Source organism: Chiloscyllium plagiosum, unplaced genomic scaffold (assembly GCF_037043375.1).
Source record: "Chiloscyllium plagiosum isolate Xiang-an unplaced genomic scaffold, Cpla_swu_hap1 HiC_scaffold_44, whole genome shotgun sequence".
Classification (NCBI taxonomy): Eukaryota; Metazoa; Chordata; class Chondrichthyes; order Orectolobiformes; family Hemiscylliidae; genus Chiloscyllium; species Chiloscyllium plagiosum.
In genome coordinates this window covers 17194102-17265217 of record NW_028270182.1, presented here as the reverse complement: position 1 = coordinate 17265217, position 71116 = coordinate 17194102, and the positions used below count along the sequence as shown (strand labels likewise).

The 71116-nt window shown below is 49.7% G+C and overlaps 2 protein-coding genes and 1 long non-coding RNA gene across 3 annotated transcripts; all 3 read right to left on the bottom strand.

Annotated features, from left to right (window-relative positions):
• Positions 1-15955: 15955 nt before the first annotated feature.
• LOC148137338 (uncharacterized) lies at positions 15956-17825 on the bottom strand. Its single transcript, XR_015754338.1, has 3 exons — positions 17749-17825; positions 17635-17666; positions 15956-17390 (listed from the first exon to the last, which is right to left on the bottom strand). It is a non-coding gene; the product is annotated as an uncharacterized LOC148137338 (long non-coding RNA).
• Positions 17826-18045: 220 nt separating this feature from the next.
• On the bottom strand, positions 18046-24049 carry LOC148137337 (lysophosphatidic acid receptor 6-like). The gene is made up of 2 exons (XM_087982750.1): positions 23951-24049; positions 18046-19706 (listed from the first exon to the last, which is right to left on the bottom strand). Exon 2 carries the CDS (start codon positions 19692-19694, stop codon positions 18597-18599), a length of 1098 nt encoding a protein of 365 aa, XP_087838876.1. The 5' UTR covers positions 19695-19706; positions 23951-24049; the 3' UTR covers positions 18046-18596.
• Positions 24050-36846: 12797 nt separating this feature from the next.
• Positions 36847-59060, bottom strand: LOC122548252 (lysophosphatidic acid receptor 6-like). The gene is made up of 3 exons (XM_043686783.2): positions 58925-59060; positions 57040-57092; positions 36847-39443 (listed from the first exon to the last, which is right to left on the bottom strand). The coding sequence occupies exon 3, from the start codon at positions 39416-39418 to the stop codon at positions 38315-38317; it is 1104 nt and encodes a 367-aa protein (XP_043542718.2). The 5' UTR covers positions 39419-39443; positions 57040-57092; positions 58925-59060; the 3' UTR covers positions 36847-38314.
• Between the last annotated feature and the right edge of the window lie 12056 nt (positions 59061-71116).

The following is a 71116-nucleotide window of genomic DNA, read 5'->3' as shown; positions in this document are numbered from 1 at the left end:
TCCTGCTAACAATGTACTGAGCACAAGTAAACAAAGAGTCATAGTCACAGAATTCTGCGGACAAAAATTACTCAATCACAACTAAGACTCCAACAAACTACAATGAAAACCAACGGTAAAACTTTGAATGGGAGACTCTCCCCCCTGCCCATAGGGAGCACTTACCCTACCCATCCCCTCCTGCACAGCTCCTTCATGTTCAGACTGTGCCCCAGCCTTAAGCAAAAAAAAAGTTAATAAACAAGCAGATGATGCTTAAGTCAACAAAAGAAGACAAAGTCAGGATAAGTTCTCCACCCATCCCTGGCACCATGCCAACCCTACTTGTGACTCAGTCACAATGGACTCAGCCTTTTCCCCAGGGTTGGGGAATCGAGGACTAGAGGGCATCAGTTTAAGGTGAGAGGGGAAAGAATAAAAGGGAGCCTGAGGGGGTAACATTTTTACCCAGAGGGTTGTACGCAGATGGAATGAGCTGCCAGCGGAAGTGGATTGGGGCGGGTACATCAACAACATTTAAAAGGCAGTTGGACAAATACATGGAGAGGGAAGGATTAGGAGGATATGGGCCAAGTGCAGGGTAATGGGGGTGAGCGTGGACGGCCATTTTGGTCGGCACGGACCCGTTTGGGCTGAAGGGCCTATCCCCGTGCTGTAGGACTCTGTGACACTCTGACTCCCGAACTTTGTTGAGATAAAGTGGTTAGCACTGCTGCCTCACAGCGCCGGAGACCCGGGTTCAATTCCCGCCTCAGGCGACTGACTGTGTGGAGTTTGCACGTTCTCCCCGTGTCTGTGTGGGTTTCCTCCGGGTGCTCCGGTTTCCTCCCACAGTCCAAAGATGTGCAGGTCAGGTGAATTGGCCATGCTAAATTGCCCGTAGTGTTAGGTAAGGGGTAAATGTAGGGGTATGGGTGGGTTGCGCTTCGGCGGGTCGGTGTGGACTTGTTGGGCCGAAGGGCCTGTTTCCACACTGTAAGTAATCTAATCTAATCTAATCTAAAGACCATAAGCTGGACTTTATTTTGCGGCTCTGTATATTTTTTGTTTTGGTTTATTTTCAGTGGTTTAAGCGACAGCAAAAAAAAAATACGTTTCACTGCATTTTGTAATAAATACACGTGATGATAAATCAAATTCAGGTTCGCTCACTTGGTGTCTATCTTCCCAGGATTGCCTTGTTTGTCCTTCCTCCTTGGATGCTGCCTGACCTGCTGCGCTTTTCCAGCAACACATTTTTCAGCTCTGATCTCCAGCATCCGCAGTCCTCACTTTCTCCTTGTCCCTCCCCCTCCAGGGTTTAAATCCTCAGTGTCCGACGATCCTGCCTTGCAGTTTAGCAGAGACATGGAGCCCATCCCTCTGGTCAGTAATCAGCCATCCAAGTGGATGGAGTGGGCATCGTGGAGGAGCAAGTGACGACTGCAGATGCCGGAGATCCAGGGTCGAACAGTGCGGTGCTGGAAAAGCGCAGCAGGTCAGGCAGCATCCGAGGAGCAGGAGAATCGAAGTTTCGGGCAAAAGCCCTTTACCAGGAGGGAGACATCAAGCTGAGTGGCGCACATCACGCTCCACCATATGCTAGCATTTATTTTAGTGCAAAACTATACTTTATTCAAAATAGATTCATCCTTAAATATGTACAAAATGGCTGTCATTGAGTCATCCAGCAGGGAAACAGAGCCTTTGGTTCAACTGGTCCGTGCTGACCAGACAGGCAGTTCTTCCATAGCGCGATGGTTGCCTCCACGTACAGCCCCGCGTGACAGAATAATCACGCTTTAGAAACATCGCCTAAAGAGTCGGTGTTGTGATCACGTTGCGGCCAGCACACGTTTTGAAAGTTGGGGCTTTAGAAATAGTGTCCCCGATTCATCAGTCACGTTACCGCTGTTAGCCACGCGCCCGAAGCGCAGGTTATGGCAGGATGAAAGGATTCTGGGTAATCCAAGATGGAGGACGGGAAGCAAAATTGTGGCTTGTCAGAGCCGTTCCATTTTTTTTGGGGTATTTTAGGTGTTGGAACTGATTCCCTCGAATTGCAGGAGCAGCAATTATAAGCTGTTGCATTGCGTTGGAACTTTGGGGGAATAAAGGATCAAAACAACGGCACTTTAAAAAGGAGGAAGATGGACAAAGATAGCAACCACTTGGTCAGAGAATGAAAGCTTCCCTGCTGTCTGACACAGCAGTGACTCTGTACAGTTCAGACAGAAGGTGGTGTGTGTATGGAATAAGGAAGTGGTGGAGGCTGGTACAATTACAACATTTGACAGGCACCTGGATTGGTTCCCGAATAGGAAGGGTTTTGAGGGATATGGGCCAAGTGCTGGCAAGTGGGACTAGATTCATTTAGGATATCTGGTCGGCATGGACGAGATGGATCGAAGGGTCTGTTTCCATGCTGTACATCTCTATGAGTCTATGACCTATGATCTCAAACTAAACTTGCTCCTGGTACCTATCCCTCCAAACCTTTCCTGTTCAAGTATTTATCCAAACGTATTTTTAAACGTTGCGACTGTCCCCACATCCGCCACTTCCTCAGGAAGTCCATCCCACACGCGAGCCATCGTCTGTGTTAAAAATTGCCCCGCCATTTTAAAATCCCTCTCCTCTCACCTTTAAAATGTACCCCGGTCTTGAAATCCCCCCCTATCTTCATGAAACGACAACTACCATTAACCCGATCCATACCCCAGCATTACTTTATAAACGTCTGTCAGGTCGCCCCCCCCTCCCTCAGCCTCCTACGCTCCTGTGAAAAATGTCCCATAATTCAAATCTTCCATTCTTTTCCAATGAGGAAACAGAAACCCAAATAAAAATTGGAATTTTGCATCCCACGGAATTGTAATGAAACGAGGGCATTTTTAACTCAAGCAGGAAGTGCGTATTTGCATTTTGAGACAATGGGGCAGGAGCCTGACAATTGAATGGTCCCTCCTCCTCCCCCCAACCACTGTATTTTGGTGGAACAAACCCAGATGGTGGTGTTTCCCCACTGTCTCTTGACGGCAGCTGTCCCGAGCTTTGCTACGTCCTGCAGCACCTCGTCCTGGACCTTGGAATGTGCCAGTCTGCCACACTCACTCAGGGTCAGCTCCTTCAGCTGGAAGACCGGGACATTTCGGCCAGACCAAAGAGCCGCGTTTTACTGGGTTGATGGTCCTCCAGGCGCAGTCGGTGTTCCATTCGGTGTGTGTCCCAGGGAGCAGTCCGTGGAGCACAGAGTCCAGAGCGGTCACGGAGCTGCTCGGGCTGAACCATCCACTGCATCTCTGTCTGGACTTCCTTCGCAAAGACACATTCCAGTCGGAGATGTGTGACAGGCTTTACCCACACCACCCCCCCCCCCCCCCCCCGCCCCAACCACAGCCACTTCGAGGGCAGCGTGCGCTGGGCGCAGAGAGTCCGGGAGTGCATGAAGCATCTCACAGGAAGAGCCCTTCTCACCACCAGCCAAGCGATGCCTTGGTGTTTATTGGAAAGTTCTGGCGATGAGGTTTCTGCCAAATGGCTTTGCCAAGCTGCACATGGGAGCCACTCCTTCTCCCGAAGGGTCTCAAGGACGCTACGTGCTGACCACGTCCTGATGAACTTGTGGTCAAACGTGTTTCTCTTCACAAATTTCTCCACAAGGGGCAGGTGACGCAGAACGGTCCAACTACTCAGAGCGTTCCGCGGCAGCGAGGCCAGGCCTATCCTTCACAACACCGGGGACAGGTAGAACCTCAGTACGTAGTGACACTTGGTGTTTGCGTACCGGGGATCCACGCACAGCTTGATGCAGCCACACCCAAAGGTGGCCATCACAGTGAGGGTGGCATTGTGTACTCCCCCTCCTCCACATCCCTCCCCCCTCACCTTATCCAGTGCTTTGTACATGGTGTCCATGCAGAGACTATCCACCTTTGACCTCCAGGTGAAGGGGAAGGTGGCCCGGGTGACTGCAACGACGCCATCTTAGGGAATGGGCCGGACCTGCTCCATGTGCAACACCAGGGAGAGAGAGAAAAAACGCCTCACACCTGGTGACCAGGTTTTTACCCACAATTCCCGGAGAGGGGGAGCGGTGCTCCCAAAGGCCTGGTTCCTGCCTCAGCTCGGCGATGCACTCCTCCCAAAATTTTGTGCATGCTCGGCCTCTCCGGACAGATTCCCAGGTAATCCATCCTGACGGTGAAGGGGTTAAAGTTCAGTCGGCCCAGTTCCCAAAGAAATGTGGCCTTGCTCTTGCCTGAGTATCCCTTGCATCTCCAGGCCAGTTCAAACTGGTCGTAGACGCCCATGAGTCTGTGCATGGACAGCGGAACAAAGCAGAAAACGGAGACGCCATCCATGTAGAGGGAAACCTTAACCTGTAGGCCTCTGCTGCCTGGAATTTTCCCCCTCACCCTCCCCAGGCTTGCATCCTTCCTGACAAAAGACATGATGCAGCACACAAGCGGGGCAGCACAGGGAGCAAAAACACTGCATCGATGTGCCTCAAACTCTGAGGGTCCACAGTCAGGTCCAAGGGGACACCCGCCAGTCAGTGGGAAGGGGGGGTTCCTGAAACTGAGCCTCCAGTGTCAGTCAAAGCAAGCCTCCAGTGTTGGTCTAGCAGGTGAGGCGTGGTCAGTGGCACCCTTAGGGGTAGGGGAATGGTAGGTGCCAGGCTTGTCTCTTGTAGGGACTGGCGAGCCAAATGTTGGGCATCCCATCACCCATCTTGGCAAGCTCTGCCCCTACTGTGGACGCTGTTCCCATGGAGCAGGGGAGAGGGAATGGGATTGAGTGAGATCCAAGGCCCTGCTATTGAGAGTGGTGGGGGGTGGGAATGAAGCGGTGGGCGCGGCTCGGGGGATTGGAGTGAGTCGGCAGCAGAGAGGCAAGTAACCTGGGAGAGGTGCGGGGGTTGCAATTAGGTGGGGTGAGGGAAGGTGTCACAGGCGAGAGCGAGAGTGGGTGGGAGGTGGGTGCAGGAGGAGAGACTGAGTGAGTGAGCGCAGGGGGCTATCGGAGAGAAGGTGGCAGCACTGACCCTGGCAGACCGAAGATGGGTATTGACCTTGTTCCCACGGCGCTGGGCATTCCTTCAGACCGCACTGACCCAATGGGCACCCTCGTGCCAGGCTGACATGGGCTGGTCTCATGGTCCTGTCTTTTGGGAAGGCAGGATCTCTCCTCTGATCTAGGCCTTGTGGAAGGCAGGATGTTAATCCCCGTCCTTTGCCATGTTGGGGCAAATGCCAGGATTCATACAGGGTGTCTCTGGGCCGGCAGTGCTGGGCATGTAAATACTGTGCCATGCTCCCTTCCCACAACAGGACTCAATATCAGTTTCAAATCATTTGGGAGGCACCCCATTGGGATGGGGTAGGCACTTAATGAGGTAAGCTTGGCATAATAGAGTCAGAGTTAGAAATCATACAACAGCAGGCTTAATTGGAAGCAAGGGCTCTATCAAAGAAGGGCAAATATTGTGTGTGTGTGCGTCTGTGTGTGTGTGTCTGTGTGCACATGTGTGTGTGTCTGTGTGTGTCTGCGTGCGTGTGTGTGTGTCTGAGGTGTGAGTGTGTGTCTGTGTGTGTGTCTGTAGTGCATGTGTGTTTGTGTGTGTGTGTCTGTGGTGTGTGTGCTTGTGTCTGTGTTTGAGAGTGTGTGTGTCTCTGTGTGTTTGTGAGTGTGTCTGTGTGAGTGTGTGTGTATGTGTCTGTGTGTGTGAGTGTGTTTGTGTGTGTGAGTCTTTGTGCGTGCGTGTGTGTGTGCATGTGTCTGTGTGGCTGCATGTGTGTGTCTCTGAGTATGCATGTGTGTATGTGTCTGTGCGCATGTGAGAGTGTGTCTCTGTGTGTCTGTGAGTCTGTGTGTGTGTGAGTGAGTGCGCCTGTGTGTGTGAGTCTTTGTGTGTGTGAGTGAGTGCGTCTGTGTGTGTGTGAGTCTTTGTGTGTGTGGGTGTACGTGCATGTGTCTGTGTTTCTGCGTGTGTCTGTCTCTGTGCACGTGTGTATGTGTGTGTGTGTATATATGTGTCTGTGTATGTCATAGAGTCATAGAGATGTACAGCATAGAAACAGACCCTTCGGTCCAACCCGTCCATGCCGACCAGATATCCCAACCCAATCTAGTCCCACCTGCCAGCACCCGGCCCATATCCCTCCAAACCCTTCCTATTCATATACCCATCCAGATGCCTCTTAAATGTTGCAATTGCAACATGGCAGCTCATTCCATACTCGTACCACACTCTGCATGAAAATGTTGCCCCTGAGGTCTCTTTTATATCTCACCCTAAACCTATGACCTCTAGTTCTGGACTCCCCGATCCGATGGAAAATACTTTGTCTATTTACCCTATCCATGCCCCTCATAATTTTGTAAACCGCTATAAGGTCACCCCTCAGCCTCCGACACTCCAGGGAAAACAGCCCCAGCCTGTTCAGCCTCTCCCTGTAGCTCAAATCCTCCAACCCTGGCAACATCCTTGTAAATCTTTTCTGAACCCTTTCAAGTTTCACAACATTTTTCCAATAGGAAGGAGACCAGAATTGCACGCAATATTCCAACAGTGGCCTAACCAATGTCCTGTACAGCCGCAACAGGACCTCCCAACTCCTGTACTCAATACACTGACCAATAAAGGAAAGCATACCAAACGCCTTCTTCACTATCCTATCTACCTGCGACTCCACTTTCAAGGAGCTATGAACCTGCACTCCAAGGTCTCTTTGTTCAGCAACACTCCCTAGGACCTTACCATTAAGTGTATAAGTCCTGCTAAGATTTGCTTTTCCAAAATGCAGCTCCTCACATTTATCTGAATTAAACTCCATCTGCCACTTCTCAGCCCATTGGCCCATTTTATCCAGATCCTGTTGTAATCTGAGGTAACCCTCTTCGCTGTCCACTACACCTCCAATGTTGGTGTCATCTGCAAACTTACTAACTGTACCTCTTATGCTCGCATCCAAATCATTTATGTAAATGACAAAAAGTAGAGGGCCCAGCACCGATCCTTGTGTCACTCCACTGGTCACAGGCCTCCAGTCTGAAAAACAGCCCTCCACCACCACCCTCTGTCTTCTACCTTTGAGCCAGTTCTGTATCCAAATGGCTAGTTCTCCCTGTATTCCATGAGATCTAACCTTGCTAATCAGTCTCCCATGGGGAACCTTGTCGAAAGCCTTACTGAAGTCCATATAGATCACATCTACTGCTCTGCCCTCATCAATCTTATTTGTTACTTCTTCAAAAAACTCAATCAAGTTTCTGAGACATGATTTCCAAATACATGTACACCCTGTCCCGCAGGATTCCCTCCAACAACTTGTCCACCACTGAGGTCAGGCTGACCGGTCTATAGTTCCCTGGCTTGTCCTTACCTCCCTTCTTAAACAATGGCATCATGTTTGCCAACCTCCAGTCTTCCGGCACCTCACCTGTGACTATCGATGATCCAAATATCTCAGCAAGAGGCCCAGCACTCACTTCTCTAGCTTCCCACAGAGTTCTTGGGTACACCTGATCAGGTCCTGGGGATTTATCCACCTTTAACCATTTCAAGACATCTAGCACTTCCTCCTTTGTAATCTGGACATTTTGCAAGATGTCACCATCTATTTCCCTACAGTATGTGTGCATGTGAGAGTGTGCCTGTGTGTGCATGTGAGAGTGTGCCTGTGTGTGCATGTGAGAGTGTGCCTGTGTGTGCATGTAGAGTGTGCCTGTGTGCGCATGTGAGAGTGTGCCTGTGTATGTATGTGAGAGTGTGCCTGTGTGTGCATGTGAGAGTGTGCCTGTGTGTATTTGAGAGTGTGCCTGTGTGTGCATGTGAGAGTGTGCCTGTGTGTATGTGCGTGTGTGTGTCTGTGTGCATGTGAGAGTGTGCCTGTGTGTATGTGTGTGTGCGTGTGTCTGTGTCTGTGTGACCTGGACGGTGTTGCACTGCTTGAGTGTTGTTGGAAGGGGCACCCATCCAGGCAACTGGGGAGCGTACCATCACCCTCCTGATCTTGTGCCTTGTAGATAATACCTTCTGAAGTCTTGAGGCAAGTTAATCACCACAGAGTTCCTTACTTCAGGTAACCATTGCATTTCCATGTGAGTCTAGTTCAGTTTCTGGTCGGTGGTAACTCCCTCCATGAGGTTGATAGTGAGGAATTCGCTAATGGTCATGCCAAGAGGTACTGGTTGGATCCTCTGTTAATGGAGATGGTCATTGCGTGGCACAAAAATTACTTGCCGCATTTCAGCCCAAGCCTGGATATTGTCCAGACCTTGTTGCGTTTGGACATGGATTGCTTCAGTATCTGAGGAATCTGAACATTGTGCCATCATTGGCAAACGTGCCCACTTCTGACCTTATAGCCTGGGATTATGTTCGGCATGGAGCGGTTGGACCGAACGGTCTGTTTCCCTACCGAATGGCTGTATGACTCTATGATGGAGGGAAGGCCATTGATGAAGCAGCTGAAGATGGTTGGACCTAGGACACTACCCTGAGGAACTCCACCAGAGATGTCCTGGAAATTGACCTCCAACAACCACGTCAATCTCCCTGTATACAAAGTATGACTCCAACCAGCAGAGAGTTTGCCACCTGATGCCCATTGATTCCAATTTTGCGAGGGGTCCCTGATGTCAAACTTGATGAACTGAGGTCTTGATATCAAGGGCAACCACTCAATGAATTGAGCTAACCTAGTGTTAGTTGAATGTCAGATTTGAATGCGCCACGATACTGGCATTGTCTCAGCTAAGTAATGCTACGGTGGAAATCCCCATTGTGTTTGGCGCAAATAATAGTGTTCTCCTACCCAATCCATGATTCCGGCTATTGTCTTAACAACAACAGCAAAACCACATTTGCGTAGCCTCTCCAATGAAATAAAATTCCCCAAGGCACTTCACAGGTGAGGTATACAATTATGTTTTACTCCAGGTGAGTGAGATCATCAAGAATTGCCTGAAACTTTGTCATCGAACACTGCCCTGTTGGGATAGACGTTGCATGATTCAGACTTTGATTATCCCAACAAAACAACCACATTCACGTGGGGCATTTAGTGGGATGTGAGGTCCTGGGGGCACTTCAGAAGCGAGACATATCAAAATTGGAATGCAAGACACGCAGAGCAACGCTACGACAAGTTACCAAGTGAGTCATGTGAAAGGAGAGTTTTCAAGACGTTAAACAGGACAATAAAACTATTAGGAACAGGAACAGAAGTAGGCCATTTGGCCCCGCTAAGCCTGTTCTGCAATACCACAGCATCAGAGCTGGTCTGACTGACACGACCCATGTCCATTTTGCCCTGTCAACCTTGATTCTATGACCAATCAAGAATCTATCTATTCACCAGGACTCTGCCCCTACAGCTCTCTGTGCCAAGGAGTACCGAAGACTCAAACCTTCTAAGACAAGAAATTGCTCCTCAGCTCATTCATAAATTGGTGCCCCTTTATTCTGAGACTATGCCCTCTGGGACTAGACTCCCCCATGAGGGGAAACATCCTCTCAACATTGACCCTGTCATGCCACTCAAGACTCTCATATCTTTCAATGGGAGCACCCCTCCCCCCCCCCCATTCGTACAAGCTCCAGGAGTAGTGTCAACCTGTTTAGTCATTGCTCACAAGAAAGCTCCTTCATATTGGCGATCATCCAAGTGATTTATCGAGTCACAGAGTCATAGAGGTGTACAGCACGGAAACAGACCCTTCGGTCCGACCCGTCCATGCAGACCAGATATCCCAACCCAATCTCGTCCCACCTGCCAGCACCCGGCCCATATTCCTCCAAACCCTTCCTATTCATATACCCATCCAAATGCCTCTTAAATGTTGCAATTGTACCAGCCTCCACCACTTCCTCTGGCAGCTCATTCCACGCACATACCATCCTTTGTGTGAAAAGGTTGCCCCTTCGGTCTCTTTTATATCTTTCCCCTCTCACCCTAAACCTATGCCCTCTAATTCTGGACTCCCCGACCCCAGGGAAAAGACTTTGCCTATTCGCCCTATCCATGCCCCTCATAATCGGTAGGAGTTATTGTCTCCAGCAGGTGTAATGTCTTCTCAGGGGGGTTGGGGCAACCCTTGGAAAGCTGACCTCTGCTTGCTCCTCACAGCCCCATCGGCGGTCCCCCTGTGAGGTTTTGTTTTTATCCAGTTCCGCTTTGGTTCCTGTCCGACCTGCACCAATTTCAGGTAGAGTGCCTCATCAAAAACACAAACCCGTCTTCCTGAGTTTGGCTCCGTTGTTGATTACCTTCCAGACTCTTCCTGGTTGCTGTAAACCTCAATTCCAGTTCCATTACCTCCGTCTCCCCTGAAGAGAGCAAGTCACACTCCCCCTCGCTCTCCATGTCGCTGGTGGCCTCTATCCCTGACACCATTTTAATGTAATCACGCCCAATTAGCATCTGGTGCCTCACGCCCCTGGGGACCAGGCTTCGATTCCGGCCTCTGGCATCCCCTCCCTGTGTCTGCATGGGTTTCCTCACGGTGCTCCGGTTTCCTCCCACATGTTCAGGCTAGGGTGGACTGGCCTTGGGCAAACTGCCCTGTCGTGTCCAGGGAGGGGCTGGCTAGGTGGATGAGCCATGGGAGATGTGGGGTTACAGGGATAAGGCGGGGATGGGATGCTCTTCAAACTTCAACATCTAAAGGCCGACTGGCCTTCCTCTACAGTGTAGGTATTCCTCTAAGAGAGAATGTCACATCCCAACTTGACATGACTCTTTGCAATCAACAAAATATTCGAACAAAGGCCTACCCAGTGTGTTATCATCGTGTCCTTTCTTTTGTATTCTGTACCTCTCATTCTAACGCTCAGGGCTAAACTCTTTGGATTATTCAGCTATTTAATAGTCAATTGGTCCTACAGAAGTCATGTACAACCTGGAGAAGACATATCCTGTTTAAGCTTCCTCTTTGCACTCATCAGGACTCTTTGCAAGAGTACCAGTTCAATAGGAAACCAAACGGTCATACAATCTGAGAGGTGGTTTTGCCCTTGAATGAAGACCATAAGCAGATGTGGCACAGGGCTGATGTGCTGGTCAATCAGCAGAAAGGGGATAAAGTCGAATTGAAGATCTTTATTGGACTGAGAGTCAGTGAACAGTTAGATTGTTGGTCGCCCAGTTAGGACAGAGATGAGGAATGGTTTCTACTCTCAGAGGCAAATCGAATTCTTTACCCACGGACGGATCTTACAGTTGGCCGTTAAATAAAGTCAAGGCTGAGATAGTCAGGTTTTTACTGAGGAAGGGAATCGAGGGTTATGGAGAAAAGGCAGGAACGTGGAGTTGAGGATGATCAGATCCTCACTTAGCGGTGGAGCAGATCCGATGGGCTCGATGGTCTACTTCCGCTCTGACAGCTCTGGGTCTGTGTGTGAAGCCGAATTTGCACGTTAATGCGCTTGTGAGTCTTTGTTGAGAAGTGAGAGTCTGCAAGTTTTTGAAAGATCTGAAGGGTTCACACGTTCCTTTTGTGTGTCTGTGGGAGCAACTGTGTCCATATGAGAGAAAGGTGCTGTCCTCTGAGAGAAGGTGAGAGGGTGTCTGAGTGTCCATACATCTCCAAGTGTGTGTGTCTGTGAGTGAGTGTGTGTCTGTGTTTGCATGTGTGTGCATTTACATCTGTGAGTTTGAGTCTGGTGTGTGTATCTGTGTGAGTGTGTGTTGGTCTGGTGTGTGTGTGTGTGTGAGTGTGTGTACATATGTGTGAGTTTCAATAAGTATGTCTGTGAGTGTGTGCGTATGTGTGTGTGTGTATACACCCGTACATATCAGTGTGTGATTGTGCGTGTAGTGTCCGCGTGTGTGTATGTGTGTGTGCGTATCTGATATCTGTGTAGTGTCTGATTATGTGCATGTGCATGTGCGTGTGCGTAGTGTATGTGTGTGTATGTGTGTGAGTGAGTATCTGTGTGTGTATGTTGATTCTGGAGTGTGTCTGTGTGATTGTGTGTGTGCGTCTGGAGTGTGCCTGTGTGCGTTGTGTGTGTGTGTGTGTTGTGTGTGTGTCTGTGTGTGTGTCTGTGTGTGTGTGTGTTTGTGCGTCTGTGTGAGTGTATATGTTTGTGTATCTGTATCTGTGTGTATGTGCATCTGTGTATGTGTGTGTGTGCGCTGTGTCTGTTGTGTGCCTCTGTGTGTGTCTGCGTGTGTGTGTCTGTGTGCATGTGTGTGTCTGTGAGTGTGAATGTTAATGTGTGTGTGTGTCTGTGCGTCTGTTGAGTGTGCGTGTATGCACGGTGTTGTGGGTAAACTCACCACAAATTACCTTTCATTTGGCTAATTATTAAGAAAGCTCACAGATAACCGAGGACTGAAACAATATTGCAAACTTTATTGCAAGTTGCAACCAAAATCAATCTGTGAAGTTAAACCTCACAACCCAACTTGGCGATTATCCAATTAAGGATGGAATCAGGCCAGGATGTCACCAACAGTGACTGTCTCTTCAAGTGTTCAGGTTTTGAACTTTATACAGTATAGTTCTTTGACGTTCCTGCTAAGGGAGGGTTCTGGTGTTGGATTCTTGTATAATGTCAAGCTTGTGATGTGACATAATTGATGATTCAATAGATTATCTCATCTCCAACATTGATTACACTTTCAGAGACCTCAAGTCTGTAGCCTGTCTCTTCGTCAGAAGTAATTCCTTTGAACCTTGTTACATTCGGGAATAGCTGCCGAAAACCCAGTTTTTCCTGCAATTAATTCCTCACATTCTCCGGCAGGACAGTCCTTGTCCTTTGTGGTAATGAAGCATCTAGTTTATCAAGCAGCTGTCAGAGCTGATTTGTTTCTGAAATCTCATTAAGACTTGGCTAATTGCTGTCAGTCTCCGTGTGAGAACTTGTTCCAGACAGAGTTATTGCTGGTTGCGCCAACCCATGAAGTTATTAAAATTATGAAGTTTACATCGTCACTGTGTGTGTGTGTGTTTGTGTGTGTGTGTGAGAGAGAGAGAGTGTGTGTGTGTATGTGTGTGAGAGAGAGTGTGTGTGTGTATGTGTGTGAGAGAGAGTGTGTGTGTGCATGTGTACGTGAGTGTGTGTGTATGTGTCTATATGTGTGTGTGTGAGAGAGTGTGTGTGTGCGTGTTTGTGAGTATGTGTGTATGAGAGAGTGTGTGTGTAAATCTGTGAGTTTGTGTTGAGAGTGTGGTGCTGGAAAAGCACAGCAGGTCAGGCTGAATCCGAGGAGCAGGAGAATCAACATTTTGGGCACAAGCCCTTCATCAGGAATGTGCATTTATGTGTGCCTCTGTCTGTGTGTATGTGTGCATGTCTGTGTGGTGTACATCTGTGAGTGTGTCTGTCTGTCTGCCTGTCTGTGTGAATGTGTGTGAACATCTGTGAGAGTGAGTCTGTCCGTGTGCGTTGTCCATGTGTGTACTTTGGTGAGTGTATGTGTATCTGTGAGTTTGTGTGTGTCTGTGTTTGTGTGTGTCTGTGTGTACATCTGTGAGTGTGAGCATGTGTGTCTATGTATACATTGGTGAATGTGAGTATGTGTGTCTGTGTGTGAGAGAGTGCGTGTGCATGAGTGTACGAGTGTGTGTGTGGGTGTGTGTGTGAGTGTGTGTAAGTGTGTGTACATGTGTGTGAGAATATGTGTGTGTGAGTGTGTAAGTGTGTGTATGTGTGTGTGAGTGTAAGTGTGTGTATATGTGTGTGAGAGTATGTGTGTGTGTGTCTGCCTATGTGGTTATGTGTGGGTGTGTTTTTGAATATGTGAGTCTTGATACAGATACAAAAATATACCCAGATACATGAGGATACTTGTGTGTGTGTGCATGCATATACTCTGTATTCTGTAAATGGACGCATTTGAGTGCGTGCGCGCACACTGAGATGCATTGGTCAGGTGCACTTGTAAGCAGGCCTGTCTCTCACTGTCTCTATTCCCATGAAGTGAGCTCAGATAAGCACACCATGCAGTCTCACACCGTGGGTTCAAGCCTGTGCGTGTGTGAGTGTGAGTTAGCACATGCCGTCCGCACTCAGCCCACGAATATCCTCGTTGATACTGTCATCAGTTTGGAATCCCTCGGACAAACACTTGATGCCGACACTACATTGGGAATGTTTAACCCAGAGGGAATGGGAACAGGGCGCCCAGTTGGGTTGTCAACTACGATTGTAATGGATAGCAGAGCAATCTCAAAGGGCTGAATGGCCTTCTGCTGCTCCTATCCTTTCCATGAAAGGTGGGACAGGCCCTACTCCGGCTCAGGTTACCATTGCCCATTGTTGCCCTCTCCATTTTTTTAAGAAGCCCTTCCCCCATTAGGTCCTGACCAGGCCTTCCTCATACCTCTTGTTGGGTTAATTCTGAGCTCCTTCTCTTCCTAGTCATTACCCAATCTCGTCCAAAGCCGTAATTAATCTCTTCCCCTGCCCTTTCCCACCAGGCAGTCAGATTAAAAAACATCCCATTAAGGATGACTTCAGCTGAGGCGTGCGACGTTGGTGACTTTTCCTCTTGTACGCTAATAGTTGCGTACAGTACCCGTCAATAAGTCCCTTTGACCATTTAATAATTCACCGGTACCTTTCCCAATGTCATCTGTTGCACCCGGAGTGGTCTCCTCTACATCAGGGAGACAGGACACATTCTTGCGGATCATCTCTGGGACACCCACACCCACCAACCCCACCATCCTGTGGCTGAATGTTTCAACTCCCTCTCCCACTCCATCAAGGACATGCAGGTCCTGGGCCTCCTCCACTGCCAAACCATTACCATCCAACGCCTGGAGGAGGAACGCCTCATATTCCGCCTTGAGACCCTGCAACTACATGGGATAAATGTGGATTTCAACAGCTTCCTCATTTCCTCTCCCCTCCACATTATCCCAGTCCCAAACCTCCAACTTGGCACCGCCCTTCAGACCCATCTATCACTGCCCCTCTCTAACCTATCACCTTCTCCCTCACCTTCATCCACCTATCGCTTTCCCAGCTACCTCCCCCAACCCCATCCCCTGCTATTTCTCAGCCCCAACCCACAAGCCTCATTTCTTATGAAGAGCTTATATGTCGATTCTCCTGCTCCTCGGACGCTGCCTGTCCTGCTGTGCTTTTCCAGCACCTCACTCAGGACTCCCTTTGACCCGTCAAAGCCCGCGCTGCTGAAAACACATGACTTCCCACGCAAGGCCCGTTTTCCCACATTAGGCCTTGAAAAAAATCTATGATATTTCGAGTGGCTCTTCCAACTACCTTTTTAAGGTTTCCCACCTCTACTACCTTCCCATCCCAGATTCCCACCGCCCTCTGACTGAGAATAGCGTCCCCTCAAACCCCCTCTGAAACTCCTGCCCTTGTTATCGTTCTTTCAGGTCTGTGGATTTTACTAAAGCAGATTGCCACTGAGAACGTCTGCGCTGTAAGGTTTAATCTGTGGCTTGCGTTTGGCCTCAGTGCGTTATTTGTGCGGGGAATCGCTGCCGTGTGAGACAGCTCTCATCGATCCCGCCAGGCCCGCAAGCCTGTATTTTCCCATGGCTAATCTCCCTAGCCTGCACACCTCTGGACAATTGAGCATGGCCAATCCCCCCTGACCTGCGCATCTTTAGATTGTGAGAGGGAACCGGAGCACCCGGAGGAAACCCACACACAGACACGGGGAGGGCGTGCAAACTCTACACCGAAGGGTGGAATTGAACCCAGTTCCTGTCACTGTGTTAACTGCTGAGCCTATGAGTTTTTGAGTCTTCTTGCCAAAGAGAGCAATGGGAGGTGGGGGAGAGGGACGGGGTGTAGTGTCCTTGTGAATGCTTCGGGCTAACAGAGATAGATTCCTAGACAGATAGATCTCTCATTGACTGGGCCAGACCCCCTCAGAATACTTGAAGAAGGTAGCCTAGACCCTAACATTTTCTTATTGTAAAGGCAGTTGTGAAGTGGGTGTTGCAGGTGGGATGCAGCTGGTCAAACCCGCTCAGCTTCAAGCAAACCAGAATTTATTCCAACACTCCAGTTGAAACACAAACAAAACAAAACAGGATTCAAAATAAGTTAACTATAACCAACCCGCTGCAGCAACTTAACAAAGGCATCGCTCCAATCCAGTAATATCCCATAAACACACCCCTCAACAAAAAGGTAAGTTCAAACACAGTTTCATACAGGCAGGAGGGAGCAACATCCAGAGAGAGATCTCAGAGCCAAGGTCAGTCAGGAATCAGTCACTGAAATTGCAACGTTCCTGCACTCCAGCATCTCGGGACTGCTACAGCTGAACTCAACTAGAAAGAGCCTGGACTGGGTCAACTGGCCTCTCCCCTGCTGTGGCTAAACGTGGCTTTTCCCAGACCCCACGGCACCTCTGCCTTTACGATCTCTCTTAAGGGACAAAAAAAAAACCCAGGAATAAAACGACCTTGTTAAAGTGATAGCATGGTCACATATCGATCAGTCGGTGTTACAGGGAAAATGCAGGAAAGTGAGCGGGTGGAACCCTCAATCGGTTCAGCCGTGATCCTACTGAATGTTGGAGCAGGTTTGAGGGGCCGAATGGCCTACTCTTGTCCTCATATCTAATGGCAGGTTCGGAATGCTTATGAAGCAGACACTTGAGTTTGGAATTCACAAATATTTTCTTGTAAACTGTTAATCCAGGAGCACCACCTGCAAGGATTCATTAAGCATCGCTTTATTTTCTGAGATGGTAATTTCCACTCAAAGGTTTATCTTCATATCCCTTTCGTGTCTGCTCCACCTGCGGTGGATGGCACAGTGGTTAGCACTGCTGCCTCCCAGCACCCGCGGGTCCCGGTTCGATTCCAGACTCGGACAGACAGGTCTGTGTGGAGTTTGCACATTCCCCCCCAGTGTCTGCGTGTGTTTGCTCCCCCGGTTTCCTTCCCCCAGTCCTAAACATGCGCCGGTTAGGAGAATTGGGCCCTCGCACCCAGAGACGAGTAGATTAGCTATGGGAAATTCAGGGTTATGGAAATGGGATGCACTTCGGAGGGTTGGTATTGACTCAATGGGCCGAATGGCCTCTTTCCACACTGTAGGAAATCAGTGTTGCCTTTCCAGGGACAGTTTAATGTGACTGAGAGGAGGGAACAGATTGCAAATCTGAAACTTGCAAGTGTTTTCATTGCAATTGTTAACAAGAAAAGCATTTTGTACAAAAGCAATTAAGATTCTTCATGAGAAGCTGAGAAGTGTAACAGTCCCCTGACATAGCAACACAGCAAGTATAACAAGAGAGTAAAGTCGGAAAATACTGGGAAGATGAAGCAGCTCCAACAGCATCTGGAGAAAGAGGATCAGAATTAACATTCACATCAAAGGTTATTGCTCCAGGTGTCAGTGTGTGTGAGAGAGACAGAGACTGTGTGTGTGTGAGTGTGTGTAAGAGTGCCTGTGCCTGTGTGTGTGAGAGTGTGTGCGTGTGTAAGAGTGCCTATGCCTGTGTGTGTGAGTGTGCGCATGTGTAAGAGTGCCTATGCCTGTGTGTGTGAGTGTGTGCGTGTGTAAGAGTGCCAATGCCTGTGTGTGTGAGTGTGCGCATGTGTAAGAGTGCCTATGCCTGTGTGTGTGAGAGTGTGTGCGTGTGTAAGAGTGCCTATGCCTGTGTGTGTGAGTGTGCGCATGTGTAAGAGTGCCTGTGCCTGTGTGTGTGTGTGCGCATGTGTAAGAGTGCCTATGCCTGTGTGTGTGAGAGTGTGTGCGTGTGTAAGAGTGCCTATGCCTGTGTGTGTGAGTGTGCGCATGTGTAAGAGTGCCTGTGCCTGTGTGTGTGCGTGTGTAAGAGTGCCTGTGCCTGTGTGTGTGAGTGTGTGCGTGTGTAAGAGTGCCTGTGTGTGTGAGTGTGTGCGTGTGTGAGTGCCTGTGTGTGTGTGTGTGTGTGTGTAAGAGTGCCTGTGTGTGTGTGTAAGAGTGCATGTGCCTGTGTGTATGTGTGTGTAAGAGTGCCTGTGTGTGTGTCTCTGTGTGTGCGTGTGTGTGTGTAAGAGTGCCTGTGCCTGTGTGTGTGTGTGTGTGTAAGAGTGCCTGTGTGTGTGTGTGTCTGTGTGTGTGTGTAAGTGTCTGTGTGTGTGTGTGTGTGTATGTAAGAGTGCCTGTGTGTGTGTGTGAGTGAGTGTGTCTGTGTGTGTGTGTAAGAGTGCCTGTGCCTGTGTGTGTCTGTGTGTGTGTGTGTGTGAGTGTGTGTGTGTGTGAAGCCCAGTATTGACTCTGACAGTAATGGAGACAGCAGAAATGCTGCTACACAGGATCTGGCCTCACATACTTCTACCAGCTTTCCCATTAGTGCATATCCTTCCCAATATTGCATGTCTTTCCCAATATCGCACGTTCTTGATATTGGTGCAACTTCTTCATAGTAATGCATCTCCGTCATATTATTGCATGTCCCGACTGTTACAGTACGCCTTTCACAGTGAACAAGGCCCTGTGTACACTGACCAAAAGCAGCTCAGTTCTGAAGATGGCCCTTACACAGCTCCACTGTTGTTGACCCAATGAATGGAAACCGTCTGTTACCTGGGGGACGTTGACCAGAAACCAACTCGGCCAGCGGCTGGGTGGGCAGGGGGGAGAGGGGAGTGGAATCGATGACCAGGTCGATGATTCAGTGACCAATTACAGAGAGCACCGAGGATCCCCTTTTGCCCACCAGCGTGCGTTTTCGGCGGAGGCAAATCGCAGGCCCGTCGCAACACAAGCGCCTCCACTGGAAGGTGTTGCTGGTGAATGAGTAGACCACGGGGTCCAGGCAGCTGTTGAGGCTGGTCAGCGCCATGGTAACCCGCCGGGCCGAGTAGGTGAACTGGATGAGGCGGCAGCTGGACAGCACCCGAATCCGCCTCAGGGTGTGCACCAACTGGATGAGGTGATAGGGCACGAAGCAAATGAGGAAGACCACCAGCACCAGGAGTACCGTACGGAGGGCCTTTCGCTTCACCGTGTGCACCGACTCCTTGCCGGCGGTGGGCTCCAGCAGCTTCTTGGCGATGAGGGGGTAGCAGACGATGATGACCACCAGCGGGATGAAGAAGCCAACCACCGCTGCCGCGATGCTGATCCCGGAGATGTGCCCGCTCCAGGTGTCCATGGAGAAGTTCTCCAGGCACGCTGTGTTGCCGTTGGGGAACCGGCTGGTCAGCGGCCCTCCGAGGCACAGGTAAAGCAGGCTGGAGGCCAGCAGCAGCCAGATGAGGCAGCACGTGACCACGCTGTAGCGCGTTCTGCGCAGCCAAAGCGAGCGGATGGGGTGGACCACGGCGATGTAGCGGTCCACGCAGATGCAGGTGAGGAAGAGAGTGCTGCCGTACATGTTGGCGAGGAAGAGGGAGCCGGTGATCTTGCACACCGCCTCGCCGAAGATCCAGTCGTTCTCCAGGGCGTGGTAGACGATTTTGAAGGGGAGCAGAACGGTGAAGATGAGGTCGATCACGGTCAGGTTGATCATGAAGATGTCAGAGGGCGTGAACTCCCCCTTCTTCCTGAAGAGGTACCAGAGGACGCAGAGGTTGGAGACGGTGCCAAAGACAAACACCAGGCTGTACACCACGGGAAACAGGACATACTGGAAGTCGGCGCTGACCTGGCAGGGGTTTGTGTTGTTGGTGAGGTTGGCACTGCCTGTGGAATTGATACCCATTGGAGACGATGTGTGTGACGCCCCTCCCAGGGACCAGTCAGCTGTCAGCACTCTGGAATCGCCCATGCTTCATTGAATCTGAAATTATAAGAGTATTCAGCACAGGCTGCTCAGACAGTACAGCTTTGCATTTGACTCTGCGGGCTCACAGATTTCTCACAGTGAGGCCATTCAGCCCATTGAGTCTGGACGGTCCCTCAGAAGAGCATTCCACCCGGTTTCCGCACCTGTTCCCGTAACCTCAAACTATTGGCCTGAATGCTCATATCGTGCTCTCTATTTTGCACCGTTTATCTTACAGGATTGTCTCTCGGTTGGAGTTCAATTAATCCCTTCCCAAAACGTTCCTGGGAAATAACAATCCCTATCATTTGGACTTGCTGCACCTTTGGATCTGATGAGTGGGCAGACAATTTCAAATGCAGCAAACTTTACCCAGAGCCTCCTATTAATCTAGGACTAGAGGGGCATAGGTTTAGGGTGAGAGGGGAAAGATATAAAAGGGACCTAAGGGGCAGCTTTTTCACTCAGAGGGTGGTACGTGTATGGAATGAGCTGCCAGAGGAAGTAGTGGAGGCTGGTACAATTGCAACATTTAAAAGGCATCTGGATGGGCATATGAATAGGAAGGGTTTAGAAGGTTATAGACCAAGTGCTGGCAAGTCGGATTAAATTAGGTTGGGATATCTGGTTGACATGGACGAATTGGACTGAAGGGTCTGTTTCCGTGCTGAATATCTCTGCAACTCTATGATTTGCTCCTTCAAGATGTTCGAGTGAATTCATAGAATCCCTGTAGCATGGAAACAGGCCATTTGGCCCAACAAGTCCACACCGGCCCTCCAAAGAGTAACCCAGCCTGATCCATCCCTGGGGCCCTATATTTCCCACGGCTAATGCACCTAACCTACACATCTGTGAACACTATGGGTAACTTAGTGTGGCCAATCCACCCTAACCTAAACATCTTTGGAATGGGTCAATGGGAAATATGTTCAGAGATGTTAGAGACTTAAACCTGGATTTCCTGGTTCAGAGGACCCTTGGGGTCAATGAGAGATTTGGAGATTGAGATGAGTAGGATAAGGAAAGTACCAAAGTATTTCCTACGTTTATACAATTCCATTAGCCATATGACTAGAACAATCCTTGATATCAACAATAAACCGCAATGGAAGAGGAAAATAGCCTTTGACATGACTCCTCCTGAGTAATCCACTCACCACCCTATCAGAAGGATGAGATTGCACTGGGGGAGAGTGTGGGGGAGATTTACCAGGGTGTTGCCTGGGATGGAACATCTCAGTCGTGAAGAGGAGATTTTGGATTGGTTTTTCCCAAGAGCAGAAGAGACTGATCTGAGTATCCAAAAATCATCGGCGGCATGGAGAGAGCCAATCCCGGGAACCGTCCGCCCTCCACCACCCTGGCAGATCTGTCGAAGACCAGAGGGCGCGCGTTCAAGTGCTTAAGAGGAAAGTTGGGAAGTTCTTTTCCTGCAAAGAGAACGTGTGGCCTGAAAGGATGGTGGAAAATCGAGGGCTGGAGGTACAGGGGAGTGACCAGTAACCGATATATACGTGACCCGAGGAATTCTCAGCACCATAGAATAAGTGGATGCTGAGAGTCCATGAATCACCTCAACCAGTGATAAACAGGCAAATCGGGGTGGCACGGTGGCTCAGTGGTTAGCACTGCTGCCTCGCAGCACCCGGGACCCAGGTTCGATTCCAGCCTCGGGCGACTGTCTGTGCGGAGCTTTCGCATTCTCCCTGTGTCTGCGTGGGTTTGCTCCCACACTCCACACCTGTGCAGGTTGGGGTGGGATTGGCGATGGGGAATTACTGTGACTCTGACGTTGCCAACTTTCTGCTTAAAGTTCCTCATTGCCGAAAAGTGGGGCGCTGGAAAAGCACAGCAAGTCAGGCAGCGTCTGGGGACGTGGAGAGTCACCAATTTTGGGCATATGGGGAACATGGGGGGGGGGGGGAGGGGTGACAGATAAATAGGAGGGTGGGGATTGGGCTGGGGGCAAGGTAGCTGCGGGTGCTATAGATGGATGCAGATGGGAGGTGATTGTGATAGGTCGGAGTGGAGGGTGGAGAGGATAGGTGAGAAGGAAGATGGACAGGTAGCACAGGTCAAGAGGCAGTGCCCAGTTGGAAGGTTGGATCTGGGATAAGGTGGGGGGATGCCAGGTGGTTGGAGGATCCCAAGGCAGAAGCTGAAGCGTTCTTCCATCAGGTGGCTTGGATTTGGCGGTGGAAGAGGCCCAGGACTTGGTGGATTGGGAAGGGGAGTTGAATTTTCCGTTGCCTCACCCTTCCATGTCTTTGTAATCTCATCCAATTCATCAAATTAGATTAGATTAGATTCCCTACACTGTGGAAGCAGGCCCTTTGGCCCAACAAGTTCACACCGACCCTCTGAAGAGTAACCCACACAGACCCATTTCCCTCTGACTAATGCACCTAACACTACGGGCAATTTAACATGGCCAATTCACCTGGCCTGCATATCTTTGGACTGTGGGAGGAAACTGGAGCACCCGGAGGAAACCCACGCAGACACGGGGAGAATGTGCAAACTCCACACAGTCGCCCAAGACTGGGAATCGAACCCAGGACCCTGGTGCTGTGAGGCAGCAGTGCTAACCACTAAGTCACCATTGGGTGGATTGGCCATGCTAAATTGCCACGTAGTGTCCCCCAATGTGAAGGTTAGATGGATTAGCCATGGGATGGCTGGGGGGTTCTAGGTGGCATACCCTTCAGAGGGTCAGTATGCGCTGAATGGCCTGCTTTCACACTGGGATTCTATCAATCTATGAAATAGTCAACCCTGATTGGACGGGGCACTCTGATGTGACCATTCTGAGGTGGGACATAAACCCCAGCCTGAGTTAACAATTTTTAGGCCTTTACTAAATGACTGAGTCTGTGTCCCAAAACAACGTGCGACGTCTCTCCTGGAGATGTTTCAGAATAGAGACAACACAGAGGACAACAGGAAGTGAAAAGTTGGCAGTGAGAAAAGTAACAGAGCTTCAAATCTAAGGAGGATTCGCAGACCCGAGGGGTGCTCTCGAATGTAGGGCAGTTCTTGAAGCCTGTGACTGACAGAGACTAGGCAGCACATGGGGATATCTCAGTCCACATGATTTGTTGAGATTCTAATGGCTTTAAGGGAAGGACGTTCAGGATTTGCAAACGTAACTTTTCGGGTCAAATGCTCGCAGGTTTCGCTATGAATGTAAAGCAGGAAGCAGAACGCGCCGAAGACCAAAACTACTCTTAGCAACCACGGGCTGCCGTCTCGTTCAAGCGTGCCTCGTGTTCTGAAACAGGCTCGAGGACCCTCTTATTTAAAGAGGGTCCAAAACCTCTTTAACCTTTGTTCATAAGACCATCCTGTCCATGTCATGGACTCGCCTTCTCCAATCGAAGTGATATCTTTCCTTTAACAAATGATCAAGTTGCTCACACGACTCCAGACGTGGTCTCACCAGCACCTTGTACAGTCCCAGTCAGATTCGTCTCTCCTTTCATGCCAACCCCTTGAAATGAGGGATGCTCTGTCCTTATCAGTGTTTAACCCACATTTCCCTCTGTGGAAACAGTCTGATCTGCTCAGTACTCCGAGCAGTTTTTTTAATAAAAATTATTTGGTGAGGTTCATGTTGAGGATTAACACTACATCCCAACTCTCCTCCAAAGTTGAAGGTGAAAGCAGTGGGGTTTGGAACATGGGGGCATTTGGGGAACCTTTGTTCCCACCAGGACAAAATAAAGGCACACATTTCCTCCCACAATCCAAAGATGTGCAGGTCAGGTGAATTGGCCAGGCTCAATTCAGCACAGTGGCTCAGTGGTTAGCACTGCTGCCTCCCAGCACCAGAGTCCTGGGTTCGATTCCAGCCTCGGGCAACCGTCTGTGTGGAGTTTCACTTTCTCCCTGTGTCTGTGTGGGTTTCCTCCCACAGTCACAACAATGTGCAGGTTAGGTGAATTGGTCGTGCTATAGGTGCATTAGTCAGAGTGAAATGGGTCTGGGTGGGTTATTCTTCGAAGGGTCGGTATGGACTGGTTGGGCCGAAGGGCCTGTTTCTACACTGTAGGGAATCTAATCTAATCTATAATCAGCCAAGCAAGAGTCATGCTCTCGAGACATTCTGAAGTATTGCTTCAGAAAGAGCTTTGAAGTTTCGAACTGCAGGAGCCAGTTTCCCCTCAGCGCATTCTCACTGTGAGCAATGTGTCATTTCATTTCGAGTAATTATTGACAGTAAAACACAGAAATACTCACTGAGTCCTCAGTCTCACCTCTCAATGGGGCTGCAATGATTGTGGGATCTCTGAAGTTGTTGCCTGTTTGTCTCTCAGCCAAATATTATTACCTACAATCTCGGTTGTAACTTGTCTATTTCCCTGGCTTTCCATGCACTGGTCCCTCCTCTCTACTCCAGTACTTCCTCCCACAGTTTCAGGAAACACCCATTATTTTTACACCTGCTCCTCCCCGCTTTCTCCCTTATTTTCTGGGGTTTTGTTCCCTGTTCAAGTGTAGTGACTGTGTTGACCACTATTCACAGAAGGGTCCGTGTGCGTTCTCGCACTCTGTTTCACTGTGGAAGTGCTGGATTGCAAGTAGTTAGCCCAGAGCATTGAGTGTGGGTTCTGAACTGGTCAAGCTCCCAGGCTGTAGCAAGCAGGGGATAGGAACAAAGCAGTTGCTCAGTCTGAGATATTGGGTCTCCAACTTTTAATTGATCCAGTCATCAAATCTAATCAGGTCTTAGAGTCATCCAACACAGAAACAGACCCTTTTGGTCCCAACAAGTCCATGCTGACTGTAATCCCAAAATAAACTAGTTCCTGGTCCATATCCCTCCAAACCTTTCCTGCTCATCCAAATGTCTTTTAAATGTAACTATGCCCCCATCCGGCACTACCTCAGGAAGTTCATTCCACACGCAAATTATCCTCTGCGTAAAAAATTCTTCCCTTCATGCTTTTTTAAAATCTCTCTCCTTTCACTTTAACATGGTGGGCGGCACGGTGGCGCAGTGGTTAGCTCTGCTGCCTCACAGCGCCCGAGACCCGGGTTCAATTCCCGCCTCAGGCGACTGACTGTGTGGAGTTTGCACGTTCTCCCCGTGTCTGCGTGGGTTTCCTCCGGGGGCTCCGGTTTCCTCCCACAGTCCAAAGATGTGCAGGTCAGGTGAATTGGCCATACTAAATTGCCCGTAGTGTTAGGTAAGGGATAAATGTGGGGGTATGGGTGGGTTGCGCTTCGGTGGGTCGGTGTGGACTTGTTGGGCCGAAGGGCCTGTTTCCACACGGTAGGTAATCTAGGTAATCTAATTCTAAAAAAAAAAGTAACCCCCTCACCTTGAAATCCCATATCCTAGGGAATAGATAACTACCATTAACCTTAGCTATACCTCCCATTATCTGTAAGGTCGCCTGTCAATCTCCTACGCTTCCAATGAAAAAAAGTGCCTCAGTCTACCCAGCCTCTTCTGAGAACACAAGCCCTCCAGTCCCAGCACCATCTCCTCTCTCCAAGAGTCTGGCTATGCACTGTTGTGTTCAATACATGATATTGTTGAGGAAAGTGTACCAGACAGCCTTTATTTTGTCAGGTTCTCGATGCAGAGGAGCACACTAAGCCGACGATGAAGGGGTAGCAATAAACCACTTCCGCCATTTAATGCAAACATGGCGGGCCTAGATGTGGGTCTCAGCGTCATTTTCTTGCCTTCAAATCTCATCCACCCTCTTGACTCCCTTATCTATTGACAATCCATCTACCCCACCCGAAACTTTAACTCTGATTTCTCTCCGCCGATGCTGCCTGACCTGCTGAGCTTTTCTGGCGATTTCTGTCTCCGTTTCTGATTGGCAGCATCTGCAGCACTTTCTGTTCGCTTTATTCAAAGCAAGTTGACCTATCTATGGCGGGCAGCACGGTGGCTCAGTGGTTAGCACTGCTGTTGCGCAGCACCAGGGACTTGGGTTCAATTCCTGTCTTGGGCAACAGTCCGTGTGGAGTTTGCACATTCTCCCCCGTGTCTGCGTGGGTTTTCTCCGGGTGCTCCGGTTTCCTCCCACACTCCAAAGATGTGCAGGTCAGGGTGAATTGGTGATGCTAAGTTGCCCATTGGTCAAAATATGTAGGAGAATGGGTCTGGGTGGGTTACTCTATGAAGGGTCGGTATGGACTTGTTGGGCCGAAGGGCCTGTTTCCACACTATAGGAATTCTACGTACTATCTCAGCCTTGACTAAATGTAATGACCCAGCCTTCACTACATTCTAGGGAAGAGGATTCCACACATGGGAGATTGTGTACGGTTCTGGTCACCATGCTACCAGAATCACATGGATGCTTCGGAGAGGGTACAGAAAAGATTTACCAGAATGTTGCCTGACATGGGGGCAGTTTGGAGATGAAGAAAGGTTGGCCAGATTAGGTTTGTTATCGCTGGAACGCAGGAAGTTGAGGGGTCGACCTGGTAGAAGTTTATAAGGTTGTGGGTAAGTGTGGAAAGTATGAGGCTTTTTTTTCCCCCAGGTTGGAGGGGTCAGTTACTCAGGGACACAGATTCAAGGTGTCAGGGGGAGGGGAGGGGAGGGGGAGTTTCAAAGAGATGTACGAGACAGGTTTCTCACACAAAGGAGGGTGAGTGGCTGGAACACGCTGCCAGAGGAGGTAGAGAGAGCAGACACAACAGCAGCATTCACCTGGACAAATACATGGATAGGAAGGGAATAGAGGGATAAGGGTCCTGTCAGTGAAGACAGTTTTAGTATGGAAGAGCGAAATGTGTCGGCACAGGCCTGGAGGGGCCGAAGGGCCTGATCCTGTACTTTGTTTCTTTGAGACCCTTTAACAGAAAAGAAATATCTTCATCTTTGGCTCAAAACAGAGACCACGTTCCCTCAGTTGATCTTCCGTCACAAGAGGATAAATCCACGCGGTTACCATGGTGTCCTGGCCTCCTCAGTTCGCCGCTAGTTTGAATGTTCTTTCTCCCTCCAGCCCTGCTTCTCTGTCTCTGATTCTGGCCAAGCATACCCTGTCCATGAATGTTAAACTCCCTTTGTGCAAATGTCATCTGATCTGCTGATTTGAGGTTTTGCTTTTCGATGGCTAGCTGGGAGTATTTCGCTTCTGAGCACTCTGTGCGCGTAGGCCGCAATGGGCCTCTAACCCCAAAAACCACACAGTTTTGCATTAAGTTTCCACTAAGTGTGAGCAGGTTCTCCAACAAGTGGCAGTGAATAGATTCGAGGGGAATTCTCTGAACGTGCAGCGACAAACGATGAACTATGATGTACAGTCATGACTGATTCTATTGTCCAGCTGTCAATTGCGAAATGCTTGTTGATTCAAGTTGCTGCAGTGTTTATAATTAGATTGCAAATGAGGCAACCAAAGATATATAAAGTCAGAATGAAATGACAATCCCCTTCCTGTTTTCAGGATGGTTTAAATGTCTTGACTGCCTCAACAGGTTCTCCAAATAGGCATCCAGACACTGACGAAACTATTTCTTGTCTCCTGTATTATTAGAACTGAGAGCTGCTTTTACTCATGGCTAATGTTGCTGTCCCAATGTTATCTTTTGGCACCAGATGAATGACATCTGGTTTCTCCGTCATCAGCCTTTTCTCTCCATCTGACATTTATATTTTCCCTGTAGAATGGAATCCCAACAGCATGGGAACAGGCCATTCAGCCCATTGTCTCCACATGGACCCCCACACCCTGGGACGTCAGGGTGACCTTGTAGAGGTTTATCAAATCATGAGGGGCATGGATAGGATAAATATCCAAAGTCTTTTCCCCCAAGGTGGGGGAGTCCAGAACTAGGGGGCATACGTTTAGGGTGAGAGGGGAAAGATATAAAAGAGACCTACGGGGCACGCAGAGGGTGGTATGTGTATGGAACGAGCTGCCAGAGGAGGCTGGTACAATTACAAGATGTAAAAGGCATCTGGATGGGTATATGAATAAGGAAGGGTTTGGAGGGATGTGCGTCAAGAGCTGACAAATGGGACTAGATTAATTTAGGATACTTGGTTGACATGGACGAATTGGAGATGGCTCACCAGATTCCAAACATTAACACTGATTTCTCTTCACAAATGCTGCCAGACCTGCTGTGCTTTTCCAGCAACGTCTGTTTCTGTTTTTTTTTAAAACAAAAAAAAATCTGTCTCCTCTTCCCTTAAGAGAGCAGAGTCCTTCCCTTCACTCCACACTGAATCAGCTCCTGAAAAATGTGTTGCTGGAAAAGCGCAGCAGGTCAGGCAGCATCCAAGGAGCAGGAGAATCGATGTTTCGGGCATAAGCCCTTCTTCAGGAATGAGGAGGGTGTGCCAAGCAGGCTAAGAAAAAAGGTAGGGAGGAGGGACTTGGGGGAGGGGTGTTGGGAATGTGATAAGTGGAAAGAGGTTAAAGTGAGGGTGATAGGCCGGAGAGGGATGGGGCCGGAGAGGTCGGGAAGAAGATTGCAGGTCAAGAAGGTGGTGCTGCGTCCATGGGTTGGGACTGAGATAAGGTGGGGGGAGGGGAAATGAGGAAGCTGGAGAAATCTGCATTCATCCCTTGTGGTTGGAGGGTTCCTAGGCGGAAGATGAGGCGCTCTCCTCCAGGCGTCGTGTTGCCATGGTTTGGCGATGGAGGAGGCCAAGGACCTGCATATCCTTGGCGGAGTGGGAGGGGGAGTTAAAGTGTTCAGCCACGGGGCGGTTGGGTTGGTTGGTGCGGGTGTCCCAGAGGTGTTCCCTGAAACGTTCCGCAAGTAGGCGGCCTGTCTCCCCAATGTAGAGGAGGCTACACCGAGTGCAGCGGATGCAGTAAATGATGTGTGTAGTGGTGCAGGTGAATTTGTGACGGATATGGAAGGATCTGTTGGAGCATTGGAGGGAAGTGAGGGGGGAGGTGTGGGCACAAGTTTTGCATTTCTAGCGGTTGCAGGAGAAGGTGCTGGGAGTGGAGGTTGGGTTGGTGGGGGGGGTGTGGACCTGACAAGGGAGTCGCGGAGGGAGTGGTCTTTTCGGAACGCTGATAGGGGAGGGGAGGGAAATATATCCCTGGTGGTGGGGTCCGTTTGGAGGTGGCGGAAATGACGAAGGATGATACGATATATCTGGAGGTTGGTAGGGTGGTAGGTAAGGACCAGTGGGGTTCTGTCCTGGTGGTGATTGGAGGGGTGGGGCTCAAGGGCGGAGGAGCGGGAAGTGGAGGAGATGCGGTGGAGGGCATCGTCGAACACGTCTGGGAGGATATTGCGGTCTTTGAAGAAGGAGGCCATCTGGGTTATACGGTATTGGAACTGGTCCTCCTGGGAGCAGATGTGGTGGAGACAAAGGAATTGGGAATACGGGATGGTGTTTTTACAGGGGGCAGGGTGGGAAGAGGTGTAGTCTAGGTAGCTGTGGGAGTCAGTCGGTTTAAAGTAAATGTCCGTGTTGAGTCGGTCGCCTGAGATAGATATGGAGAGATCTAGGAAGGGGAGGGAGGAGTCTGAGACGGTCCAGGTGAATTTGAGGTCGGGGTGGAAGGTGTTTGTAAAGTGGATGAACTGTTCAACCTCCTCGTGGGAGCACGAGGCAGCGCCGATACAGTCATCGATGTAGCGGAGGAAAAGGTGGGGGGTGGTGCCAGTGTAGCTGCGGAAGATGGACTGTTCCACATATCCTATGAAGAGGCAGGCATAGCTGGGGCCCATGCGGGTGCCCATGGCTACTCCTTTGGTTTGGAGGAGGTGGGAGGATTGGAAAGAGAAGTTGTTCAGGGTGAGGACCAGTTCAGTCAGTCGAAGGAGGGAGTCAGTGGAAGGGTACTGGTTGGTACGGTGGGAAAGGAAGAAGCGGAGGGCTTTGAGTCCTTCGTGATAGGAGATGGAGGTGTATAGGGACTGGATGTCCATGGTGAAGATAAGGCGTTGGGGGCCGGGGAAGCGAAAATCATGGAGGAGGTGGAGAGCGCGGCTGGTGTCCCGAACGAAGGCGGGGAGTTCTTGGACTAAGGGGGACAGAACCGTGTCGAGGTATGCACAGATGAGTTCGGTGGGGCAGGAACAGGCTGAGACAATGGGTCAGCCGGGGCAGTCAGGTTTGTGGATTTTGGGCAGGAGGTAGAAACGGGCAGTGAGGGGTTGTGGGACTGTGAGGTTGGAGGCGGTGGATGGGACCATCCATAACCTCATCACCTCAGGGGATCTCCCATCCACCACCTCCAACCTCATCGTCCCACAACCCCTCCCTGCCCGTTTCTACCTCCTGCCCAAAATCCACAAACCCGACTGCCCCGGCCGACCCATTGTCTCAGCCTGCTCCTGCCCTGGGACCCTGGTGCTGTGAGGCAGCAGTGCTAACTACTGAGCCATCGTGCTGCCCCATGGTTACAGACTGCCATTCTGAAAATGTCTCCTTTTCCCAAGTCCTTGTCTCCTGTCAATTATACAACCCTTTAATCTCTCCTCTCGGTTAGCTACTCTTCTGTGCTTAAGTCCATATCTAACACAGTGAAGATATTTCACAGGGACTTGGTGATACGCTGAATAGTATTGAGGAATTTTAGAAGCCAAGAAAGAATACAGAAGACACTGTCATAAGAACAGACAATGCTGGAAATGCTCAGCAACGTCTGTGGAGAGACAAGCACAGTTAACAGCAACAGACAAAGAACAAAGAACCAAACAATATTTCCAGTCCAGTAACAGGCCCTCCAAGCCTGAGCCGATCCAAATCCACTGTCGAAACCTATCACCTGATTCCTTAGCATCTGTATCCCTCTGCTCCCCACCTACTCATGCATTTGTCCAGCCGTATCTTAAATGAATCTACCGAGCCTGCCTCTACTACCTCTGCTGGCAACGTGTTCCAGAAGGCCACCACCCTCTGTGTGAAGTACTTGCCATGTGTATCTCCCTTAAACTTTCCACCTCTCACCTTGAAATCGTGACGTCTCGTTATTAAATCCTTCACCCTGGGAAAAAGCTTATATCTATCCACCCTGTCTGTAACCTTCATGATTTTGTAGAACTCGATCAGGTCCCCCCTCAATCTCCTTTTTTCTAATGAAAACAATCCTAACCCAATCAACCTCACTTCATAGCTCGCACCTTCCATACCAGGCAACATCCTTGTAAACCCTCTCTGCACCCTCTCCAAAGGGTCCACATCCTTTTGGTAATGTGGGGACCGGAACTGGACACAGTATTGTAAACGCGGCCGAAACAAAGTCTTGTGCAATTTTAAAATGACCTGCCAGCTCTTATACTCAATACCCCGTCCGATGAAGGCAAGCATACCATATGCCTTCTTGACCACTCTATCCACATGTGCAGCCACCTTCAGGATACAATGGACCTGAACTCCCAGATCTCTCTGCTCATCATCTTTTCCCAAGGCTCTTCCGTTTACAGTACAGTTCACTCTAGGAATAGACTTCCCAAAATGCATCACCTCATATTTGCCTGGATTGAACACCATCTGACACTTCTCTGCCCAACTCTCCTTCAGTCCAACTCATCCATGCTGACCAGATATCCGAAATTCATCTAGTCCCATTTGCCAGCACGTGCCACATATCCCTCCAAACCCTTCCTATTCATATACCCATCCAGATGCCTTTTAAATGTTGCAATTGTACTAGCCTCCATCACTTCCTCTGGCAGCTCATTCAATACACGCACGACCCTCTGTGTGAAAAAGTTGCCCCTTAGGTCTCTTTTATATCTTTCCCCTCTCACCCTAAACCTATGCCCTCTAGCTCTGGACTCCCCTACCCCAGGGAAAATACTTGGTTTATTTACCCTATCACCCGAAGGTGGGATCGAACCCAGGTCCCTGGCACTGTGAGGCAGTAGCGTTACCCACTGAGCCCATGCCTCCTGTGCTTGATGATGCACCCTGAGAACTATTTAAGGAACGATATCGTTTCCTTGGAGGCTGTTAAAGAAATCTCACGAGGATGGTCCCTGGCATGGAGGGATTGCCTTACCAGTAGAGAGTTGGGACCGTACTCCCTGGAGTTTCGAATGAGAAGAGATCTCATTGAACCTTAATGGGTTCGACAGGCTCACTACTGAGAGGATGTTTCTCCTCATGGGAGAGTCTAGTACCAGAGGGCACAATCTCAGAATAAAAATGGCACCAATGTAAGACTGAGATGGGGAGGAATTTCTTCTAGAACGTAACACATACAACATTCCAGCGCAGTACAGGCCCTTCGGCCCTCGATGTTGCGCTGACCTGTGGAACCAATCTGAAGCCCATCCAACCTACGCTATTCCATTCTCATCCATGTATCTATCCAATGACCTTTTAAATGCCCTTCAAGTTGGGGAGTCTCCTACTGTTGGAGGCAGAGAGTTCCACACCCCTACTACTCTCTGAGGGAAGAGACTACCTCTGACATCTGTCCTATATCTATCACCCCTCAATTTAAAGTTGAGTCCCCTTGTGCTAGCCATCACCATCCGAGGAAAAAGGCTCTCCCTGTCCACCCTATCTAACCCTCTGATTATCTTATATGTCTCTATTAAGTCACCTCTCAACCTTCTTCTCTCTAATGAAAACAGCCTCAAGTCCCTCAGCTTTTCCTCATAAGACCTTCCCTCCAGACCAGGCAACATCCTGGTAAATCTCCTCTGAACCCTTTCCAAAGCTTCCACATCCTTCCTGTAATGCGGTGACCAGAACTGGACGCAACTCTCCAAGTGCGGCCGCACCAGAGTTTTGTACAGCTGCAGCATGACCTCATGGCTCTGAAACTCTTGCAACCTTGAAACCTTATTTCTGACCTCACTACTCTCAATCTCCTGGACACTGGAACTATAATTCCAGTTCCTATCCCCCTGTTGAATTAGTTTAAACCCTCCTGAATAGAATTAACAAATATCTCCCCAGGACGTTGGTACCCCTTTGGTTCAGATGAAGACCATCCTGTTTGCAGAGGTCGTACCTACCCCAGAAAGAGCCCCAATTATCCAGGAATCCAAAACCCTCCCTCCTGCACCATCCCTGTAGTCACGTGTTCAACTCCTCTCTCTCCTTATTCCTTGCTTCGCTAGCACGTGGTACGGGTAACAAACCAGAGATAACAACTCTGTTTGTCATAGCTCTAAGCTTCCACCCCTAGCTCCCTGAATTTCTGCTTTAAATCCCCATCTCTCTTCCTACTTATGTCGTTGGTGCCTGTGCGGACCATGACTTGGGGCTGCTCCCCCACCCGCTCAAGGATCCCAAAAACGTGATCAGAAACATCACGACCCCTAGCACCTGGGAGGCAACACACCAACGGTGAGTCTCTCTCATTCCCACAGAACCTCCTATCTATCCCCCCTAACTATGGAGTCCCCAATGACTGATGCTGTGCTCCTCTTCCCCCTGCCCTTCTGAGCAACAGAGACAGACTCTGTGCCAGAGACCTGTGCCCCATTGCTTTCCCCTGGAAGTCGTCCACCCCGCCAACAGTATCCAAATCAGTATGCTTGTTGCTGAGGGGAATGGCCACAGGGGATCCCTGCACTGCCTGCTGGTTCCCTTTCCATCCCCTGACTGTAACCCATCTATCTGAGGTGTGACTACCTCCCTGTAACTCCTCTCAATATTCCCCTCCACCTCCCGAATGATCCGAAGTCCATCCAGTTCCAGCTCCAGTTCCCTAACGTGGTTTTTGAGGAGCTGGAGTTGGGTGCACTTCCCGCAGATGCAGACAGCAGGGACACTAGTGGTGACCCTTGCCTCCCACATTCTGCAGGAGGAACATTCAACTGCCCTAACCTCCATTCCCACTGTTCTAAATTCCCAATGAGAAAACTGAAGAAAAAAAAAACTAGTTACCTTACCAATCCGGCACACAGAACCTTTATTTTGGTAATCAGAGGGTTGAGATTCCTTGTCACAGACAGCCAATCCATGGGGGCAGAGCCCTCGTGTGTATTGAAGGCCGTGACAGATAAATTCTTGATCAGTCAGGGAATCAAAGGGGCAAGGACAGGGAAATGGACGAGGTGAGTGTTGGAATCAGGCATGGTTTGCTTTGGCTTGGTTTATTATTGTCACATGTCCCTACGTACAGTGAAAAGTTTTGTTTTATGTGCAGTACAGACAGATCACATCATACAACGTGTGCAAGGGTAACAGAACAGAGTGAGGAATACAATGCTGCAGAAAGCTAGAGTTCAACGCCAAATTTAAAATTTGAGAGTTCCACTCAACAGCGGGGGAAGGTTAGAGAGTCACAGCGTCGTAGGGGCTGACAGCAGGGAGACACACCCTTCAGCCCAAACGGGTCCACGCTGACCAAAATGGCCGCCCATGCTCACCCCATTTCCCTGCACTTGGCCCATGTCCTTCTAATCCTTTCCAGTCCGTATGGTTCCACGTCTGTGATCCGACTGAATGATGGAGCAGGGTTTTGGCAGCCCTATGGCACACACCTGGTCCTATTTCTTATGGTCTTTGCTGGAGGAGGTGAACGCTCATTCCCCCAGATCCCCCCTCCTCACTCTCGCCGACCCATCCACCCATCGACCAGCTCGGTCGCAATTCTCCACCCTGGGGCAATTTCAAATTGCCTCGCCCAACATCTCTGTTCCACTCGCTGCTCCCGATGCAGAATGCCAGTATCGGTACCCATCGGACCTCTGCCTGCCCTTGGTCCATTCAGGCTAATTGAATGCAGAGTATCTGGTGCCTGGTGAGGACATCCCAGTTCACACCCCTTTTCTTCAACTCCTTCCAAGTGGTTCCGTGGTAATATTGTCGACTGGTTTGCTTCTCTTTGTCTGGATTGATTCCCAGTGGTTTTTCAAATCCGGACTCTCACCGTCTCGTGTACTCAGCCCTTGAACTACCAGCCTCTGTCACAAACAGATTCTTTGAGGGAGCTGCATTTTAACCCTTTCAAAGTCTTGTCCCTCTAAAGTTGTGTTGGAATGTATATTCTGGCTGGCGTTTGAGGGGGAGGGAATCCAATGTGAAGAGAGGAGGACTTACAGTGATTCCTGATGAAGGGCTTTTGCCCGAAACATCGATTTTATTGCTCCTCAGATGCTGCCTGAACTGCTGTGCTCTTCCAGCACCACTAATCCAGAATACAGTGGTTCATCGCCAACACTGCCCACGAGCTGGGAGTTATCAGTATCATACCACAATTGTTTACTATTGCTATGTTGTATTGACCAGGCGTTTCAGGCAGTGACAAGTTCCTGCGATGGGACAGCAGTGTGAGTGCTACAATAGGAGTCACTGCAATGTCATAGAAAGGCATGGGAAAGCAGTCAGGTTATTTCTGGTTGCCCTCTGCTGGCCTCTCCGAGAGATTGTGCACAAGAGAGGGGAAGCTCATGTCTATGTGTTTGTGCATAGGTATTCGTGTGTGTGTGTATGTGTGCGTCTGTCTGTGTGTGCGTGTGTGTGCGTGTCTATCTGTGTGCCTGTGTGCCTGTGTCTGTGTCCTGTGTATCTGTGTGTGTGTGTGTGTGTCCTGTGTCTGTGTGTGTGTCTGTGTTGTGTGTCTGTGTCTCTGTGTCTGTGTGTGTCTGTGTGTGTGTCGTGTGTGTGTGTGCCTGTGTCTGTGTGTGTGTGTGTTGTGTGTGTCTGTGTGCTGTGTGTCTGTGTGATGTGTGTGTCTGTGTGTGTTGTGTTTGTCTGTGTGTCGTGTGTGTGTGTGTGTCTGTGTGTGTGTCTGTGTCTGTGTGTGTGTTGTGTGTGTGTCTGTGTGTGTTGTGTGTGCCTGTGTGCTGTGTGTCTGTGTGATGTGTGTGTCTGTGTGTGTGTTGTGTGTGTCTGTGTGTCGTGTGTGTGTGTGTCTGTGTGTGTGTGTCTGTGTGTGTGGGTGTGTGTGTGTGTGTCTGTGTGTGTGTGTGTGTGTCTGTGTGTGCGTGTGTTTGAGAGAGAGAGAGAGTTTAAATTGCGTTAAACACCAAGAATCCTGGGGAAACTGAGCAGGTCTGGAAGTGAGAGAAACAGGGTTCATGCTTCGAGTCCGATATGACTACTTCAGAACTGATAATGGCTGGTAAATGGATTTTATACAGTGACAGTGGGACAGGTGGAGCGAGGGGAACTGCTTATGAGGGTGCTCAGAGCAAAACACTATCTATAAGGCTCAAGTCTTTCACAACACACACACACGCACAGACTCATTCTCACACACACTGTCTCACTGTCTCACACACACACATTCTCTTTCTCACACACACACATAGACACACAAACTCTCCCTCACTCACCCACACAGACACAGGTTCGCATGCTCTCATTCACACACACAATCTCACTATCTCACACACACATTTTCTCTCTCTCTCACACAAACACACAAACTCCCTCTCACTCATACTCACACAAACTCATTTTCACACACTCTCTCACTGTCTCACACACAAATTCTCTTTCTCGCACTCACACAAACTCTGTCTCACTCACATACACACAAACACAGACTCTGATACAGACACACACACACTCAGACATACACTGGCACTCCCAGACACACACATTCAGAGGCACACACAGATACTCACAGACTGATACACAGACACAGATACACATAGACACAGGCATACACTCATAGCCACATGCTCTCTCTCACACACACATAGTGACACACACACACACACTGCTTTTCTCATTCGAGAGTAATAACTGGTGCGAGGTTGATCTGAGCGAGGGGAGAGAATGAGAAGGCAAGGCCTTCATGGTAACCTCAACCAGTGCAGCGGTTGAACCCACACTGCGGCATTGCAGACCAGCTGCCCAACCATCTGTGGGTCAGTTAGTTCACACCGAGCGCCAGACATTAACTCTGTTTCTCTCTCCACGGAAGCTGCCAGACTTGCTGCGTTTCCGCTCGGTTCTCTTCAGATTTCCAGCAGCTGCAGCAGTTTTGCCGTCACTGAAGCCAATTGGATCGGTCGGTTGAACAGTGACACACACAAACAGAAATGGCTTGGGAAGCTCAGCAGGTCTGGCAGCACCCGTGGAGAGAGGGAGAGAGCTAACGATTTACCACTGGGTAGGTGAGGCAATGCTGAGTGCATGCTCATGAGAGCTAGAATCTAACCCGTGAGTGTGAGAGAAGAATATTTGACTGTGTGAGAAAGGAAAAATATTTATGAGAGAAAGCATGTCTGAACAAATGGGTCAGCCCCTTCTGTTTGCCAGTGATGGCTTTGTGCGAGGACGATAGTGTGTGTGTGTGTGTGTGTGTGTGTGTGTGTGTGTGTGTGTGTGTGTGTGTGTGTGTGTGTGTGTGTGTGTGTGTGTGTGTGTGTGTGTGTGTCACTGTGTCTGTGTGTGCGTGTGTGTGTCACTGTGTCTGTGTGTGTCACTGTGTCTGTGTGTGCGTGTCACTGTGTGTGTATGTGTGCATCACTGTGAGTGTGTGTGTGTGTCAGTGTCTGTGTGTCACTGTGTGTGTATGTGTGTGTCACTGTGTCTGTGTGTGCGTGTGTGTGTGTCACTGTGTGTGTCACTGTGTGTGCATTTGTGTGTCACAGTGTCTGTGTGTGCGTGTGTGTGTGTGTCACTGTGTGTGTATGTGTGTGTATCTGTGTGTGTCACTGTGTGTATGTGTGTGTCACTGTGAGTGTGTGTGTGTCAGTGTCTGTGTGTGCGTGTCACTGTGTGTGTGTCTGTGTGTGTCACTGTGTGTGTATCAGTGTCTGTGTGTGTCACTGTGTGTCTGTCACTGTGTGTCTGTCACTGTGTCTATATGTCTGTGTGTCACTGTGTGTGCCTGTCTGTGTGTGTGTTTGTGAGAATGTGAGTGTCTGTGTGTGTGTGTGTGTGCGTGTGTCTTTGTCTCTGTATGTGTGTGTTTGTGTGTGTGTCTGTCTGTCTGCATGTGTGTGTTTGTGAGTGTGAGTGTCTCTGTATGTGTGCTTGTCTGTCTGTCTGCCTGCCTGCGTGTGTGTGTGTGTGTCTGTGTCTTTGTATGTGTGCGTTTGTGAGTGTGAGTGTCTCTGTATGTGTGTATGTGTGTGTGCATGTCTGTCTGTCTGCCTGCGTGTGTGTGTGTGTGTCTGTGTTTCTGTATGTGTGTGTGTGTCTGTCTGTCTGTGTGTGTGTTTGTGAGTGTGAGTGAGTCTGTATATACGTGTGTGTGTGTCTGTCTGTGTGTGTGTGTGTGTTTATGAGTGTGAGTGTCTCTGTATATACGTGTGTGTCTGTCTGTCTGTCTGTCTGAGTGTGTGTGTGTGTTTGTGAGTGAGTGTCTCTGTATATACGTGTGTGTGTGTCTGTCTGTCTGTCTGAGTGTGTGTGTGTTTGTGAGTGTGAGTGTCTCTGTATATACGTGTGTCTGTCTGTCTGTCTGTCTGAGTGTGTGTGTGTTTGTGAGTGTGAGTGTCTCTGTATATACGTGTGTGTGTCTGTCTGTCTGTCTGAGTGTGTGTGTGTGTTTGTGAGTGTGAGTGTCTCTGTATATACGTGTGTGTGTGTGTGTGTCTGTCTGTCTGTCTGAGTGTGTGTGTGTTTGTGAGTGTGAGTGTCTCTGTATATACGTGTGTGTGTGTCTGTCTGTCTGTCTTCGATGGAGTTGCCAATGTTGGCTGACACTTTGCCCAGTGCGCCCCTTCCTTCACCAAGCGCCCCACCCTCACCATTTCAGAGGCGACAGTTCAGGCAAAGGCAAGGTGAAGGAAGGCCTGGGCCCTCAGAGAGCAGCTTGACGTGACGATTTTGTCTCCGACGTCGCCTTTGTTCGAAAGCTGATTGTAGGCCCGTCGCCCCGGCAACACAAGCGCCTCCACTGGAAGGTGTTGCTGGTGAATGAGTAGACCACGGGGTCCAGGCAGCTGTTGAGGCTGGTCAGCGCCATGGTAACCCGCCGGGCCGAGTAGGTGAACTGGATGAGGCGGCAGCTGGACAGCACCCGAATCCGCCTCAGGGTGTGCACCAACTGGATGAGGTGGTAGGGCACGAAGCAAATGAGGAAGACCACCAGTACCAGGAGTACCGTGCGGAGGGCCTTTCGCTTCACCGTGTGCACCGACTCCTTGCCGACGGTGGGCTCCAGCAGCTTCTTGGCGATGAGGGGGTAGCAGACGATGATGACCACCAGCGGGATGAAGAAGCCAATGATGGCAGCCACAATACTGATCCCGGAGATGCGGCGGCCCCAGGACTTGGCGTTGAAGTTCTCCAGGCACGCTGTGTTGCCGTTGGGGAACCGGCTGGTCAGCGGCCCTCCGAGGCACAGGTAAAGCAGGATGGAGGCCAGCAACAGCCAGATGAGGCAGCACGTGACCACGCGGTAGCGGGTTTTGCGCAGCCAAAGCGAGCGGATGGGGTGGACCACGGCGATGTAGCGGTCCACGCAGATGCAGGTGAGGAAGAGAGTGCTGCCGTACATGTTGGCGAAGAAGAGGGAGCCGGTGATCTTGCACGCCACCTCGCCGAAGATCCAGTCGTTCTCCAGGGCGTGGTAGACGATTTTGAAGGGGAGCAGAACGGTGAAGATGAGGTCGATCACGGCCAGGTTGATCATGAAGATGTCAGAGGGCGTGAACTCCCCCTTCTTCCTGAAGAGGTACCAGAGGACGCAGAGGTTGGAGACGGTGCCAAAGACAAACACCAGGCTGTACACCACGGGAAACAGGACATACTGGAAGTCGGCGCTGACCTGGCAGGAGTTTGTGTTGTTGGTGAGGTTGGCACTGCCTGTGGAATTGATACCCATTGGAGACGATGTGTATGACGCCCATCCCAGGGACCAGTCTCGCTGGGTCACAGTGGAACCAGTGTCAGCTGTCAGCATGTTTGGGTCAGTCGTGGCAAGGAATCTGAAATTATAATAACAAGAAGCAACAGAATTGCATTAGCGTATGCGAATTTCGGTTTGAATCCAACAAAACATCTTTGTTATGCCACTAGAGTGCACTGGCCTTAATCTACACATTTTGCATTCCTTACATTGGGAGAAGACATTGGTGGGACAGTCTTTACAGGCTGAAGGGCCTTTTCATTTCTGTATGATTCAAACTGTCATAAAGTCAGAGAGATGTACAGCTCAGAAACAGATCCTTTCGATCCAACCCGTCCATGCCGACCAGATACCCCAACCTAATCTAGTCCTACCTGCCAGCACTTGGTCCATATCCCTCCAAACCCTTCCTATTCATATACTCATCCAGATGCCTCTTAAATGTTGCAATTGTACCAGCCTCCACCAATTCCTCTGGCAGCTCATTCCATACACGTACCACCCTCTGCGTGAAAATGTGACCCCTTAGGTCTCTTTTATATCTTTCCCCTCTCACCCTAAACCTATGCCCTCTAGTTCTGGACTCCCCGACCCCAGGGAAAAGACTTTGTCTGTTTTCCCTATTCATGCCCCTCATGATTTTCTAAACCTCTATAAGGTCACCCCTCAGCCTCCGACGCTCCAGAGAAAACAGCCCCAGCCTGTTCAGCCTCTCCCTAAAGCTCAAATCCTCCAACCCTGGCAACATCCTTGTAAATCTTTTCTGAACCCTTTCAAGTTTCACAACATCTTTCTGATAGGAAGGAGACCAGAATTGCACGCAATATTCCAACTGTGGCCTAACCAATGTCCTGTACAGCCGCAACATGACCTCCCAACTCCTGTACTCAATACTCTGCCCACTAAAGGAAAGTATACCAAATGCCGCCTTCACTATCCTGTCTACCTGCGACTCCACTTTCAAGGAGCCATGAACCTTTATACCTTGAAATTTGCGACCTCCCTCTTTAGAGCAAAACCCTGAGGAAACAGAAATCAAAGGACCTGGAGGAAGCTATTTGCTGTCCTTTTTTGATCAAACCAGAAGCTTATTTTTCGCTTCATTCTTTCACAGGATGAGGGCACCATTAGCTGGGCCCACCATTTATTGGCCATCCTTAATTGACCAGAGGGTTAATAAGACTCAAGCACATTACTGTAGCTCTGGAGTCACACAGCGTCATAGAGTCCTTCCACATGGGACAGGCCCTTCAGCCAAAACTGGTCCATACCGACCAAAATGGCCATCCATGCTCACCCCATTACCCTGCACTGGGCCCATACCCTTCTAATCCTTCCCTCTCCATGTATTTGTCCAACTGCCTCTTAAATGTTGTTGATGTACCCGCCTCAACCACTTCCGCTGGCAGCTCATTCCATCTGCGTACCACCCTCTGGGTAAAAATGTTACCCCCCCTCATGTTCCCTTTTATTCTTTCCCCTCTCACCTTAACCTGATGCCCTCTAGTCCTCGATTCCCCAACCCTGGGGAAAAGGCTGAGAGTATTCACCCTATCCATGCCTTTCATGATCTGAGACACCTCTATAAGGTTACCCTTCAGTCTCCAAAGAAAGTATCTAGACCAAATCAGGTAAGGATGGCAGTTTCCATCCCTAAAGGGCATCAGGGAACAAGATGGATTTTTCCTGACAAACTGGTCAACATTAGATCCTTAATTCCACATTTTTTTAAGAATTGAATTCTAATTTCACCATCTGCCATGGCAGGACTTGCACCCACATCCTCAGAACGTTACCTGGGTCTCTGCGTTCGCGGGGAGAAAGTGAGGAACGCGGGATGCTGGAGATCGGAGCTGAAAATGTGTCGCTGGAAAAGCGCAGCAGGTCGGGCAGCATCCAAGGAGCAGGAGAATCGACGTTTCGGGCATGAGCCCTTCATCAGGAAACGTCGATTCTCCTGCTCTCTGCATTAGCGGTCCAGCGATAATACCCCTCAGCCATCACCACCCCCCACCATTTGCTCATTCACGGGATGTAGGTTTTTTTTTTAATTAGTTAACTAATTAACTCATAATTAAACAACTAATTCAGTCAATGTGAAGATTGTGAGCCAAGTGCTGAGAAGGTGGGATTGGAAGTGTGATGTGGTTATCTTGGACTGGTGCAGACTGAGTGTGCTGAAGGGAACTTTCACGTGCTGTAGCTCTTGCTGATGAATCTTCTTCATGCTTTTTCTCTCCCATGTTTTTGTTTTATTTCTGTTTGCATATTTTCCCTTTTGCTTTCTCCCTCTGTCTGCCTTCCCGCCTGAATTTATCCACGTGAACCTCCCCTTCTGCTTTTTATTTTCACCTTTAAATTCCACAGGTTCTGAGGTTTTAATGAAAAACTAGCACCCGTTAACTCGTCGTATCAAAATCTCGAATGGCACGTGATAAAGAAAGGTTTTCCTCCTTCTCTTCTCTAAACCTCTCGCCTTCCACTTTAAAATGATGCCCCCTTGATATTGACCCTTTGACTAAGTTGCTATCTACTCCCTCTTAATCTTATCCAAGTCTGTCAGGTCCCCCCTCAATCTTCTATATGCAAAAATAACAACCTGAGCTTATCCAGCCTCCCTTAGTCACTAGACTGCTCCATCCCAGGCAACATCCTAGTGAATCTCCTCTGCTCGGATATCTCTGTGGTGACCAATACTGCACAGAGTACTTCCCACAGTGGCCTAACCAAAGTTCTGAACAGCTCCAATATAACCACCCTGCCCTTATAACCTATACTCTAGATTAGAGTGGTGCTGGAAAAGCACAGCAGTTCAGGCAGCATCCGAGGAGCAGGAAAATCGACGTTTCGGGCAAAAGCCCTTCATTAGGAATACAGACAGAGTCTCCACCCTTCAGGCTTTCTGCCTGTATTCCTGATGAAGGGCTTTTGCCCGAAACGGCGATTTTCCTGCTCCTCGGACCTAATCTAGATTCTGGTTTCCAGCATCTGCAATCATTGTTTTTACCTTATAACCTATACCGTGACTGATTAAGGTAAGTGTCCTACATGACTTCAAAATTACCCTATTAACCTGTCCAACCAGCTCCAGGGATCTGAGGACGAGCACTCCAAGATTAGATTAGATTAGATTAGATTACTTTACAGTGTGGAAACAGGCCCTTTGGCCCAACAAGTGCACACCGACCTGCCAAAGCGCAACCCACCCATACCCCTACATTTACCCCTTACCTAACACTACAGGCAATTTAGCATGGCCAATTCACCTGACCTGCACATCTTTGTGGGAGGAAACCGGAGCACCTGGAGGAAACCCACACAGAAACGGGGAGAACGTGCAAACTCCACACAGTCAGTCGCCTGAGGCAGGAATTGAACCCGGGTCTTTGGCGCTGTGAGGCAGCAGTGCTAACCACTGTGCCACCGTGCTGTTATTCATTGAGCACTTCCTTTTTTTGTTCCTTCTTCCAAAGTGCATCACCTTTAAATTCCACCTGCCAAAGATCTGCCCAACCCATTTATATCTTCCTATAACCAAACCTAGTTCATGGAATCCTCACTACATGGAAGGGGACCAAGCCTATGTTTGAGTCCAGATGACCTCAGTTGAAATCATAGAATCCTTGCAGTGCAGAAAAAGGCCATTCGGCCCATTGAGTCTTCACTGACCCCTTCGAAGGGCATCCCATCCTCACCAGGCCATGGCTCATCCATCTAGTCTGCTCCTCTCTGGACAGGGCAAGGCAGTTTCTCACAGCCAGAGCACTCTAATCTGCACATCTTTGGACTACAGGAGGAAACCCACGCAGACACAGGAAGAGAACACACAAACGCCACACAGACAGCTGCCCGAGGCTGGAATTAAACCCAAGTCCCTGATGCCATGAGGTAGCAGTGCTAACCACTGAGCCACCATCCCAAATTTATTTCCCATGATGTCCATACAATTTCTTTTTGGAAGCATTGCTCACTTCCGACATACGAATGGCAAAGTGTTTCAGACAATTAACTGCAAAATGATTTCCCTTCAGAACAAAGGGGGACCAATTTAAGACCAACGTGAGGAAAGAACGTTTCTCTTGGGGGAATGAGTCTTTGGAATTCCCTTCTTGCCACAGAGAGCCGATGGAGGGAGGTTAGAGTCCTTGCATTTATTTAAGGCTGAGTTCAATTGATTCTTAATCAGTTGGGGAATGAAAGGTGACTGGGAAAAGGGAGGAAAATGGACACAAGGAATGTTGGATCAGCCATGCTCCCCTTGAACGGTGGGGTAGACTCGAGGGAGTCCAACACACTACTCCTGTTCCAATTTCTCGTGTTCTTTCCTGGTCTTATGGTCTCCTGCAAATCTTGTTGAAAACCTCAAATCTATAGTTTCCAAGTCTTTGGAAATAACGAGCAGCTTTGCCAACCTTCCATCGTGATTTTGTCCAAGTCTATGCAAACAACGCTCCATGTCCTTTGCTCCAACCTCTCCAGCCTGAACGTGTCTTAAAATGGACTCACTGTACAGCGATATATCCTGTTACTCCATCAGGAAGTAATCAAGGGAACCAAGAAAGCTAACGAAATGTTGGCGTTTGTGTCGAGAGTGTTGGAGTACAAGGATGCTGACGTTGTGCTGCAGTTATACAAAACCCACTTGGAGTACCAGTGAACAGATGAGGGCACCACACTTCAGAAAGAATATCTTGGCCTTGGAGGGAGCCCAGGACAAGAATGATACCTGGGCTTCAGGAATTAAGCTGTGAGGAGGATTTGCACAAATGAGGCCAGTTTTCTCGGAGAATTTAAAAGGTTACGGGGTGATCTGATCGGAGCCTTCAAGATACTTGAGGGGCAGGCAGCATTGAGGAGGTGGGCAGGTTGCGGAAGGATTTGGACTGGTTAGGAGGGTGGGCAAAGAAGTGACAGATGGAGTACAACATGGGAAAGCGTGAGGTCATGCACTTTGGTCAGAAGAATAGAGACATGGGTTGTTTTCTAAATGGGGAGAAAATTCAAAAGTCTGAAGTGCAGAGACTTGGGAGTTCTAATCCAGGATCCTCTCAAGGTAAATTTGCAGGTTGAGTCAGTAGTTGGGAAGGCAAATGTAATGATGCATATTTTGAGAGGACATGAAGATAAGAACAGGGATGTATTTCTGAGGCTCTATAAACCACTGGTCAGGCCACATTTGGAGTATTGTGCGCAGTTTTGGGCCCCATATCTCAGGGAGGATGTACTGGCCCTGGAGCGTGTTCAGAGGAGGTTCGCAAGAATGGTCCCAGGAATGAAAAGCTTAACGTACAAGGAACATTTGAGGACTTGGGGTGGCACGGTGGCTCAGTGGTTAGCACTGCTGCCTCACAGCACCAGGGTCCCAGGTTCAATTCCAGCCTCGGGTGACTGTCTGTGTAGAGTTTGCACATCCTCCCCATGTCTGTGTGGGTTTCGTCCGGGTGCTCCGGTTTCCTCCCACAGTCCAACGATGTGCAGGTCAGGGTGAATTGACCATGCTAAATTGCCCATAGTGTTAGGCACATTAGTCAGAGGGAAATGGGACTGGTTGGGTTACTCTTTGGAGGGTTGGTGTGGACTGGTTGGGCCGAAGGGCCTGTTTCAACACTGTAGGGAATCTAATCTATATTCGATGGAGTTGAGAACAATGAGGGAGGATCTAATTGAAACATCCAGAATAACAAATGGCCTGGACGGAGAGGATGTTGGGAAGATGTTCCCATTGGGAGGAGGGACTAGGACCCGAGGGCACAGCCTTAGAGTAAAGGGAAGAGCTTTTAGAATGGAGATTCTTCTTCAGCCAGAGAGTGGGGAATCTATGGAATTCACTGCCACAGAAGGCTGTGGAGGCCAGGTCATTGAGTATATTTAAGACTGAGAGAGAGAGGTTCTTGAGTATCAAGGCAATCCCGGGTTACAGGGAGAAAGCGGGAGAATGGGGTTGAGAAACTTATCAGCCATGATTGACTGGCGGAGCAGAATCGATGGGCAGGAAGGCTTAATGTTTGCTCTTATGTCTCCTGTCTCATTAACAGCAAAAGACAGAGATAAACCATTTCCACTGGTTGGAGGTTGTAGAGCTCAAGGGCATGGTCTGAGAATTTAAACCGGACTGTTCAAGAGAGACATTAGGAAGGACTTCTGCACTCACAAAGGATGGTAGAGGTTTGAACCTCTCTTACATAACTGGCTGCGTTAGTTAACTTCACATCTGAGATCAATATTTTGGTCAGTGTGGGTAGGTTTGAGCCGAAGGGCCTATCCGACTCAATGACTCTACTCCTTTCATGAAACAAAGGTATTTAAGGGATATGGTGTTAGGCCACAGATTAGCCACTGAATAGTGGAATAGGGCCAAGAGGCTTACTTCTGTTCCCATCAAAGAAAATCGATGATATGCATCCAACACATTCAGGGTTGTGCAAATAGCTTTCGGCGTGCCTTGGCAAACACAAAGCTTCCTAGCTTTCCGTTGTCTTTTCGTTACTCTGTTGTGGTGTATGGTTGTACCGGCAAAGCCCAGTATCTGTTGCCCATCTCTTCATCGCTTGTGGGAAGCTACTGGTGAGTCATCTTGCTTGAGCTGCTGCTGGGTGTACTTTTAGGGAGGGAGTTCTGGGATTTGCAGCCAGCGACAATGAAAGAGTCGGGGCGGTGCGTGACTCAGAGGGGGATCTGCAGGCGGTGTGCCCACTGCCCTTGTCTTACGAGCTGGCAGAGTAGGTGGAGTTTGGTAAGTGTTGCCCATTGGTTGAAGTGTCGGAAATGCACCTTGCACAGCACTGCACACAGCTCTCACTGCATGTTGGCGTCGGTGAGAGATAACCTTTTTTAATAAGTGTATATTATTCATTTAAAAAGTCTTTATTTATATACATAGTCACCAGAGCAGTTCGATTCAGTCGGTGGGTGACAATTGGGCTGCTTTACTCTGGATGGGCTCATGATAAATGACATAATACCTGCATCCCCACTCTAAGTGATTAAAGACTTAACAGCAATCTCGGTTTATTCAATACATCACATCAGTTGTATGGCACTTTGATCCTTTTACTGTAAATTCTGACTCCTTTAACCCTGTCCCACCTGGCAAAGGAGCGGTGCTCTGAAAGCTAGGGCTTCCAACTAAACGAGGTCAATTCCTGGAATGGCGGGACTATCTTACGCTGAAAGATTGGAGCGACTGAGCTTGAGTTTAGAAGGCTGAGAGGGGATCTGATTGAGACGTATAAGATTATTAAAGGATTGGACATTCTGGAGGCAGGAAGCATGTTTCCGCTGATGGGTGAGTCCCGAACCAGAGGACACAGCTTAAAAAATAAGGGGTAGGCCACTTAGAAAAGAGTTGAGGAGAAATGTCTTCACCCAGAGAGTGGTGGGTGTATGGAATGGTCTGTCCCAGAAGGCTGTGGAGGCCAAGTCTCTGGATACTTTCAAGAAAGAGATGGATAGAGCTCTTAAGGATAGTGGAATCAAGGGGTATGGGGATAAGGCAGGAACAGGATACTGATTGAGGATGATCAGCCATGATCATAATGAATGGTGGTGCTGGCTCGAAGGGCAGAATGGCCTACTCCTGCACTGACTGTCTATTGTCTAAACCTGTTGGACCATAACCTGGTTGTCGGGTGATTTTTTGTTTTGTCCACCCCAGTCCAACACCGGTCCCTCCACATCAAGCAGTGTTTAGCCACTCCAGGCTAGGGATGGAGGGGGAGGGAGGCCTATTCCATCATACTCCTGCCATGTGTCTTGCGTATGGTGAACTGCTGGGGAGTCGGGGATAACTCTGTATTCAGAACTACAGTCATTACGTAGCTGCGTGGTTCAATTTCTGGTTGATAGGGCGAAGCGAAAAGTTGATAGTAGGTGGAATTCAGCACTGAGTGCCAATGTTTTCCCATATTATTGTTTGTAAAATCTCTTGCTCTTGTATCAAGCTAGCACAAAACGCAGCTCAGAGTCTCTGCCTTGGCTACAAGCTTCCAATGGTGTCATGTTTATTTGAATTCTTGGAACCTTTGCTACATTCTGTAGCACACCTTGTCTTCAAAGCCTTGCGAGCAGCGTGTAAATAAACTACCTCCACCCACCCACGTCTCCATCAATTCCTGACAGAGCTCAGTCAGGTTGGTTAAACATACTCAGCATTCCCCGCTTATCCCAGGATCGGGAAATTTTCCCCTGCCCAGAAAGAGGCCGTTTCACTCAAAGGCTGGCTTGCCCCAGCTCTCTGAATGAGCAACTCGCTTATTGCCAATAACCGCCATCATCTTCCTCTATGCCCTTTCTGATGACAGTCTGGCTCCCCTTCAGCAGAGTTTGCATCTCGTCTCATCGTTGTTCAGGTTGAGACGAGGCAACCTTCCTCCCCACCGTAAGACCATAACAGCAGAAACGGAGGCCATTCAGCCCGTCCAGTCTGCTCAGCCGTGCAACAAAATCGTGGCTGATCCGACAATCCTCAACTCCGCGTTCCCTTGTGGTCCTCACTTCCCTTCCTCGTTCAAAATCTCAGCCTTGCGATCGATCCTCCTGCTGTATTAATCCCCACCTCTTTCACTGGGGTCCGCGCCCGCGCGCTTCCCTCCACTTCACCCGACAAAGGAGCGGCGCTCCGAAAGCTTGTGATTTCAAATAGACCACAACCTGGTGTCACGTGACTTTGTCCACCCCAGGCTAACGCCAGCAGCTCCACAACACTGTGGGCTGGCTAATAGCACCTTCCTTGTGTACAGTGTAATGAAGTGGCTCTGAGGAGTCAGGGAATGACAGCACATAAGGTGAAAAATATTGACTTAATACCTCAGCAACAGCTCTAATTAAACTTTCTCTTCCTTTTACGGCCCATTTACTATTCATATGCTATAAAACATTTTGGCGTTCCCTTTAATATTGGCCAAGTTTCTATTTGCATCCACTGAGTTCATTTGCTTTTCATTTCCTCTCTGAACCTTCAGTCTGGTTCTCCATTGTATAACCTATGTGGCATTTACCAAGATTATATCTCACCTTCTTCATGTAAATCTCTATCTTTTGTGTCATCCAGGGTCGTATCCATTTGTTTACACCCCTTAATTAGTAATATAGTGATATGGTGGTTCGCACTGCTGCCTCACAGCGCCAGTGACCCGGGTTCGATTCCAGCCTCGGGCGACTGTCTGTGTGGAGTTTGCACATTCTCCCCGTGTCTGCGTGGGTTTCCTCCGGGTGCTCGGGTCTCCTCCCACACTCCAAAGATGTGCAGGTTAGTGGGATTGACTGTGCTAAATTGCCCTTAGTGTTCAGGTTAGGTGCATTAGTCAGGGGTAAATGGAGGCTGGGGGCAATGGGTTTGGTTGGGTTACTCTTGGGAGGGCTAGTGGGAGGCCGAAGGACCTGTTTCCACTCAGTAGGGATTCTAATTCTAAACTGTGCCCAATGTACCTGAAAGTCACCCATCGCTCAGAGATTGCAAGATTTTGATTCAGGTTATATTCAGCCAAGATCAGGGTTGGCTTTCACCCATTACTCTGGATTGTTCCTTGCCCTTTTTCATAGCAAATCTAAAACATATGATAGAATGATCACTGTCCCCTAAACATTGCCCCATTAGCATTTGATACACTGGGGTGTTGACTATAAGGAGAGGGAAGTTACGCTGCAGCTTTATGGAACTCTAGATAGGCCACACTTGGAACATTGTGTACAGTTCTGGTCACCCCACTATCAGAAGGGTGTGGATGCTTTGCAATGGGTTCAGAAAAGGTTTACCAGAATGTTGCCTGGTGTGGGGAATTTTAGTGATGAAGATAGGTTGGATAGACTGGGTTTGTTTTCACTAGAATGTAGGAGGTTGAGGGGTGACCTGATAGAAGTTTATAAGATGGCGAATGGCTAGAGGGCAAAATATGAGGATGTATCCCAGGGTGGAGGTGTCAATAACCTAGGGGACACAGGTTCAAGATGCGGGGCGGGGGGGGGGGGGGGATGATGTTTAAAAGAGATGTGCGAGGCAAATGTTTTTCACACAAAGAGTGGTGAGTGCCTGGATCGCGCTGTCAGAGGATGTGGTGGAAGCTGACACAACAGCAGCGTTCACATGAACGAACACATGAATATGAAGGGAATAGAGGGAAATAGATCGTGAAGGCAGTTTTAGTATGGAAGCGCAAAATGTGTCAGCGCAGGCCTGGAGGGGCCGAAGGGCCTGATCCTGTACTGTATTGGGTTTCCTTCACAGAATTGCAGAATTGTTAGAGTGCAGATGGCGGCCATTTGGCTCATGTTCCTTGTCTGAGCTCATTAGATGAGCATCATAACCAGTCCCACTCTCCTGGCTTTTCCCCTGTGTATTACTACTATCCAAACAGCCATCCAATGCCCCTTTTGGATGGTTCAATTGAAGCTGCCTCCACCACATTTCCAGGCAATGCATTCCCGACCCGGGCTACTCGCTGCGAGAAAAGCTTTTACCTCAAATCACCCTTATTTGGTTTTCACATCACTTTAAGTCCCTGCCCCCTCTCGTACATTTTCCCCTTTGAGTGCAGGAACAGCTTCTCTCTCTCTCTACCCTGCCCAGACCCTGCTCATGATTTTGAAAACCTCTACCAGATCTCCCTCTCAGCCTTCTTCTCTCTGAGGAGAACAGTCTCAACGTCTTCAATCTGTCCTCATTGCTGAACTATCCAATCATTAGATTACATTACATTACATTACAGTGTGGAAACAGGTCCTTCGGCCCAACAAGTCCACACCGACCCGCCGAAGCGAAACCCACCCATACCCCTACATTTACCCCTTACCTAACACTACGGGCAATTTAGCATGGCCAATTCACCTGACCCTGCACATCTTTTGGACTGTGGGAGGAAACCGGAGCACCCGGAGGAAACCCACGCAGACACGGGGAGAACGTGCAAACTCCACACAGTTAGTCTCCTGAGGCGGGAATTGAACCCGGGTCTCAGGCGCTGTGAGGCAGCAGTGCTAACCACTGTGCCACCGTGCCGCCCATCCCTGGACCCATTCTTGACAATGGCTGACTGCACTTTCTCTGTTTCTCTCTCTGTCTCCCTCCGATGCGTTCAGATCTTTCCTATCATGTGGCGCCCACAGTACTCCAGCTGAGGTCCAACAGGCGTCTTATACAAGTTCAACATCTCTTCTTTGCTCTTGCTCTCAATGCCCGCCTCAATAAAGCCAGGAGCACTGCGTGCTTTATTAACTGGTTCTCTTCATCTGTTCTGCCACCCTCAATGAGTTGTGCACGTGGCTTGGGTTGTTCTCTCTGGAGTGACAGACATTGGTGGGAGACAGGGTTGAAGTCAGTAAAATGATGAGCTGCACAGTTAGGGTTGGTGGGTCAGAATACTTTTCTCCCCCAGAGTTGGAAAATATAATACTGAGGTGGGGGCAAGCATTTTAGGTGAGAGGCAGACAATTCAAAGGAGGGGACAGTTTATTTTTTACACAGAGAGTGGTAGGTGTCTGGAATGCACCGCTATGGGGTGGTGGTGGAGGTAGATACAGTAGGGGGCATTTAAGGGGCTTTTAGTTAAACGCATGAACATGCAAGGAATGGAGCAAGAAGGGACTGGTTTAATTTGGCGTCACGTTCTGCCCAACATTGTAGGCCAAAGGGCCTGTTCTGTGTTCAAAACATAACAAGCTCCCCCTGCTCCTGCATTGTCTTTAGAATTTTGCCTCCTATTTAATGTTGCCTTTCAAAGTTCCTCTCAATAAAATGTGTCAACTCACATCTCTCAATCCACCATCTGATTTCAAAATTCCAGGTCCCCTCTCCTAGGCTGCGAAACACATACTGCTGTCGAATATTTTCTTGAATGCCACCCCGTGAATTCTTGCCCATCTTTGCACTTATCACCACTTCCACCTGAGGCTATATTCCAATCATCAAACTTCCCCCCAATGTCTCCCACACGTGACCACTACTTTTCTCATTCCTATGCCTACATTTTAGATTAGATTCCATACAGCGTGGAAACAGGCCATTTGGTCGAACAGGTCCACACCAACCCACCCATACTCATTTCCCTCTGACTAATGAACCTATCACTAGAGCGCGGCCAATTCATCTTTGGACTGTGGGAGGAAATCAGAGCACCCAGAGGAAACCCACACAGCCAGTCACCCAAGGCGGGAATCGAACCTGGGTCCCTGACACTGCGAGGCAGTCGTGCTAACCACTAAGCTACCATGTCCCTTTAAATTTGGAAAATGATTCTCTCTGAACATAACAATGAAAAGAAGGATTTTCCCTTCTCCGTCCCTCTGCTCAATAATGGCTGATCCACGCCCTTCTCATTACCTTGTAGACTATTCCAATACAAGTTTATATTTGCATAATTAATGATCTCCTTTAATGCTCCTCTTGAAATCTTGTACCGCTCTCTAATCTCTTTGCAAATTTGTTTTTCCACTTCCTTCCTGTCAATTAGAGGCTTATAGATTCCAAAGTGCAATGTAATTGTGGTGTTTTTGTGGAAATGTGTTGTGCCCCGCCCAGCTTCTGGAGTAGGCAGCTCAGAAAGGGGACTCCAGCACTGCACCCAGATCCTGTACAATTCAGCTCTGCCCAATTTGAACACGGATCACTAACTTCAGACTCTACCCTGCTCGCTGCCACTCTGCGGAACCCACAGCGTTATCTTAATCACACTGTCCAACGTGATCTAAAATGCATGCATGGTGCTTCAGTGGCTAGCGCTGCTGCCTCACAGTCCAAGGGCCCAGGTTCGATTCCAGCCTTGGGTGATGTCGTGTGGAGTTTGCACATTCTCCCCGTGTCTGCGTGGGTTTCCTCCCACTGTCCAAAGACGTGCAGCTTGGGGTGGATTGGCCACACGAAATAGCCCATAATGTTAGGTGCATTAGTCAGGGGGAATGGGTCTGAGTGGGTTACTCTTCGGAGGGTCGGCGTGGACTTGTTGGGCCGAAGGGCCTGTTTCCATACTGTAAATAATCTAATCTAATGGCCTGCTTCCACACTGGTGGGACTATGCTTGCGACGTATACAATGATGAGGGCACACAGTCAGGCTCTATTCTCCTTGACGGAGTTATAAATGACCAAGGGGGAGGAGGGCTGGGAGAAAAAGCTTTTGTACTCAGAGGTTGAAGGAAATCTGGAACTCCCTGCCCGTAACGGTGGTACAAGCAGAAGGAACAAAGAACAACACAGCACAGAAACAGGCCCTTCGGCCCACCAAGCCTATGCTGACACACCACACCCTTCCAAACTAAAAACCTTTTGTCTCTACACTGTCCATATTTTTCTATTCCCTGCCTATGCGTGTTTCTGTCAAGCTTCCTCTGAATTGTAGCTAATGTATCTACTTCTATCACACCCCCCACCCTCCCCCACCCAAGACTGCATTGTACTCACCACCCTCTGTGGTAAAAGCCTTACCTCTCCTATCTCCTTTAAAGGTTAGCCCCTTCTCCTTAAACCCGTGTCCCCAAGTATTTTTTGTTTCGAACGCGGAATCGGAAATTGCTGGAGAAATCTCAGCAGGGTCTAGCAGCATCTGCGAGAGAGAAAGCTGAGGTAACATTTCAGGTCCGGTCACCTTTCTCCAGAACTGTTCTTCCAACCTGCCACGTTCTCCCAGAAATGTTTGGTTTTGTCCCTGATTTCCAGCATCCACAGTTCTCTTCAGCTGTATTGACGCTCCTACCCTGGGAGCAATGGACTCTGCCCATCTGATCTACCGGTGCTCCTCATACGTTTGTAAACTTCTATCAGGTCGCCCCTCGCCCTTCAATGTTCGAGAGAGAGCAAGCCAATCTCTCCACAGAGTTAATACCCTCCAAGCCATCCTTGTAAACAGAGGCTCTGAAGAATGGTTACTGACCTCGAAACATTAACTCTATTTCTCTCTCTGCAGATACTGCAGAGTTTCTCCAGCAATGCTGGAGAATGTGGGCGTCACTGGGCAGGGTGCACCACCCATCCCGAGTTGCCCAGAGGGTCGTTAAGAGTCAACCATGTGCGTCTGGAGTCACGTGTAGGCCAGACCAGGTAAAGATGGCAGTTTCCTTTCCCCTAAGGGCAGTACGGTGGCTCAGTGGTTAGCACGGCTGCCTCCCAGTGCCAGGGTCCCAGGTTCGATTCCTGCTTCGGGCAGACTATCTGCATGCAGTTTGCAAAATCTCCCCTGTGTCTGGGTGGGTTTCCTCCCACAATCCAAAAATGTGCAGATTGGATGAATTGACCATGTTAAACTGCCCCGTAGTGTACAGGGATGTGTAGGCTAGCTGCATTAGTCAGTGGTAAATGTAGAGCAAAAGCTTCTGAGTGGGTTGCTTCTTTGGAGACGCGGACTTGTTGGGCTGAAGGGCCTATTTCCACGCTGTAGGGATTCTATTCTAGGACACTATGAAAGTGACATGTGCAGACATTTAAACTGGTGTAACAATATTGCCATTCTCAATTCCCTTTTACCAACCACATACTGTCAGTCTGACCAGCTGTGCTCTTGCTGCGTAAGGGCCTGTCCTTGTCCGCCCATGAGCAGCTGCCTAACTTTTGCAATCTTTCAGGCTTTCAAAGCTGCCCATGATTTGAAAGGAGGTTGCTAATTTGTGGTCAGGGCGGCTCCCATTTTCACACTCTGCCAGTTAATGGTGATGCCATCTATTTGACCTGGGTGACCTTTCTGCACTCAGCGCTGTCAGCAGTGTTAAGTATTTCCCCTTTATCTCGCAGCTGGTGTCTCTGCTGCCTTTAACATTACATTCGCACCGATTGCTCCATTTCCTTCCAATGAAGGCATTGGCATTCCGTCAGAGGGAGCCAGGAGATAGCTAGGGTTGCAGATGCTGGAGAGTCAGAGTCATTAAAGGCACCCCTGGTCAGGCAGCATCCGGGGAGCAGCAGAGTCTACATTCCACTAGGACTTGGGAGGGGGAAGGGAGCTGAGGCATAGATGAGGGGGGTTGGGGCGAGGGGAAAGGTAGGTGGGATGGCGATAGGTGGGTGAGGACAGGAGGTGATTGTGATGGGTTGGTGGGAAACGTGGAGCCGAGAGGTGGGAAGGAAGATGGCCAGGTCAGATGTCCAGTCGGAAGATTGGATCTGGGATGGGGTGGGGGATTTGGAAACTGGTGAATTTGGTTGGAATCTCAGCCATGCTTTTTGTCCCAGGAGAGGATTCCTATTCTCATTCCGAGGTCATGCAATGTCCACGTCCTTTTGTTTTGGGGATCAGCTTGACTTTTGTTCCACAACCAGATCTAATTCCCTTACGGAACGTGGGCAATGTCTCGGAGTCGAGTGGAGATGTTCAGAAGGTTCAAGGCTATGTTCACCTCCCAGGTAATTCCGGGGGCTACCGTAGGGAATTTTGAAACAAAACACAATTCACAGGATGTGAGCCTCACTGGGCAGGATGCACTGCTCATCTCGAGTTGTCCAGAAGATTGTTAAGGGTCAACCATATGGGTCTGGAGTCACGTATAGGCCAGACCAGGTAAACGTGGCAGTTTTCTTCCCTAAAGGACATTAGTTAAAAGATGGGTTTTCTCCCTGACAAACAGCAATGATCATTAGAGTGATAGAGCTGTACAGCACAGAAACAGACCCTTCAGTCCAACTTGTCCATGCCAGCCAGATATCCTAAGCCAATCTAGTCCCGTTTGCCAGTATCGCTCATATCGCTCTAAACCCTATTCATGTACCTATCCTGATGCCTTTTAAAATCATTGTACCAGCCTCCACCACTTCCTCCAGCAGCTCATTCCAAACACATACCACCCTCTGCGTGAAAATATTGCCCCTCACGTCCCTTTTATATCTTTCCCCTCTCACCCAAAGAGTTCTGGACTCCCCCAACCCAGGGGAAAGACTTATCTATTTACCATATTCGTGACTTTATAAACCTCTGTAAGGTCACCCCTCAGCCTCTGACGCTCCAGGGAAAACAGCCCCAACCTGTTCAGCCTCTCCCCACAGCTCAAACCCTCCAACCCCAGCAACAACCTTGTAAATCTTTTCTGAACCCTTTCAAATTTCACAACTTTCTTCCTACGGGAGGGAGACCAGAGCTGTACATATAAAGAAGCACTTGGATGATACAAAGGGAAAATTATAGAATTCCTCTCCAAGGAAGATTTAAATGGGCCAATTCTATCCCCTAATCATTTGTGTATACTCGCTAATATTCTTATTTATGTTTCTCCTTCCTATTCAAAGTGACCTTTAATACTTTATCCTAATACATATCCCATGTAATGTGTCAAACAGAAATTAAACAATTCCTCAAGTGCAGTTTAATTATTGTTTAAACAGGCTATTTTTCCCAATCTCATTCCTTTCCCCCCAAAAATTAAAAGTTATTCTGACCCCCCCCCCCCCCTCGCCTTCTAACTATTTATATCGTAACAGACTCGAAACATTCTCACTACTTTCAACTTCCTGAGAGTCAATCACGTATTGAAACTTGCTTGATGACCTTCCCAAGATTTTGTTAGAACAATTCAGACATTTGTCTCGGCCGTCAGAAAATTGGAGTCAATTTCGATTTGGTGTGACTGCGGGAGCACCATTAACATTAGAACCAGCATGTCAGGAAGGCTAAATAAACCAGATAACAATGAGTGAGCGATGGTGACTGAAAGCTAGGCAGCTGGGTTTTTCATGGAGAATGGGCCCGGTGGCTCAGTGGTTAGCACTGCTGCCACACAGCACCGGGCTCGCAGGTTCGATTCCAGCCTCGGGCAACTGTCCGTGGGGAGTTTGCACATTTTCCCCAGTGTCTGTGTGGGTTTCCTCCCACAGTTCGAAGATGTGCAGGTTAGGGAGGATTGACGATGCTGAAGTTGCCCCATAGCATCCAAGGATGTGTAGGTTCATGGGTTAGCCATGGGAACCGCAGCATTTGAGAGAAGGGGTGGGTCTGGGAGGAGTGGTCTTCAGAGGGACAGTGTGAGCTTGATGGGTCAAATGGCCTGCTCCCTTAATCTCCACTTTAGTCAGTGAATTCTGATGAAATGAAGTTTATAGCCCTCAGGAAATTCTAGACCAGGGTATCTCGCCTGATTTTGTTTTATCAAAATTCAGATAAAGTCACTGAACGGCTTAGGGAAGGTCAGTGGTAAAGCAGCAATGTCACTGGGTTAGTAATCCATTCAGGTGTTTGGGAGCATTGAACACCTACAGTGTCAGGGCAGGCCAATCCAGTCAATACCAACTCTGCAGAAACCACCTAGATCCACCCTATCCCTGCATTTCCCAAGGCTAAACCACTCCACCTACACCTCCCTGGACAACTTAGCATGGCCAATCCACCCTAACCTGCACATCTTTGGATAGTGGGTAGAAATTGGAATGAACTGACACAGACATGGGGAAGAACGTGCAAACTCCACACAGAGAGTCACCCGACAGTGGAATCGAACCCGTGTCCCTGGCGCCGTGAAGCAGCAGCGTTAACCACTGAGCTGCTGTGCCACATGGGCCTGAATCCAGCCGCGGAACCGAGTTTGTTTACAAAAGCTCCGGAATTAAAAGCCAGCCACTGGCGATCACTGTTTGGAAAAGCCACCCGGTTCAGTGAAGGAAATCTGTCCGACCTTGTGCAGTTTGGACCTGGCACACGACTCCAGCTCCCCCTACCCCCCCCCCCGCCCTAACCCCCCCTCACCCTCCCCAGTGATGCGGTTGCCGCTTACCTGAGCAAATAGATGGGCGACCGGTTCTAGCCCGAGCCTCTGGCATCCAGGTCCTACCAACAAATGAAGGAAAGAACATTCCGTCACCACTTCCCTTTTGCAAATGCTGAGGTTTGCTACTTTAGTCACAAGCGAGTGACGGAAGACACATTGCAAGGCCAGGCTGAGAGAACTCCCCAACAGCCTTCTGAAAACTACAGATTACACACTCGAATCAGTTCGACCTCACATGAATTCGCCATGCTAAATTGTCCATTGTATCCAGGGATGTGCAGGTTAGGATGGATTAGCCATCCTAAATTGCCCCATTGTGCCTGGAGATGTGTACGTTGGGTGGATTGTCCATGATAAATTGCCCATTGTGCCTGGAGATGTATAGGTTGGTCAGGATTGGCCATGCTAAATTGCCCATTGTGCCTGGAGATGTATAGGTTGGGTGGATTGGCCATGATAAATTGCCCATTGTGCTTGGAGATGTGTACATTGGGTGGATTGGCCATGCTAAATTGCCCATTGTGCCTGGAGATGTATAGGTTGGGTGGATTGGCCATGATAAATTGCCCATTGTGCTTGGAGATGTATAGGTTGGGTGGATTGGCCATGATAAATTGCCCATTGTGCCTGGAGATGTATAGGTTGGGTGGATTATCCATGATAAATTGCCCATTGTGCCTGGAGATGTATAGGTTGGGTGGATTGTCCATGATAAATTGCCCATTGTGCTTGGAGATGTATAGGTTGGGTGGATTATCCATGATAAATTGCCCATTGTGCTTGGAGATGTATAGGTTGGGTGGATTGGCCATGATAAATTGCCCATTGTGCCTGGAGATGTATAGGTTGGGTGGATTGGCCATGATAAATTGCCCATTGTGCTTGGAGATGTGTAGGTTGGTCGGGATTGGCCATGATAAATTGCCCATTGTGCCTGGAGATGTGTAGGTTGGTCGGGATTGGCCATGATAAATTGCCCATTGTGCTTGGAGATGTGTAGGTTGGTCGGGATTGGCCATGATAAATTGCCCATTGTGCTTGGAGATGTGTAGGTTGGTCGGGATTGGCCATGATAAATTGCCCATTGTGCTTGGAGATGTGTAGGTTGGTCGGGATTGGCCATGATAAATTGCCCATTGTGCTTGGAGATGTGTAGGTTGGGTGGATTGACCATAGGAAATGTGGGGTTATAGGGCCTGGGTGGGAAGCTCTTCGGAATGTTGTTGGGCCAAATGGCCTGTTTCCCAATTCTCTCGGTGAGGTAAAGCCCACAGCAACTGAAGGAGGCCATTCAGCCCGTCAAGTTTGTCCCACCATTCAACATGGCTGACCTGCGCTTCCTCAACTCCACTTTTCCTGCCTTCCTCCCCTTGACCCTCGATTCGTCCACTGATTCAAATCCTGCCATTTTCATTCTCGCAGGCCGTCTGCATCGACCTGCAGGCTTTTCACTCACTCCCGGCCTCCCCACCCATCTTTCTGCCAATTCACACATTCACTTCCCTCAGCCGAGTCACTTGTTATTTCTATGTATCACAGAGCAAAAACAGTGGGTTTCGGGACAAATCCCCTTCCCTCAAACCCGACCAGCTTCCAAAGCATCTTCGAGACGACCAACGCGAGTTTCTCCGGAACTTCCTGCGTTTGCACTTTCACAGTTCTGTCCCTTTCTCCACTTGGCGACGGCAGTGGCTCAGTGTCTCAGTGAGAGAGTGTGTGTGTGTCTCAGTGAGAGAGTGTGTGTGTGTGTGTGTGTCTCAGTGAGAGTGTGTGTGGGTGTCCAAAAACTCACACTCTCCCCTCCACCCCAACAGCAAGAGACAGCGATGGGCAGTCGCCTGAGTTGCAGTGACAGTCCGTTCCCGAGACATACAGAAATAAAATAACTCACCTGTAACCTGTGTCTTCAGAGATCTTTTGCGATGCGGTGGAATCAGGATGGATTGTGGAGTCTCTGAAGTTCTTTCTCAAAAGACTTTTAAATGGTCTGCTTTTTTTGCTTAATAATTGCTCCCTCTCTCACTCCTTGAATCACTCAGTCTTTCCACCTCACGTTTTTCTGAATGTTCAGTCACACTGTCTATCAGCTATTCCTTTCTCTCTCTCGTTCTCTCAGCGTGTCTGTCTCTCTCTTGCTGTTTTTCGTGAAACATGAGATTTTGTTACTGAACGCCTTGGTGATTAATCATTGCAACCCAAATGGCTTCCAATAAACCTCTCACTCAGAATCCCATGCCTTTCTTTGTTAGTAATATTATTTTAAGTGCTTGGAATTTCCACATTGTGCAACTGAATGTGTTTGATCAGAGATTGCTCACTGGAGCCTGTTACAGACTCTCATTAATCATGCATTTGGAGCGAGCAAGGGGGTAAAAAGCAGTAAAAGGGTTCTGAGCAGTTCATTAGCGCTGCCTGAGACTCACAGTCTGAAGATAAGGGACAGAGATGAGAGGGTTCTTCACAGAGAAAAAACAATTGAAGCCAAAACGTTAAATGCTTTCAAGTAGGGGAAAAACTTTTTCTCTGGAGCGGCCGAGGCTGAGGAGAGACTTGAAAGGAGTCTACAAAATTATGAGACACATTGGCAGGGTGGACGGTCAGAGTCTTTTGTTTCCCCAGAGTTGCAATGTCTAAAATTAGGGGATGTGCATTTAAGGGGGCAAGTTCAAAGGAGAGGTGAGGGGCATTTTGTTAACGAGGGTGGGAGGAGTCAGGAACGTGCTGTCAGGGTGGTGGTGGAGGCAGATGAGATGGGGTGTTTAAGAGGTTTTTAGATAAGCACATGGATATGCAAGGGATGGAGGGACATGGAGCAAGGGCAGGCAGCGGGGCTTAGTCTAATTTGACGCCATGTTCATTGTGGGCCGAAAGGCCTGTTTCGGTGTTGTTACTGTTCTATGATTAAATTCCCCACAGTGCGGAAACAGGCCCTTTGGCCCAACAAGTCCGCACCAACCCTCTGAAAAGTAACCCACCCAGACCTATTTCCCTCTGAACGATGCACCTAAAACTATGGGCAATTTAGCACGGCCAATTTACCTGACCTGTGGGAGGAAACTGGAGCACCCGGAGGAAACCCACGCAGAGGATGTGGAAACTCCACACACACACACACACAGTCGCCCGAGGCTGGAATTGAACGTGGAAGCCCTAATGCTGTGAGGCAGCAGTGCTAACCACTGAGCCATCATGCTATTCTATGTTCAAACTAGCTTGGTTCTTAGGATGAAAAGCATAGGGGGCAAGGGGAAACCAGGGTAAATGGTCATGTGGAATGGCAGAGCAGGTTTGAAGGGCAGAATGGCCCACTCCACCTCCTACATTCTATGCTTCGAATGTTAAAACCAGCTGGACCCCTGAAGCATATTCAACAGAGGACTGGGAGAGAGGGATGAGGTGCAGTCAGGATGTTGCTGAGCTCAAATGCGGGGTGAGGAGTTACAAGGGAGTACCGGAGGAAATAGAGAGGGACCTTGGTGTGCATGTCCATAGCTCCCAGAAGTCAGGAATACAGGTATTCCTGATGAAGGGCTTTTGCCCGAAACGTCGATTTTCCTGCTCCTCGGATGCTGCCTGACCTGCTGTGCTTTTCCAGCACCACTCTAATCCAGAATCTGGTTTCCAGGATCTGCAGTCCTTGTTTTTACCTCCCAGAAGTCAGCAAGGCAAGTAGTTCAGAAGGTATATGGGGTATTTGCCTTTATCAATCAACACATTAACTTGAAGAGCAAGGGCGAAAGGGCACTCCATGTAATACCGAATGAGAAAGGGAGTAGGTGACATTATTTTATGATTTGTGTTTTGTATTGTCACGTGTATTTTACAGTATTCCCATTGTTGCCATGACCCGGCACTCTAGTTTTAAGAAAGAGAAGAGAAATAGGAAGGTAGAGCTTCAAGGGAGTCTCTCAGCCCTGAGCCAGCTCATTGTCAATGACCCCTGAGCTGCCATCCCATCCCCCACCATCTTGCCACTGCCTATGGTGGACCTGTCAATGTCGGAGTCCGGTCTCTCACCGATGTCACTGCGATCCCTTTCCCCCCCAACGCTTCGTCGCTGTCAACAACAAAGTCACCCGCCCTCAGACACCATCTTTCCCTGCTGGGCATATCACGCTGATTGTAGCAGCCACCAATACCTATGCACGAGGTCCTGTGCTCGTCCCTGGAAACGTAAATAGGGGCTCGCTCGCCGACACACTTGGGTCCGCACTGGGCCCGTTCAAATCCGCATTCACCTCACTCAAATCCGTACAGGGATCACTGAAATCCGCACTCACCTCACTCAAATCCGTACAGGGATCACTGAAATCCGTATTGGGCCCACTCAAATCCGCACTCACTCCACTCAAATCCGGACAGGGATCACTTAAATCCATATTGGGCACATTCAAATCCGCACTCACCTCACTCAAATCCGTACAGGGATCACTTAAATCTGCATTGGGCCCACTCAAATCCGCACTCACTCCACTCAAATCCATACAGGGATCACTTAAATCCGCACTGGGACCACTCAATTCTACACTGGGCCCTCTCAAGTCTGCACTCAGCTTACTCAAGTCCCGTGCTGGGCCCTCTTGAGTATGCATAGAACCCATCCGAGTCTACACTCGGCCCATTCAAATCCACGCCAGACCCAACTGGGTCGGTGCTGGGCCCACTCAAGTCTATGCTGGTCCCTCTTGAGACTGCAGTGGGCCCACTAGAGTCCATCTGGGCCTTATGTGCCTGTTCTGGGCCCTCTCAGGTCCATAGGGGGCAGCACTGGGCCCATTCAGATTCTCACTGGGCCCACTCAAATCCACATTGGGCCAATTCAAATCCGCACTGGGCCCAATGAAATCCACAATGGACTCCTAATCAAATCTGCACTGAATCCACTTAAATCCACAGTGGGGCCCTCTCAAATTCATATTGGGCCTTCTCACATCTGCACTGGGCCCACTCAATTCTCCGCTGGGCCCTCTCACGTTTGCACTGAGCTTACTCAAGTCCCATGCTGGGCCCCTTGAGACCGCACTCGACCCATCCGAGTCTACACTCGGCCCATTTAAATCCGTACCAGACACGAGGGGTTGCTCAGCGGTTAGCACTGCTGCCTCACAGCACCAGGGACCCAGGTTCGATTCCAACCTTGGGGCGACTGTCTGTGTGGAGTTTGCACATTCTCCCCATGTCTCCATGGGTTTCCTCCGGGTGCTCCGGTTTCCTCACACAGTCCAAAGCTGCTCAGGTTAGGGTGAATTGGCCATGCTAAATTGCCTATAGGTTTATGTAGGTTAGGTCCATTAGTCAGAGGCAAGTAGGGGAATGGGTCTGGGTGGGTTACTCTTTGGAGGGTCAGTGTGGACCTTTGGGCCGAAGGGCCTGTTTCCACACTATAGGAATGTTAATTCTAAGTGGGACTATGTTAAGCCCACTCAAGTCCCTCTTGAGACTGCAGTGGGCCCACTAGAGTCCATCTGGGGCCCACTCAGGTCTGCGCAGTGCCCTCTTGAGTCTGCACTCGGCCTATTCAAATCCACACCAGACCCAATCAGGTCAGTGCTGGGCCCTCTCGAGACTGCCGTGGGCCCACTTGAGTCTGCCTGGATCCTCCTGAGACACACTCGAGTCTACACTGGGCCCACTCAAATCCGCACTGGGCCCACTCAAATCCGCACTGGGCCCAATGCAATCCGCAATAGACCTAATCAGATCCACACTGGGCCTTCTCATATCCGCACTGGACCCACTCAAATCCGCACTGGGCCCAATGCAATCTGCAATAGACCTAATCAGATCCACACTGGGCCTTCTCATATCCACACTGGGCCCACTCAAATCCGCACTGGGCCCAATGCAATCTGCAATAGACCTAATCAGATCCACACTGGGCCTTCTCATATCCGCACTGGGACCACTCAAATTCGCACTGGGCCCACTTGATTCTACGCTGGGCCCTCTCACGTCTGCATTGAGCTTACTCAAGTCCCGTGCTGGGCCCCTTGAGACCCCACTGGACCCATCTGAATCTGCATCCGACCCATTCAAATCCACATCAGGCACAAGTGTCTCTATACTGGGCCCACTCAAGTCTATGCTGGGCCCTCTAGAGACAGCAGTGAACAGAGTCCATCTGGGCCCTCTTGTGCCTCTTCTGGGCCCTCTCGAGTCAGTCTGTTTCAGCCCTCTCAAGTCCACTTTGAGCCCATCAAGTCAATCTGAGACGCACCCGAGATCACACTGGACCGTCTCAAATCCAAACTGGGCGCAATCAAATCCGCATTGGGCTCTGTCAAGTCTGTACTGGGCCAACTCTCGTCCACACTGGTTCTACTCAAATCTGTACTGGGCCTTTTCAAATCTACACTGGGCCTTCTCAAATCTGCACTAGGCCCACTGAAATCCACAACGGGCACACTCAAATCCACAATGGATTCACTCAAGTTCACACTGGACCTTCTCAAATCTGCACTATGCCCTCTCAAATTCACACTGGGCTCACTAAAATCCCCAGTGGGCTCTCTCAAATCCACACTGGGCCTTCTCATATCTGCACTGAGACCACTCAAATCCGCATTGGGTCCACTCAATTCTATGCTGGGCCCTCTCACGTCTGCATTGAGTTTACTCAAGTCCCGTGCTGGGCCCCTTGAGAGTGCCCTGGTCCCATCCGAGTCTACACTCAGCCCATTCGAATCCACACCAGACCCAACTGGGTCAGTTATGGGCCCACTAACATCTATGTTGGACCCTCTCTAGACTGCAGTGGGCCCAATAGATCCACGTGGGCCCTCTTGTGCCTGTTCTGGGCCCTCTCAAGCCTGCTCTGAGCCAATCAAGTCCGTCTGGGATGCACCCGAGTCCACACTGGGTCCTGTGAAATCTGCACTGGGCCCACTCAAATCTGAACTGTGCCCATTTAAATCTGCACAGGATCCTATCAAATCCACACTAGGCCCACACAAATCCGCAATGGATCCACTCAAATCCACACTGGGCCCAATCAAATCTACACAGGGCATAAACAAATCTGCACTGGACTCACTCAAATCCACACTGAACTCTCTCAAGTCTGCACTGGCCCCACTCGAGTCCACACTGGGCCCACTCAAGTGTAGACTGGTTTCACACAAATCCACATTGGGCCTTTGCAAATCTGCACTGGGCCTTTTCAAATCCACCCTGAGCTCACTCAAATCCATTTGGATACAGAACTGGCGCAAAGGTAGAAGACAGAGGGTGGTGGTGGAAGTTTGTTTTTCAGACTGGAGGCCTGTGACCAGTGGAGTGCCACAAGGATCGGTGCTGGGTCCTCAACTTTTTTGTCATTTTCATAAATGATTTGGATGTGAGCTTAAGAGGTACAGTTAGTAAGTTTGCAGATGACACGAAAATTGGAGGTGTTGTGGACAGCGAAGTGGATTACCTCAGATTACAACCGGATCTGGACCAGATGGGCCAATGGGCTGAGAAGTGGCAGATGGAGTTTAATTCAGATAAATGCGAGGTGCTGCATTTTGGGAAAGCAAATCTTAGCAGGACTTATACACTTAATGGTTAGGTCCTATGGAGTGTTGCTGAACAAAGAGACCTTGGAGTGCAGGTTCATAGCTCCTTGAAAGTGGAGTCACAGGTAGATAGGATAGTGAAAAGGCATTTGGTATCTGTCAGAGTATTGAGTACAGGAGTTGAGAGGTCAAGTTGCAGCTGTACAGGACATTGGTTAGGCAACAGTTGGAATATTGCGTGCAATTCTGGTCTCCTTCCTATCGGAAAGATGTTGTGAAACTTGAAAGGGTTCAGAAAAGATTGACAAGTGTGTTGCCAGGGTTGGAGGATCTGAGCTACAGGGAGAGGCTGAATAGGCTGGGACTGTTTTCCCTAGAGCGTCGGAGGCTGAGGGGTGACCTTATAGAGGTTTACAAAATTATGAGGGGCATGGATAGGATAAATAGACAAAGTCTTTTCCCCTGGGGTGGGGGGAGTCCAGAACTAGAGGACATAGGTTTTGGGTGAGAGGGGAAAGATATAAAAGAAACCTAAGGGGCAACTTTTTCACACAGAGGGTGGTACGTGTGTGGAATGAGCTGCCAAAGGAAGTGGTGGAGGCTGGTACAATTGCAACATTTAAGAGGCATTTGGATGGGTATATGAATAGGAAGGGTTTGGAGGGATATGGGCCAGGTGCTGGCAGGTGGGACTAGATTGGGTTGGGATATCTGGTCAGCATGGACAGGTTGGACCAAAGGGTCTGTTTCCGTGCTGTACATCTTTATGACTCTATGACTCTAAATCCGCACTGGGTCCACTCAAATCAGCACTGGGCCCTCTCGAGTCTGCATTGGGCCCTCTCAAGTCTTCACTGGACCCACTCAAATCTGCACTTCGCCCAATCGAATCCGCACTGGGCCCAATCAAATCCACATAGGATGACTCAAATCGCACTGAGCCCTTTCAAATCCACACTAGGCCCACTCAAGTCTGCAATGGGAACACTTAAATCTGCACTGGATCCATTCAAATCCACACTGGGCTCTCTCAAATCTGCATTAGGCCTACTCAAATCTGCACTGTGCCCACTCAAATCCACACTGGGCCCACTCTTATCCATAGTGGTTCCACTCAAATCTGCACTGGGCCTTCTCAAATCCACACTGGGCACACTCAAATCCACAATGGGTTCACTCAAGTCCATACTACATCCATTCAAATCTGCATTGGCCCACTCGGGTTCACACTGGTGGACTCAAATCTGACTGTGCCTTCTCCACTTTGCACTGGACCCACTCAAATTCACACGGGACTCACACAAATCCACACTGGGCCCTCTCAAATCCGTACTGGGCCCTCATATATCCGCACTGGGAACCACTCAAATCTGCACTGGGCCCACTCAATTCTACGCTGGACCCTCTCATGTCTGCACTGAGCTTACTCAAGTCCCATGCTGGGCCCCCTTGAGTCTGCACTGGAACCATCCGAGTCTGCACTCGGCCCATTCAAATCCACACCAGACACAAGTGAGTCTGTGCTGGGCCCACTCAAGTCTATGCTGGGCCTCTCGAGACAGCAGTGGGCCCTCCAGAGTCCATCTGGGCCCTTGTGCCTGTTCTGGGCCCTCTTGAGTCTGCCTGGGCCCTCTCAGGTCCATCTGGGACCCACTCGAGTCTGAACTGGCCCCATTTGAGTCCGCAGTTGGCCTATTCAAATCCACACCAGACCCAATCCGGCCTGTGTGTTGGGCGCACTCAAGTCAATGCTGGGCCCTCTCAAGACTGCAATGGGCCCACATGAGTCTGCCTGGTTCTTCTTGAGTCCATCTGGGCCCTCTTGTATATGTTCTGGGCCCTCCCGAGACCACACTGGGTCCTCTCAAGTTCGCTCTGGGCCCACCAAGTCCATCTGGGATGCACTCAAGTCCACACTGGGCATACTCAAATCGCATTGGGCCCATTCAAATCTGCAATATGGACACTCAAATCTGCACTGGGCCCTCTCAAATCCACACTGGGCCCAATCAAATCTGCACTGGGCCCTCTCAAATCCACACTGGGCCCTCTCAAATCCACACTGGGCCCAATCAAATCTGCACTGGGCCCATTCAAATACACACTGGGCACTCTCAAATCCACACTGGGCCCATTCAAATACACACTGGGCCCTCTCAAATCCACACTGGGCCCATTCAAATCCGCACTGGGCGCATTCAAATCCGCACTGGGCACATTCAAATACACACTGGGCCCTCTCAAATCCACAGTGGACCCATTCAAATACACACTGGGCACTCTCAAATCCACACTGGGCCCATTCAAATACACACTGGGCCCTCTCAAATCCACAGTGGGCCCAATCAAATCCGCACTGGGCCCATTCAAATCCGCACTGGGCGCATTCAAATCCACACTGGACCCATTCAAATCCACACTGGGCCCTCTCAAATCCACACTGGGCCCAATCAAATCTGCACTGGGCCTATTCAAATACACACTGGGCCCAATCAAATCCGCACTGGGCCTATTCAAATACACACTGGGCCCTCTCAAATCCACACTGGGCCCATTCAAATACACACTGGGCCCTCTCAAATCCACACTGGGCCCATTCAAATCCATACTGGGCCCTCTCAAATCCACACTGGGCCCTCTCAAATACACACTCGGCCCATTCAAATCCGCACTGGGCCCATTCAAATCCGCACTGGGCCCATTCAAATACACACTGGGCCCAATCAAATCTGCACTGGGCCTATTCAAATATACACTGGGCCCTCTCAAATCCACACTGGGCCCATTTAAATACACACAGGGCCCTCTCAAATCCACACTGGGCCCATTCAAATACACACTGGGCCCTCTCAAATCCACACTGGGCCCATTCAAATCCGCACTGGGCCCATTCAAATCCGCACTGGGCTCACTCAAATCCGCATTGCGCCCATTCAGATCTGCAATGGGATCACTCAAATCTCCTACAGGAACACTCAAACATGCACTAGATCCACTCAAATCTGCACTGGGCCCTCTCAAATCCACAATGGGTCCTCTCAGATCCACACTGGGCCCATTCAAATACGCAGTGGGCCCATTCAGATCTGCAATGGGATCACTCAAATCTGCAACAGGGTCACTCAAACCTGCACAGGATCCACTCAAATCCGCACTGGGCCCATTCAAATCTGCACTGGTCCCATTCAAATCCACATTGGGCCCACTCAAATCCACTCTGGGCTCACTCAAATCCACACTGGCCTCACTCAAATCCACACTGGGCCTTCTCATATCCACACTGGGACCACTCAGATCCATACTGGGCCCACTCAACTCTATGTTGGGCCCTCTCAAGTCTGCACTCAGCTTACTCAAGTCCCACACTGGGCCACCTTGAGTCCAACTAGACTCATCCGAGTCTGCACTCGGCCCATTCAAATCCACGCCAGACCCAACTGGGTGTGTGCTGGCTCCACTCAAGTCTATGCTGGGTCCTCTCGATTCAGCAGTGGGCCTACTAGAGTCCATCTGGGCTCTCTTCTGCCTGTTCTGGGCCCTCTCGGGTCTGTCTGGGCCTTCTCAGGTTCATCTGAGACCCACTCGAGTCTGCATTATGCCGGCTCAAGTCTGCGCTGGGCCCACTCAGTCCACACTGGGCCCACTCTAGTTTGCACTGAGGCCACTCAAATCCATACTGGGCCGACTCAAATCTGCACTGAGCCCACTCGATTCCACGCTGGGCCCTCTCAAGTCCATCTGGGACCCACTCGGGTCTGCGCTGGGCTCTCTTGAGTCCGCTAGATGAAAGTGAGGACTGTAGATGCTGGAGATCAGAGTCAAGATTAGAGTGGTGCTGGAAAAGCACAGCAGGTCAGGCAGCATCCGAAGAGCAGGAAAATCAACATTCCAGGCCAAAGCTCTTCATCAGGAATGAGACAGGGAGCCTCTGGGATGGAGAGATAAATGGGAGGGGGGTGGGGCTGGGGAGAATGTAGCTGAGAGTGCAATAGGTGGATGGAGGTGGGGGTAAAGGTGATAGGTCAGAGGGGAGGGTGGAGCAGATAGGTGGGAAGGAAGATGGGACAGGTCATGGGGACAATGCTGAGCTGGAAGGTTGGAACTGGGGTAAGGTGAGGGGGAGGGGGAATGAGGAAACTGGTGAAGTCCACATTGATGCCCTGGGGTTGAAGTGTTCTGAGGGGGAAGATGAGGCATTCTTCCTCCAGGCGTCTGGTGGTGAGGGAGTGGCAGTGGAGGAGGCCCAGGACCTCCATGTCCTCGGCAGAGTGGGAGGGGAAGTAGAAATGTTGGGCCACAGGGCGGTGTGGTTGATTGGTGCGGGTGTCCCAGAGATGTTCCCTAAAGCGCTCTGCTAGGAGGCGCCCAGTCTCCCCAATGTAGAGGAGACCGCATCGGGAGCAACGGAAACAATAAATGACATTGGTGGATGTGCAGGTAAAACATCGATGAATGTGGAAGGCTCCTTTAGGGCCTTGGATGGAGGTGAGGGGGGAGGTGTGGGTGCAGGTTTTGCAATTCCTGCGGTGGCAGGGGAAGGTGCCAGGACAGGAGGGTGGGTGTCTCCTTCTTTAAAGACTGTCATTTCTCTTCCCACGTGGTTGAAGATACCCTCCAATGCATCTCATCCACGTCCCATACCTTCGCCCTCAGACCCCACCCCTCCAACCGCAACAAGGACAGAACCCCCCTGGGTCCTCACCTTCCACCCTACCAACCTTCACATAAACCACATCATCCGCTGACATTTCCACCAGCTACAAACGGACCCCACCACCAGGATATATTTCCCTCCCCCACCCCTATCTGCTTTCTGCAAAGACCGCTCTCTCCATGACTACCTGGTCAGGTCCACGCCCCTCTACAATGCACCCTCCTGTCCTGGCACCTTCCCCTGCCACCGCAGGAATTGCAAAACCTGCACCCACCCTGCTCAAATCCACACCAGACCCAATACAGTCTGTGTTGGGCGCACTCAAGTCTATGCTGGACCCTCTCGAGACTGCAGTGGGCCCACTTGAGTCTGCTTGGATCCTCTTGAGTCCGTCTGGACCCTCTGGTGTCTGTTCTGGGCCCTCTCGAGTGTGTCTGTGCCCTGTCACGTCTGCTCTGGGCCCATCAAATCCATCTGGGACGCACTCGAGTCCACACTGGGCCCACTCAAATCCGCACTGGGCCCACTCAATTCCACTAGGTAAAAACAATGACTGCAGATGCTGGAAACCAGATTCTGGATCAGTGGTGCTGGAAGAGCACAGCAATTCAGGCAGCATCCGACGAGCAGCAAAATCGACGTTTCGGGCAAAAGCCCTTCATCAGGAATAAAGGCAGAGAGCCTGAAGCGTGGAGAGATAAGCTAGGCCCACTCAATTCTACGCTGGGCCCTCTCAAGTCTGCACTGAACTTATTCAAGTCTTGTGCTGGGCCCTTTTTGAGTCCACCCTGGAGCCATTTGAGTCCACATTAGGCTCATTCAAATCCACACCAGACCCAAATGAGTCTGCTGGGCCCAATCCAGTAGGTACTGGGCGCTCTCAAGTCTGTCCTGGACCCACTCAAGTCTGTGCTGGGCCCACTTGAGTCTGTGCTGGGCCCACTTGAGTCTGTGCTGGGCCCACTCAAGTCTGTGCTGGGCCCACTTGAGTCTGTGCTGGGCCCATTCAAGTCTTTGCTGGGCTCTCTCGAGCCTGTGCTGGGCCCACTTGAGTCTGTGCTGGGCCCACTCAAGTCTGTGCTGGGCTCTCTCAAGCCTGTGCTGGGCCCACTTGCATTCACACTGGACCCACTCAAGTCTGTGCTGGACACACTCAGGTCTGTGCTGGACCCACTTCAGTCTGTGCAGATTTGAGCAGGGCCGAGTGTGGACTCGAGTGAGCCCATTGCGTAGTTGAGTGAGCCCAGTGCGGATTTGAGCAGGCCCAGTGCAGATTTGTGTGGGCCCAGTGTGGATTTGAGTGTGTCCAGTGTGGATTTGAGTGGGCCCAGTGTGGATTTGAGTGTGCCCAGTGTGGATTTGAGTGTACCCAGTGTGGATTTGAGTGGGCCCAGTGTGGATTTGAGTAGGCCTATTACGTATTTGAGTGGGCTCTGTGCTGGACCCACTCGAGACTGTGCTGGGTTCACTCAAGTCTGTGCTGGGCCCACTCAAGTCTGTACTGGGCTCACCCAAGTCTGTGCTGGACCCACTCAAGTCTGTGCTGGGCCCACTCGAGTCTGTGCTGGACCCACTCAAGTCTGTGCTGGACCCACTCAGATCTGTGCTGGACCCACTTGAGTCTGTGCTGGGCCCACTCGAGTCTATAACGGGTCTACTTGAGTCCACAATGGGCCCACATGAGTCCACCCTGGGCCCACATGAGTCCACACTGGGCTTACTCCAGTCCCTGCTGGGATTCCTTACCATTGCTGATGGTAAGTAAAAGGAAGTGTGTAAGGTAAAGGGGAAAAAACAAGAGAAGAGAAAAAAGGAAAAGTGGTCAGAGGGAATGAGCCCTGACACCGAAGCTTTAATGCATCAAGATGGAAATGTTAAGTCCTGGGGTACTGATGGCCTTTTGCAAAGAAACAGGGAGACTAGTTGATACCAA

Coding starts and splice junctions, on each gene's coding strand:
- LOC122548252 (XM_043686783.2), bottom strand. CDS start 39,418: ATGCTGACAGCTGACACTGGTTCCACTGTGACCCAGCGAGACTGGTCC.
- LOC148137337 (XM_087982750.1), bottom strand. CDS start 19,694: ATGGGCGATTCCAGAGTGCTGACAGCTGACTGGTCCCTGGGAGGGGCG.